Here is a 72,089-nt window from a genome sequence, read left to right on the forward strand (position 1 = left end):
GGGTCCCAAAACTTTTTTTCCCCATAGACTGAATGGGGAAAAAACTTTGCTCGCGCCTACAGCCCAAACCGCCGGACGGATTCTCACCAAATTTGGACCAGGAGTAGCGGCTCGGTCCCGAAAGCGTGCTTTTGTAGATTTGGTGAAAATACGTCCAGTAGTTTTTTTTTAAAATGACCAAAAAGAAGGTCATAAAAAATTAGTGATATCTGTGTTCGGTCCGCGGACACACTTCCCTGTTCGCTCCACGACGTGTCTGCTGATTGGACGACGCAGAGTGTGGAGCACGTCATATTTTCGGTAGTGCCCACCATCTTGGATTCGTGGACGTCCGCAGACAGCTTGGTGAAACTTGGTTTATAATTTGTATTTAGTAGAGTGTGTTGGTGTTGAAGAGTGTTTGGGGAGGGTGGGAGAGTATGAGATAGGTTACATTTTCTGTTTTTTTTAAGTGGTAGGCGCTCTTGTGTTCGATTTGTCCGCGGACAAAACAGCTGTTCTGAAATGTTCTAAATAAACTAAATGGGGGGGTGTTCTGAGGCCGCAATATGTGTCCGTTTTGTTCGCAAGCAAGCTGAAACTGTTCTAAGAACACTCGCGGTGTCCTGAAATGTTCGTAGGGGGTGTCCTGAAGATGCTGTCCGTATTGTTCGTTGTCAAGTTTAAAGTGTTCTAAGAAGACTCACGTTGTCCTGAAATGTTTGTAGGGGGTGTCCTGAAGACGCTGTCCGTATTGTTCTCTGGCAAGTTGAATGTGTTCTAAGAACACTCGCGGTGTCCTGAAATGTTCGCAAATAAACAAAATGGGGGTGTTCTGAGGACGCTGTCCGTATTGTTCGCTGGCAAGTTGAAAGTGTTCTAAGAACACTCATAATGTCCGCGGACATTAAAAGTTTCCATAGGCCATAGTTGAAATGTTTGACTCTATGGGTGTGATATGCTGCGGTGGTTGTGGCCAGGGCATAGAGTCTTGGGTGCATGGCCATTTGGCCATTTGGCCATGCACCCAAGACTCTATGCCCTGGCCACAACCACCGCAGCATATAACACTCATAGTTGCTTATAACTTTGAGTCAAAAACAAATTTATAAGGAACAAAGTTATAAGCCACTTTGGGTGTGATATGCTGCGATGGTTGTACTTATTATAATATACTTACTGTTTGGTTTAGTAACTGGAGTACATGTATTTCTTGCTCATTTCTGTGATAAAAGAAAATAGCATGTTAGTATTAGTATTTTGTAGTGACTTATTACATTGTATAATCAACATTTTTTTTTTTATGGACCCTCATATTTAGAAGATTACAAACCAGAGCGCTGTGCAATTTGCTCAGTTTCTGTGTTTGTTGATAAAATCATTGGGTCCGTGGGAGAAATAAAATCCATGTTGGATTAAAAAAAAAAAAACTTTTTCTGTTATGCTACAGTTTATTTGTTTGTTTTCAGTGTTCACTTGTTGTTTCTGGCTAATGCTTTATACATTGGCTTGTTGCAGTTTTTTGGAGCAGTAACATATTATTTATTTGTTTGGATATTGTAAAATTTTGGAGCAGTTAGATACCAGTAGGCATATTCTCACTGTCTATTTTTTTATATATTTTAGTGGTATTGATTTATCTGTTTGGATATTGTTAAATTTTGGGACAGTTAGATATCAATTGGCGTATACTAACTGTCTATTTTTCACTCTAATTTAGTGGTATTCATTTATCTGATTAGTTGTTGTAGAATCTTTGGGCAGTTAGATAGCTTTTGGAATATTTTAACAGTTTATATATTTTTTACTACAAGTTTACTTAAGGTTTAAGTACAGTTTAGTTATCAAATTTTGGTTTTAAGAACTTTAAATAAGCGTTTGTAAGATTTGCTGGAAATCTCTGCTTTAGAGTAATGGTACTATCATTACATTCAAACCATCCACATTTCTTTTTTATATATGCAGTGTAGTGCCCTGAATTGGTTGTGGCTCCTGCGTGGTAGATTATACCTAATGTTGTGAAGGTTTTCTTACCAAGTGATATTTGACCATGTGTGAATCCAGTTAGCTTTGTAACGTAGAAGCATTAGTATTACGTATTTACTATGTGTTTGTATTACTAACGTGGAGCGATTATCCGAATTGCAGGTAGTACATAATCTACCATGGTTTGCATTTTGTACAAGTTGCTGAAATTGAATGGATTCACAATTAGGTATTGATATATATATGAAGTGTTCATTGGGGATTTCTTCTTGTGTCACATTGTTGCAGAGAGTGCATGTATGTTTCCACATGTATGAAATCTGGAAGATTTCATTTATAGGTATGTTTTTATTTTCCAGTACTTGTAGTAAGTACATTAGAAATTCTTGTGGATCTTCCTGTGAGATTATAGTGAATTTAACCATTCCAGCACAATAGTCCAATTGTTGTCTTATTCCATAAACACTATACGTGTTAGCAGGACTGCTTGTTGCATTTCTGTGAAGTATTAACATTTGCAAACACAATTGGTCTGTACTGTGTAAGTAAATGTTGTCAACAATTGGTGGCAATTGAAATAGAATATTCATTGCTACGTTTGCGTAGCAACCTACTCCAACTATATTTGAGAGTTTAAATGGACCAGGTAGTTCTGTATCTGATTGATTTTTTTTTAGTTTGTCTTCCTTCTTTGATGAAGTACCTGGTTTACTTTCCCTAATGGGTTCTTTTATGTTTGTGGTACTTGATGAAGTTTTAGTTTATTTTACTCTCTTTGGAGGATTTGCAGTGAGATCCTGTTGCATTTCTGTTTGATTTAGTTTTCTTTTAGAACATTTTACTTTTTGTGGTACAGAATATGTGTTTAGATGGGGGGTGTATAGTGAGTGAAGTCTATTGTATTCTAAAATGCAAGGAATATCAGCGTTTACTTTACTTGCATCAAAGTTGATTAGAAATAGACCGTAAGCGTGATAGTGCTACGTAGCTCATGCGTTCTTTAAAGACTGTGTTACCACTGTCTATCATTGCTTTGTCTAGGGTAAGACCTTGTGATTTATGAATGGTGACTGCGTATGCAAGAGTTAGAGAAAATTGTTGTCTGCGTACATACATGTCTTTGAAGAGAAGGAATCGAGCTGTTGAGCATCCTATCCTTTTTACTTCTGAAAGTTTGTCAAAGAGAATATTGACAAACTGAATTTTGTTGTCACGTGGGTATGTTTGAAAGCCAACAACTGTACCCAGTGCTCCATTAACTAGTCCTTGGTCCACATCAAGGTTACGTTTAAGCATTACTCTGCAATTTAAGGATAATTTTAATATCTTTTCCAAGCCTGCTGTGTTTGAGATTGATTTTTCTAAAGTATTTAGTCTTGTTGTGGCTTAGTCACACATGGGTAGTGTCATACCATGTACATCTAGTTTGTCTGTCGTGCTAATTTCCATTATTGGTTGCATTTCTTTACTTAACATTATTTAATTGAATTTTAAACAGCTTGCAAGAGTTGGCATTAAGGCCATACAATTGACATTTTTGTGGGCTAATTGTTCCATAACATCTGTAGCACATGCATTATCATCATAAAGTGCATGAATGTGTCGGGTTTTCAATATTGCTTCTGCTTCTTTAGAAAGTATACCAACTCTGATACTTTTTAAGATGTTGGCATAAGTGAGATCTGCAGATTGCCGCATGTTTTCTGTTAATTCTTTGTATTGGAAATGTTGCCAAAGGTTGACATTTCCGATGCTGCCAACAGTTTTACGGCAGAGTTTGTGTCCTAATGTTTTAAAAATAGGCTCACGTTTTATTGGTGTCAATTGAAGAAGATCTCCGAAAACAATAATGTGTTTTCCTGCAAAGAGCTCTTCATAGTTGGTTTTGAGTACTTCTTGTAATCTGAGGTAAATCAAAGCCAACATTAGGTTGGACACCATGCTCACTTCATCTATTAGTAGCATTTTCATTTGTTTCAATACTCTGCGTAGTTCCATTGCAGCTTCTGTAGAAAGTTTGTAATAGTCTGATTTGTTTAGGTGTTCTACTGGCAAGAGTAGTAATCGGTGTAAAGTGACACCACCTATGTTGTAGGCAGCTTAACCTGTGGGGGCAGTGACAACAGCTGACAGTTTGTTGTTTGTCAATTGTTGAAGGAACTTACTGATGATTTTGATTAGGAATGTTTTGCCAGAACCAGCTTCACCACTGACGTACAATAGTATAGGTTTGTAATTTTGGCAGGTGCATTCTTTGTTTTCATGTTGTACACCATGTGCACATTCTTTTGTTACTTCTTGAAAAATGCTACATTGCTCATTGTTTAGTTTTGATTGTAGTATAGTTAAGTCTTCTTTATCGTCATACTGACACATGGTGTTTTCTACTTCTATCATAGCTAATTCTGCCTCATTTGTTATTAGTGGCTCTCCCAGTGGTTCTTGGCTTCCTGTTACAGAAGTTTGACTACTGTCAGGAGTGTCCTTATCTAGTTGGGCCTGGAGTTCTCCTTCGTGTTGCTGTTCATTGTGCAACATTGTTTTGTACTGTGTAATGTTTACATCAGTTATAGTGCTTTCATTTGCTTTGAAAGCGTCTTCATATGAGTCATAGTTATCTAGTATTTCTTCTTCTTTTCTCCATGGTTTAAAGAGTTGTAGCAGGGACATGTAACATAGTTCTTTATGTTGAGTAATCTTTAATGACAATTTGATATGATTAATTAAATTTGGTTTGGTGAGTTTTACTAAGCTGCCTTCACAGTTTGTCACTCTGTATTTACAATTTTCTTCATCAGGTTTTATATTATTTTTGTATGTGTAGTTTTGGGCTGTGTGGTATAGACACATGGTTTCCAAAGTGGTACTCCTGTTTGGGTAGTATGTGTCCAATAAATTGTTTTTTAAAATGTCTTGGCTGTTGGGATCATGTTTGGCTATTGTTTCTATATCTTTGTATGATTTTAGAACTCTTTTTCTAGATTTAGCTGGACCAAGACTTAGCCATAATATATTTTCAGATGTACCATACAGTGCAGTGCCAGTTAAACGATCAGCTGCTTCATAGGATCCACATTCTCTATGGGACAGCATTTTTATGCCCAAGCTGTATAATTTTTGAGATACTGTTTTATCTGATGACAGGTCATTCCAGAGGTCTTGCAGCTCTGTCTTTTCTGCTTTGGTTAAATATGCTGTGACATATTGTGCAACTGCAGTAGAATTGTCTGCAATGTACTGCACATCTATGTTTGCATTCCATAAGTGGGCAATGATTGCATTGTAATCATTGATATATTTTTCTTTTTCTTTTTTTGTATGTAATATGTATTTTTAGGTGACTTACCTTTAACACTATGTCTAACTGAAGACATGAGGTTGTTGACTTGACCTGTATTTGTAACTGGTCTAGGGAAATCAAATCAGCATTTGGTGTAGTATTTCCCTTTGTTTTTGTATTTGTGACGACAATATTTGCCACATTTGTATCTTTGAAATTGTAAAATCTGTGCATGAAGATCACTATTTTTGGATTCCGATGGAATTTCACAAGTGACATATTTTTCAATAAACTGTAAAACAGTGGCATCACTGTCTTGACCAAATTTAGGAGCATCTTTAATCCATAAAAGCATGTGGATATGTGGTGCTCCTCTGGCTTGGTATTCTTTTCTCCAAAAGAAGTGTTGCACTTCTGCAAGGGGAGGAACAGTTTTATTACAAATAAAATGTAGGATAGCAATGAAGCGATGGTGAAAATATCTCAAAACATTAACAGGATCCAGAGAACAAAGTTCTCCAGGTGTTAGTATATCTATGTTTGTTTTGTTTTTGTTTGATATACGTAGGAAATCATGTAAATCTTCCCATGAATATTCTGCACAACTTAATGTAACAAACCAAGTGGGTGGGCCAAGGGTTCTGATCATACAATGTACATCTCCATGATGTCGAAAACAGTACTCTTTAGTACCACGCATATTTGCTAATAAATTTGTAATATTTGATTGTAAAACCTCATCTTTTTGTTGCACTTTTTGTAATAATTGTGTAGCTGTCATATTTTGAAAGTGTGAGCCTGATTTTAATATGTGTGCAACTCTGTAACATAAAGTTGCTAGTTCACTTTCAAACAGTAGGCGGAATATGTATTCCACATTTTGTCTAAATCTGGGATCTTCAGAATACATCTGTAATGAGCGGTATTCTGATGCTGATATTTGAATAGGTCTATCATCGTACCTTCCTCCTTTGCCAGTAGGAAAGAGTAGAGGAAAAGCACGTGCTTCTATACTTTTTTCCCATATGCTGATTGATGATCCTTTTGTTTGACGCATTTGGTACGTTTCCAGTGCATCTTCTATGGTGTCATTAGAGTGCAATGGATGAATTGTATAATGGTCTAAAGTGTTTGATATTGTAGCAGAATATAGTAGCTCAAATTGACCAGCTTCTTGTGTCTCTTGAATTATTTCAGTTGTATCCTTCAAGTTTTCTTCAATATTCATTTCTTTGTAATATTCATTATTCTCTTTAAGATATTGCAAGGCTTCTCTAACTTTATGTAAATCTACCAGCTGTTGACAATTTTGTTTGTCTTTTGTAGGTGCTCCATTTACCAAGATAATTAAAGATTGTTGCATTGGACGTTGCACTCCTAGAGTGTGCACATTTTCTTTTAGATCTAATGGTAAATACACTACTTTTCCACAAATACCTTTCACTAATACAGAGGGAGAAAATGTTGCAGTTTTTGGTTGAAGGCATATTATTGCTTTAAATGGGGGCACTGTTTGAATTATGATGCTCTAATATAAATTAAGTTGTTGAAGGGGTTTTGGTAGTGGATATAATTCCAAATTATTTGTGATAGCACGTGAAGGGGTTTGGTTGTTGTCAAGTTTTGTAGTGCAGTAACTACAAAGTATTACGGGGTCAGTTATTTCGTATTTGTTTTCTGCTATAAGGTAGAGAGCTAATTCAAACCATTTAGAATCTTCATTGTCTTTTATTTTGTATGATAGGTCTACAGTTTTTGTGTTACTTTTATAAAAAGTTGTGCAGCAACATACACACACATGGTTTGGTACTTCAGCTGATGTACTTTTAAATTTTAGTATTTCTTTTTTGTATGTGTGTAGTAAAAGGTTGCCATGTGTAGAATTGTTTCTAATTTGGTTTACAGCTATTTCATTCTGTAAGTGGGTTTCACTTCCAAAATATTCTTTCTGGATATAGTCGATTTCTTCTAGTAGGTCTTTTGCTGTACCATGTAGAAGAATGTTATTTAAATTGGCTAGTGCTAAAGCAGGACTTTCAGCATAGTACAGTTTATAAACTAGATTTCTTATACTTGAATGATGTGTTGCTATCCTTTTGATATCATGGAAGGTGGTTTTGCAAGTAGGTCCTATAATGCAGGCCAATGAATGTCCTTGTAGTCCTGTGTACTTGCGTACTGGACAGGTATCCATATTTTGCAGTAGTTTCATTTTGATTTTGTCTTTGCTTTTCACATATTGATTAAGGAATTGGCGTAAATACTTGAAAAATTGTTTGGGAATGTTACACATTGACGTGCATGGCCATTTGTACACTAGACGTTCTGATTCAGTTGAATGGAGGGGTAATTCGAAGTTTTCAGGGCATATTTTTCTAAGGAGTACTTCTTGTTCCATTATTGTATTATTAACTTTCATAACATCGACCACTGCTATGTATGACAATTGTATTTGTTTGCTTTTGTTTGTACGCTTCTTCATTAAAGTATGGTTCTGTGCTTGTAGTGTGACTCCATTCACCTTCGCAGATACTTAAGAAGTTCTTTCTGAAGATTTTGAAGGACTTTGTGACAGAACATTTTGGCTAAAATACTTTTCTTGGTATGCTTACTTTGAACTATATCAAGAATTAAAGAAACAGTTTTATTTGTGGTGATAGCTGATTTTCTGTTAATTGTTTTTTGATTTGCTTTACATTTTGATAGAGGAGGAAAAGTTTTTGTACTTGAAACTTCTTTTGTTTCACTAAATGACTGTATTAGCTGTTTTGTTTGAACTTTTTTTTACAAATTGTGCTAGAGATGGATGCTTATGTTGGACACTTTTATTTTCATTTGCTCTACTTCTGCGTTGCTTTCTACCGACTTGATTTTTGGTAGGCATTCTTTAGGGTCTGTTGAAAAAAATAAAGAAGGTATGGGTTGGGGTGTTCTGCAATGTATGTGTGGTGTGTGCATGAGTGTTTGAGTAAGATGATAAAGATGTATGTAATGGTGTGTGATTGTGCATTGGGAACTATAACTAGTAGGGATGGGTATTATTGAATTAATGTGTTACTAAACTGGGGTTCAGAGGACAGAAAAAAGTAAGCTTGTGGTGTGGAGAAGTATAAATAGTATATCTAATGCTATACAATTAAAACAGTTGTTTGTTCTATAACATCTAAATTCTAACGGTTGAGTTGGGTAATTTGTGTGTCGAAAAATAGGAATTTGTGGGCCATTCTGACTGTAAATCGCTGTTTAAGACATGGGGATTTTTCGACAGAATGGTGCAGAATCTCTATTTTTAGGCACAGAATTAGCATGGATTAACCTTAAAGTGTGTTTGAGTAATAATACAAATATTATGGTGATATTCTGCTTACTTTTTTACTAAAATGAGTAGGTTACTTCTTAGTTGTTCTTTGTACTCCAAATTTGGCTGCTTCTTTTCAGGAGAATGGTCTTCACTGCAATTGTAAAAGAAACAAATTAGTAATTTTGTTTGTATATAGCACTGTTTTTAATTTTTAATTGGCATCCTCAGCGCCTTTCTCAAAACCATTAAAACTATCTTATTTACATAAGATACGTCGCGCCAGTTGAATACATATGATATGTTCTTAATGAACAAATTGTATTGCAATTACTAACTGTAGCAAACAAAATATCTTTACTATGTCTTGTGAAATTCATAATATAGCACTGAATACCATTATTCCTGTAACTAAGCTCTTCCAAGTAATAGTGCCTCAATGTCATGGGCTGCTTGTCCTATGCAAATGTAAGTAATTAAATAAATAAAGAAATAAAAAAATATATGTAATTGTACAAGTATTATTATTTGAGATTTGAATATAGAGCGTGCATGCAATTTTGTTTGACTATATGTAGTCTATAGGGCCTCATTACACGGACGGCGGTGGACCAAGGTGCTATTAGCACCTTGGTCCATGCCGGTAAAATACCGGCACCACCTTGGAGGAAAGGGGAATTACCGCCCTATTCCAAGGTTGGTGGGGCGGTAATTCCCTCTTCCCCCATGGCCCTTCCCCATTCCCATTTTTGCCCCATAGGGCATAATGGGAATGGGGAATGTGCTAATTACGGCACCGCAAATTGCGGTACCGTAATTAGCTCCCTGTTCCCTTTGCGGGTTGGTTTTTAACGCCTGCAAAAAGCAGGCGTTAAAGTCTCCAACCCGCAAAGGGACCTCGTAGTAAGGCGGTAAGGGTTAACGGTCACCGGTACCATTAACGGTGACCATTAACCCTTACCGCCGTCCGTGTAATGAGGCCCATATTTCATTTAAAATATGTTAGTTTAACATGATTTGAGTGTGTGTGTATAAAGAAATTAAATAGTATAAAGGTTTGTAATTGACAGTTGATTTTAGGAGATTGAAAAAAAGATAGTAGATTCATTTTACAGATTATACAAGCTAAAAGTCATTTAGAAAACATGTTCATATACTGCACAGAAAATATGCATACCTGTAGTTTGTGTTCATGCATATGGATGTGCATGGAGCTGCAAGTAGAAATCTTGGAGACTTGTACAGTATTTCTTGTAGATGGTGCTTGCCAATGATATGACACTTGTACTCAGAGAGATTCACAGTACATTTGCAGTGCTGATCTATGAAGATGAAGTTAGATGTAGAGGTCTTGAATGTGGTTGGTGGATGGTCATGTGACTTCTTAGCTACATCCAATGAGGGAATGGCACAGAGAGTGAAGTGGAAATGGTAGAAGGGCTGTTCATGTTACGATATGTCCGCGGACATGGAGGTAGTTCGCTGACATTGGGTGTTACATCCGGGGATTTTTTGGGTTCAGAAGTCATGCAAATGAGAATGAGCACCGAAAGGGATTGGTCAGGAATGTTTAGTGGGTGTGTTGTGCCAGGAGAGAGTTTCTCAGATACTCATTTTGCTGAGAGAAGGACAGATAGCTATGGCTGTGTGTTTCAGAAAACAGATTGTTTGGATTTTGGGAGACTCGTGGATACATTGGTTGAAGGTGCATGCAGAAACCTGTGGAGTAGCTGTAGATCTTGGATTCCCACATGTGGAAGTACTCTGGCATGGAGTACGTGGAATGAAGTGGTTGGACTTGTTACCTCTCTGTGCTACTTTGGAGACAGAGCAACATCCAGATATAATTATAATTCATTGTGGAGGGAACAGTTTAGGACATCTGTCTGGAATTTCTTTGCAATTTGCAATGAAAGAAGGACTTGGGAAGGTCATGGACATGTTTCCAAATTCTCAAGTAATTTTTTCACGGATTGCACAGAGACAAATGTGGCTTTGTTCTTCTTCATTTGGTCCACAAATGGAGAAAGCAAGGCGCAATGTCAATAAGGCTGTTTGTGCCTTTCTAAGAGATTTTGGCATGTCCTCTTTTCACAATGAAAATATTATGTTTCGTAGTACATACATTTTTCGCAGAGATGGAGTACATCTAACTTATGCTGGCAATCAGATTTTTCTAAGAAACATACAAAATGCATTGCGACCTTTTTTAGAATTACAGCATCCATTTTGAAGTAGGTGTTGAGTATTTATAATTTTTGAAACACAAACACCTCCCAAAGGCTCTTTTCAGAGCCACCAATTCCTCCCAGAGAAAATTGCAATGGTTATGATAGGGTAGCACCCCAAAATTGTAGATGTCCGTGGACTGTCCGCAGACTTCTAAAAAATAGAAAGGGCCCTACTTCATTTATTTTCACTTCTATTTTTTAACTGTGAAAGGCGGCTCTGAAAAGAGGCTTTTTTTTGTGTGTTATTTTATATATTTTTTGTTTTTTTATACACGACACACTAGGAGAGGAGGGGAAAGGAGGGTAAAGGGGGGGACACCAACCACAGGGATAAGAAAGGGTGAGCTGAGAGAGGAAGATGTAGAGTGGGTTTCATTTGGGTAGTGAGCAGGTCTTCTCGTTCTCTGAGACGATAGTCTCAAAAGCACTACGAAGTCGCTCCCCCCTGCAGAGTACTGTGTCGCAGTACATACACACAACTGTGACCCTCAAAAGGTAAGGGTCATCAGCATTATGTATGGCCTCTGAGGCAGCTTGAGGAAGACGCTGTCCAACCGAGGTGTTCCTTGTGGTGACAGGATCGGAAACGGAGGATGAAGTAGAGGAAATCAACCTACTACGCTCCTTGCAAGGTACAACCTTGCGAACGGCCCCAGAGTGAAATGACTTGAGGTGTCGCTTCATGGTAGTGGTCCCAAAGCTGTACGAACCATGCCTCCCGTGACTGAGTACCATTTTGCACTCATTGCAGGTGACTCGGTTCACACGAGCCTTAGGACCATTCCCATGAATGGTAAATAACCGCCACACCCAAGACTAATGCCTAGTGCAGGTAGTAGGTATTTCCACTACCTCATTCTCGTCATCCTCTTCTTCCTCCTCGGCATCCTCACTCCTGTTCCCCTCTTCAGGCCCTTGGGGAGGTGGTGGTGGTGGAGGGGGTGGGGGTGGTGCTGAAGCAGGTGCAGCACCAGGTGGCAGTAGTTCAGCCATGGATGCCATCTCGATGATGGTGTAATCTGCAGGTGGCTGCAAAAATCGCTGTGTTCTGAAGAATAGCCAGAAACACAATGAGAATAAGCTCTAGGGCGTGGTCTTTTATAGGGGTGCTTGTACGCGGTTCGCGGACATGCGCGCTGTCCACAGACAGATCGAACACAAAAAAAGGTTCAAAAGGTTTCAAAAAGTATGTAGAAACTCAGGATTAGTATGTGGGACTTGTGCTATGGTGAGTTTGTATTGAGAAGAACACGCAATCAGAGTGGGCGCGGTCAAATGATCGCTTCGCGAACCTGTTCGCGAAGGAAGCGGCTGTCCGCAGGACACCAAATGCACGGACATTGGTTTGCGCATGCGCATTGATGTTCTACGGACACTGTTCAGGTCCTGAAGTAATTAAAAGTGCATCACACTTCAAACGAACAGTTACAGACAACCGTTTGTTCTTAGAACAGTTTAACTTCCTTGCGAACAATACGGACAGACATAGCGTCCTCAGGACACCTCCATTTTCGTTTATTTACGACCATTTCAGAACAACGCGTGTGTTCTTAGAACAGTTTCAACTTGCTAGCGAACAGTACAGACAGGTATACTGTTCTTCAGGACACTTCCATTTTCGTTTATTTACGAACATTTCAGGACACCGCTTGTGTTCTTAGAACACTTTCAACTTGGCAGCGAACATTATGGACAGGTATAGTGTTCTTCTGGACACCTCCATTTCCATTTATGTACAAACATTTCAGGACACCACATGTGTTTTTAGAACAGTTTCAACTTGCTAGCGAACAATACGGACAGGTATAGTGTTCTTCAGGACACCCCCATTTTGTTTATTTATGAACATTTTAGGACATTGCGTGTGTTCTAGAACAGTTTCAACTTGCTAGCAAACAGTACGGACAGGTGTAGTGTTCTTCAGGACACCTCCATTTTCGTTTATTTATGAACATTTCAGGACATCGCATGTGTTCTTAGAACAGTTTCAACTTGCTAGAGAACACTACGGACAGGTATAGTGTTCTTCAGGACACCTCAATTTTCGTTTATTTACGAACATTTCAGGACACCGCGTGTGTTCTAGAACAGTTTCAACTTGCTAGCGAACAGTACGGACAGGTATAGTGTTCTTCAGGACACCTCCATTTTCATTTATTTACGAACATTTCAGAACAACCGCGCTGTCCGCTGACACCTAAATTGTTTTTTTTTAAACTGAAACTAATTACAACACAATATAAAAATGTAACTTTATTTAACATATATTAGCAATTTATGACAGAGAAGGTGAGGCAGAAACGGAAACAAAAATAGGAGAATTAGGGGTTTCAACATGATTGGTATCAGGTGAAGAAGGGATGGAAGTCTCATCAAAACGTTTTGAGTTATGGAGGGGGTTTGGGGATAATTGACTGGGATATGGTGAGGGGGGACAAGTACATGTGGGACAATGATATGAGGTTTTTGTTTTAAAATGATCCTCAACAAAAGTTTTCAAATTATTAAAATTGGTCAACAATAAATCCATTTTTTCTTTTATGCTTTCAAGAGTGTTATCCGTAACAGTTTCTTCAGAGGTATTTTCTATTTTGGTATGCTCTGTACAAAAAAATATATATGTTAAATATATATAAAATAATAATAATTAAATGGTTTATATTGTAAAGTGTGTACCATTAGCTTCACTATCTTCTGACATTTCCTCATGTGGGAAATGCTCCTCTAGCCATTCCAGAGTACTAGACATTTCTGTGAGAAAAAAAAAAAGATAATATATTTTTTTTAATCTAATACAGAAAGTTTATAAATATATGAGTAAAATGAATTACACTTACTATTTCAGGTAAGATATGTTCTGAGTACTCTGTAGGTCTGGTCTTGCTCTTAGTTGTGGAGTGTCTGTGAGGTAATTATGTTGGAAGCCAATTTATGTTCTTTTGGTATATTCCATTTTAGAACATATTGTATTTAAATGAATGGTTAGTGTGTTACATATGGGTTACATTTTTTATGTATTACTACATATAATATGTATGTGTGCTACTTTGTGAATTTTTTTAATGTTACTATGTTATGATATAACAATTAAACATACCCCTGGAGAGTTTTTAGGTAGTGGTACTTTTGTCCGAACATGTCAGCGGACATGTGATGGTTGAGCTAAAACATGGCGCTGGTGCGCAGTGCATTCTGGGGGAACGCAGAGCCATAATGGATATTTATCCATGCCTCAGTGGAAAGCTACACTTGCTTTGCGAAACATGTTTTCAACGTTATTCGGTGCTGGGCTTGGAATGCAGGCCTTCTCAGCCAAGGACACGGCGCTGGGAAAGCTAAGATCCGCAGGTGCCGGCTGGTACCTGATAGCGAAGTTTGTTTTGGTTTGCTATGCCTGAGCCAAGGTTTTGAGATGAGTTATGGAATTGTTTCCCGGGGCGTTTAGGAGAGGGAAGCGCTTTGCTCCTTGAAGTTACTGTCGGTTGACCCAGCTGGCAACCAACGGTCACCCATCAATGCGCAAGCGCATTGCCAGAAGGTTCGAGAAGTTGCCACCCCTTGTTGAGGAGGGCATATATGCGGAAACCCTCAACGGTCAGACGGGATAAGCACAAAGACCTCAGTCGGAGGGGGGACGCTTCGGTCCGACACTCCTGTGGGCTGTTGTGCTCTCGGCCTGGCTGTTATCGGGGTCTTTCAGCCGCTTCTGGCGAGATGAAGTTTCATTAAGTTACGCCCACGGTGATGTATTCTTTCTTTGACTTCTTTATGTTTTCTGTGATCTATGTCCATGTTAGTTGTATGAGTTATGTCTATGTTCCTGTATGCTTGGAATAAATAGCCGTAAAGAGCTGATTATCTTCTAAAGTGTGCGTGGCTGTGAATTATTGTGTCTGTTTTTGGGTTTAAGTATTTGCTCTATAATTGCACTGGTGATTTATGGTAGTTCCGTGCACTTTTCAGAGGTGAGCAATACATTTTTGGCGACGAGGATGGGATAGTTGTGATGAATTGCTCCAAATATTAAAGAATCCGTTTGAACGCAGGGATATTTGTGATGAATTGCTCCAAATATTAAAGAATCTGTTTAAGCAGAGTTATTTGTGATGAAGTGTTCCAAATAATCTGTTTGAACGAGCGAAAGGTTGTTTTCATTGGGCAGTGAATGTTGAACTGTGTTAAGCTGTTTTGTTTTTTTTTTCCGTTTCCCTTGCTGTGAAATGACGATTGTGTGAGAGAGTGCAGAGCAGGCTGTCGCCTTTCCTTGGTCGTCTCACTGCAGCTCTGAGACAGCCAATAGACAGCACCTTTTGTGTTGGCCTGCCGCGGCCGATAGCATGTGTGGTTGAGATCTTTCCCCAGGGAATAAAATAAAACCGGGGAGTCGAAAAGCAGTGAGCAAAGCGGAAAAATGTCTATGTTCACAGTGCTCCGATGAGTGATGAATTAAAGATTTATGTTCAATTAGGAAAGAATTTTTTCATGCGGTTTCCCTTGACAAAGTTGCAAAGTGAAAGCTTGCTCTATTTTGGCATGAGAGCAGAGAAAGAAAAAATTGCAAGTATTTGACAGTCAAATTGTGACTAGTGTTTAAACCTTGTGATTCAGCCCCAGTGTGCTAGCGAGTGGGGGGCTGTAATATAAGGAGGCAAAGGTGCGCCTTTCTTATAATGTATGCTTTTGAAGTGTTTACATTCCTGAAGATAACGTGCGAATGAGCTGTGTTTAGGAGAAAGAGTAACATCAGTGTTGAAAGCCTAAAGGGTTTGTGTTTGGCAACTATAAATTCCATGTGCTGGTGATGCATTTCATTTTAAGGAACACACTAAAATTGCCTACATTGCATTTTAGCTGTGCCATGCTTACAATGGGTGAGAGACTCACTTGATAAAAAAAAAAGTGAGTGAATGGTATTTGAATTTTCGATTTTTGTGTATTGATTTGAAATTGCAGAACCAGTTTGCACTGGTTTGGGGGGAAAAGACAATTTATATTTCCTAAATTGCCCCTAGAGTATTTTGACTGTTCGCACGCTATACCATGGAATTGCTGCTAAAAAGCAAATGTACTGCTGTTATTAAGGGATGTATGTTTTATACGAGACAAGGACAAGTTGATTGTGATATATAGTGATAATGTTGTTGACAAATTAACGGCCCACAAGCAATATAGAGTGTGGGTTGCTTTTGCAGATAACGTGCAGGGAGCTGCACTACACATGACATGTTTTGAATGCACTGACATAAGCGGTGATATTCTGGCAATGGTACAACAGAATGGAAAATCTGTGTTTGATAAGACGGCACAAAGATTTAGTGGGGTGCGGGTTCTTTTTAAAGATCGCACATTGCATTGGAGTGAGTTTGTCGAGCCAAACTACAAGGTCACGAGGAAAAAGAAAAATGTATGCCTTTAAATGGGACATCAGTTTAAACAGGATAAAAGATGATTTGCAAAATTACATGAAGTTGAATCTGATGACAAGAAAAGTGTCTGTTTTGAAAATAAGAGTCTTGCTGTGCAGAGCTTGTGGCTTGAAGATAACTTGCACTATCTTGGGCGAGGTGCGCGAAAAGAAAAAACTGTTGGAGGAAGGCAGAAAGGAAAAATGCTGCGCTCCTGTTCGGTGAAATGGTGTTTACAGAAGCTGGCAGATATGGGAGCTTTTCTGAGTTGCTGAAGCAGTGCAGGAAACAGTTAATCTGTATGAACTGTCTGAAACGAGTGCCTTCCATTGAAGCCGCCACAGTTTAAGAGTTATAGGCCTAAGAGCAAAGAGACAAGCTTGCTGCGTCAGGAAAGATAAACAATGACATTCCTGCATTCCATCCCCTGTGAGAGACACCGTCAGTGTGAGCAAAAACTGAGGAGGGGGGTGCGAAGCCAGAATGCTGAAACTGAACTCAAGGCAATAATTGCTGTGAGTGAGAAGATGAAAAAGAGCGCAATCTACCTTACACATGATGATGTATGCATGCTTTCTGACACTGGCATGCAATAACAGAGCTGATCAGAACCAAAGAATCTGCCCAGTATCAGATGGCAGACTGGGCGCATCGCGCATATGAACATTTGGGGAAAAATGTGCATCTGTGAATGGGCTAAGAAAAGACAGCTGCCCATTTCAAGAGACATTGCCGTGCAAGCTGCATCCCAGTACCCCATGTGATGTGAACTGAAGTAAAGAGCTGTGCACTGGAGAAGAAACCTCTAGGCGCTTTGAGAAGTGAAAATACACAGCTGGCAAAATGCAAGCTACATTGCCCGGGCTGGAGTAACTGACAGACATTATGGCGTTCCAGATGAAAAAAAAAGAAAAACTGACAAAGGTAGCCGGTTTGCAAGAGACAACATGCAGAGCGGGGCTTTGGAGTATAACATGGACAATGCACATTAGCCATGATCCAGAAGCCTCACTGCTTAGTGCAAGAATGAATGATTTGTTGAAGCAAATAAAGGAACTGACTTAGACTATCGCTCTCAAAAGGGTGGCCCAAGAAATCAGCAGACACCCTTTGGGAAAATGACAAGTGGTAAACCAGAGGCTTGAAAGACACTGCCTGTATGGAGAACTGGAGAGAAGATAAACAAAGCTGTTTGTGCAACTTCAGGCGGTATTGGACTAAAAGACTTTACCTTTAAAAAATGGAATGATGCCAGCAGGGCAACCTAAATCAAGATCATGAAACACTGGAAGCAAGTTGGTGCCTGACGCCTGGCATTCGTGATCGCTTTGGTGACAAAGAAAAGCATTGATCCATTGAGAAGTGCGACCTGGGTACTTATTATATAGCTTTTGTAAAATCACAGATCAGTCTGAAGTACCATTGACCAACTATGATCGCATTGCACAAATGAGTTTGTGACTAGGCGGTTACACCCCGTATGGTTGAGTGCAAATAAGCCCCCGGTAACATGCAGAAGGGTGACCTGATGAGACTTCTGAAGGTGGGGGTGGTGTTAAGTGAAGGGGTGGAAAACGCTGATATTGAAGTTTTGATGACATCCTAATGTGGATAACACTGATAGTGTACCTTTTGATGAAATCTTAACCTTTCTGTTTGTATTTTGCCTAGGCAAATAACCACGAAAGTAGCATGCCATGATTGGGGGGTAGACGTGTGCAATTGCCGGGTGACACTGATCAGTCAAGCAGACGCATTCTCAGAGAAAGCGAGTCACTGCGAGATGCTATGTCAACTTTGAACCTGTCCTGCACCGCACTCGATGCTGCTAACGTGCGTGAAGCGTGAGGACATTTGTTCTGCAACCTGTGAGAAGTGTCCAACAAAGTAATAACTTTTGCTGAACTTTCACGGTGCGGACTTCGCATATTGTCAAACATTTGATGCTGCACATTCAAATGATTCAGTCGATGGTTTTAATGACCTTATTGATATGTTTTGCCTTTCTTGTCTAAAGGACTGTGGACAATGAGTTGTGGACTGTGACATCATGCACCACAAACAGCTGCGTGAAACAGCACTTGAATGCCAACATGTTGAAACCTGATTCTTAAATGCATTTTGAGATTAATGTGTGAAAAAATGAAACGTTTTGTCCTTCCAACTGAATTGCCTTAACCAGAGATGTTTTGCCTTTTCCAAAATTACTGCATTGCATGTAGCCAAAAAAATGATTCATGAATTGTTGGGGCAGCAGGGTTGGACGAGCAGGAGCATAATATATTTTGAGATACAAGGAATGCACACACCAAAGTTAGCTGTGCATATGTTGAGGCCTTTGATTTGTAGTGATGCTGCCAAGTGTTTGAGCTCTAATTAGAGATAGTAACATTTGAAACAGGATGGCTCTTTCCATGTGGTAACATGTGCTTTGACTCGATTAGAACTAATGATGTTTCCTTTACACTCAGTGATAACTCGAGGTAAAACGTCAACCTTTGAATCTATGGAACTATCTCCTGACTGTGATTCACATGTACATTTGCTATCAGAAGCTGAGGTTTGAGCATTAACCCTTTCATTAGTAGGTGTTTGGGGTTTAGCTGCTGTGGGGTTACAAATCTTTGATGAAATTATCGTGTTTAGTAGTTAAGAGTTTTAATAATATTTCGCAAGCTTTAGAAGAGTTGTTCCTTGATAGTGAAGTTATTAGAAGAGCTACTTTGCAAAACAGGGCTGCCGTTGATTATCTATTGCTGAAGCATAATTTAGGGTGTAACGCAGTTGAAGGGATGTGTTGTTTCAATTTAAGTGACCACTCACGATCCACTGAAAGTGATATTAGAGGTTTGAGAGTTCTCAAGTATCTCAAGATCAAAACAGAAGCTGGTGGGATTGGTTATTTTCATGGGTTCCTGATATTGGAAGTACACTGCGTTATGCTTTTGCTTGTATTTGTATTATATTAGCTATCATAATAGCTTATTGCTGTTGTATTCAATGTACTCCCAATTTGGTTCTAATATTTTCGCCGGTTTCAAAGACCGCCTCCTTTGCCACTGGGCTATGGAAAGTAAATATCCAAGGGTGGATTGTGATGGTTGAGCTAAAACATGGCGCTGGTGCGCAGTGCATTCTGGGGGAACTCAGAGCCATAATGGATATTTATCCATGCCTCAGCGGAAAGCTACACTTGCTTTGCGAAACATGTTTTCAACGTTATTCGCTGCTGGGCTTGGAATGCAGGCCTTCTCAGCCAAGGACACGGCGCTGGGAAAGCTAAGATCTGCAGGTGCCGGCTGGTACCTGATAGCGAAGTTTGTTTTGGTTTGCTATGCCTGCGCCACGGTTTTGAGATGAGTTATGGAATTCGGGGCGTTTAGGAGAGGGAAGCGCTTTGCTCCTTGAAGTTACTGTCGGTTGACCCAGCTGGCAACCAACGGTCACCCATCAATGCGCAAGCGCATTGCCAGAAGGTTCGAGAAGTTGTCACCCCTTGTTGAGGAGGGCATATATGCGGAACCCCTCAACGGTCAGACGGGATAAGCACAAAGACCTCAGTCGGAGGGGGGACGCTGTTATCGGGGTCTTTCAGTCGCTTTTGGCGAGATGAAGTTTCATTAAGTTACGCCCACGGTGATGTATTCTTTCTTTGACTTCTTTATGTTTTCTGTGATCTATGTCCATGTTAGTTGTATGAGTTATGTCTATGTACCTGTAAGCTTGGAATAAATAGCCGTAAAGAGCTGATTATCTTCTAAAGTGTGCTTGGCTGTGAATTATTGTGTCTGTTTTTGGGTTGAAGTATTTGCTCTATAATTGCACTGGTGATTTATGGTAGTTCCGTGCACTTTTCAGAGGAGAGCAATACAGGACATCAAAAAAGTTTGCGGACATCAAATTCAGTAGAAGGGGTTCAGTATGTTCCATATTACATGTACATAAAGTCAATGTTATTATTGTTAAATTGTGCTACTAAAAACCTATGAAATTCAGTGAAAAAACTTTGTCAAGGAGACGTTATGGTTAAGTTGCGCTACTAAAAACCTATGAAATTCAGTGAAAAAACGTTGTTAGAGGGACATTATGGTTCCAAGTAAAACCGAAAAACCCCTAAAATTCACCAGTTATGGTAAACTAAGCAACCATAACTCGCGCCACCACCGTGCACTGCTAAGACTAACACCCAGGACATCAAAGATGACATCACAAATATGATTGATGACATCACTGATGACATCACATGTCTAGCCCCTTCTTTTTTTGTTCATTGACATATCTAGGCCAGGTGAGTTTATTCACTGACAGTTAAAAACTTAAAATTCAAAAGGTATTACATTTGTAGACGTTGCTATTCTGACATGTTCTTACAGTACTTTGTTTAGAATTCAGTCGCATCTTATGATGCACATACACAGGGGAAGAAGCAGGCCTGAAACACAGCAATCTTTCTATGCGTAAAGATAATAATGTTGGTTATACACAGTGACTCATGATACTGCCTCTTGTTTACTTACTTTACTCTCCATGTATAAGCCCCATATTTGTATACATTGTGGTCTCTTAATGTTTTGTGTGTAGTAGTACAAGTATGTAGTAAGTGATGCATTATTACCTACTTAGTATATGTTTTACAGTATGCAAAAGTGTGATACAGAAGCATTCACCGTTTTACTATCCAACATGGGAAAATAAGAAATATTACATCTCTATGGTGTATGCTGCAGCCAATGCCTATGTTTCTGTATGAGTAGATTCCTGTTCTAGAAACAACACCGCAATGGAATGTTCTTTGGAGCAATACATTGCATAATCAAGTATGTAGTTCATCACACATGACCCCTGATACTTTTTTGTCAACATTCTATTCACAACCCCTTGTAGGGACTTCCTATGAAAATTAGATGCACATGTGATGTCATCAGTGATATCATCAATTATATTTCTGATGTGTCATCTTTGATGTCATTGGTGTTATTCTTAACAGTGAACAGTGGTGGTGCAGGTTATGGTTGCTTAGCTTACCATAACTGGTGAATTTCAGGGGGTTTTCGGTTTTACTTGTAACCATAACGTCCCTTTAACAACGTTTTTTCACTGAATATATATATATGTATATATATATATACACACACGGCCTGCAGTCGCAGCTGTATAGTTTTGGTTACATTGCTCAATCCATAGGAAGACCACTTTTTGGGACGCTTATAACTTTGCCCCCCCCCGCACGAATCCTCACCAAACTTTGCAAAGAAAAAGTATAGAGAAGAGGGGGCAAAATTAGAGGGTGGGTTTGAACATTTTTAGATGGCTTATAACTTGCCGTTTGACGAATTTGTACAAAACATTTTTGAAAAGATTATAGACCCAACCTTGAATGTTTGTGCAAAGTCTGAATGGATTGTGTCAAGTGGAAGCTGAGTTATATTACTATTTATATACATACATTTTGACACTTTTCAAAAAATAAAATATGGACGGATTTGCAGCAAAGTCGTACAAGGAGCATTGGCCAGGACCTGAAAATATGGTTTTGCAAATGTGTCCATGTTTTATTTTTTAAAAGTGTCATAATGTAGGTACAAAAAATTGTGATATACTTTTGGTGAATGAGGTATAGCCTGTGGCCATGGGCAATGGCCAGATTGTACGAGTCATGATTGTCAGTGCAAAAGGCCATGACTCGGACAATCTGGCTACCGCCCATTGACCACGAGGGACTGGCAACGGGGTTAAACTGGGCCTGGCCACCACGGAATGGCTATGTGGTAATTCTTTTCAAAATTGGGATAGGTTTGAAAGGGAATTCTTTTTTTGTCTGTTGCTAAAATTCTGCCTTTGGCTTCAGCTCGTAGTGCTGAACAGGATTGCATCAACAGAGCACTGTGATTACTGCTGCATAAACTCTGAGACAACACTAATCAGCAGATAACAACTGAGGACGCCAAACCAGGTGCTCACGTGGTCACCAGGCCATCCCTTCAAATCATTTATCACCTTTATTTGCTACCATACTGGTACAAAATATAGGGATTGCATGCCAAACTCATTTCGGCAACCTCGCAGCAATGACTGGCCCACCATCCACACACATTGAGAAAGACCCTAGCGAGTCAAAACTCGTGTTGGCAGACTTCTACCAATAAATATAGCATCAACAATGGTTTTAATGGTTGCTTTATTACGACAATTGATACTTATTGAATAACCCAGCGCTAAACTGAACATGGCTCGCTCTCCTATTCGAAACCTAACACTTGAAGACGGAAAGGCACACAAAAGAACCTAGCAGAAGGTAATCCTTTTAAAGTAGGGGATGAAGCGCAGTCATCTACTTATTCTACTGCTCTGCAAATACTTAATAATTGTATACTCTGATTATTGGGGCATGCACCATGGTGGAAGCCCTAGGTTTGAATGGGAAAAAACATTTTGCTTGCGGCTGCAGCCTGAAGTGCTGTACTAAATTGCAACATACCTGCACAAGCACTATCAGTAAGGACCTGAAACAAGCTTTTTCAAATCTGCTTTGTGGTTTTTTTCCGAAAGTGTCTAAATGTAAGTGCAAAATATTGTGATATAAGTTTGGTGCATGAACAATGGGCCTAGCGCTCGGCAAGGACAAATGCCTACTCTGATTTACTTTTTGGGGCATGTGGCATTTTCAGGCATCTAGGGTGTTTCAAGCCTCCCACCTTGGCATTCCTTGCACTTTCCTCGTTGGCTCCCACAAACAGTTGTTTATCCATACTTCCGCTTTTATTTATGGAGTTCTCTCACTGCACAATGCATATGTGCATTTTTACAAGCACTTTGTATCATTTTTTGATATAAGCATGGGAAATGCAGATGCAAAAGATTTGTAGAACATTACTCAGTGGCAGTTTTGTATCATTTTTTGGTATAAGTATGGAAAATGCATATGCAAAAGATTTGTAGAACATTACTCAGTGGCAGTTTTAAAAAACTTTGTTAAAGGGACGTTATGGTTACAAGTAAAACCGAAAACTCAGTGGCAGTTGGTGGATGGAAGTGTAATATTCTGATAGGCTATATGTAGTTTTTTTTAAGTGCTTGGTGGATATATGTGTGAATGGTTTAAAGCAGGCAATGAGGGAGTGTTACAAACATAAAAGTAAAAAGAGTAGAAGGGCTGTCTTGTGTAGACAGGGGAATGCAGGGACTGGATAGTCTTAAAGGGCAATGGATTGTGGTAATTATTGTATACTACAGAGAAGAATTTCAGACAGAAAATTGTTTTGGTGCTTTTTTCTTTTTCTGTAGTATAGAACTGGCCATTGTTTCCATTAGCGTAGTAGAAAATGCTAATGGGAATGTTGGAGAATCTTATTGAATCTAAATAGTTCACTGAAAAATATAAAGTAGATGGAGTCTATAAGCTTATTTTTGTTGTCCTATTTTTGTACTCTGAAAGGTGGTTCCTAAAGGAGCCTTTTTTTTCTTTTTTGCAGGAGAGGCCAGAAAGTAAGGTGGAGAGGGAAATTGAGGTCAGGGGCACCAATCACACATATGGTGGGGCGGGTGGACAGGGGAAGATGTTGCGCATGTGTTACATTATGGTGGGGGGTGGGTTCTCCTGCTCCTTGATTACAGTTTCAAAAGCACTTCAAAATTGCTCTCCCCTTGAGAGTGGTGTGTTGCAGTATATGCAGAGTACTATTGTCTTCGAAAGATATCGATCAACAGCCTCTTTTATCACTTGCAAGGTAGCTTTGGGATTTTGTGTCCCACAGAAGTAGGCTGTTTGGTTACAGATATGGTTGAGGAAGATGAGGTAGAAGAAGACAGTCAACTTTCTAAGAAAGGAGCAGCCTTTCTGAGAGCATTGCAGTGGTTGGATTTGGTGTGGCGGCGAATGGAGGTGGTACCGTAGGAGAACTGCTCAGGTAGTCTGCGACTAAGTACAACGTTTCACTTTGGTAGCTTTAGCCTTTTGTACATTCCCAACAGTGGTAAAGAACTGCCACCCCTATGATTCTCTCTGGGTGCTAGAGGTAGGCACATTCTCTACCTCCTCATCCTGGTTCTCTTCATTGTTTTTTGAAGTATTGTGCTTCTTTCATTGCGTAGGTTCTCCAGCTGGCGGTGGTGGTGGTTGTGGCTCTTGGCGAGGAGGGATGGCAATAGCTGATGCCATTTTTTAAGATAAATAGTATTTTTTGCTAATATTCTTCCAAGTATGTGATGTGTGCTAGATTGTTAATGGATAATGAGTAAGAATAGGAGTGACCACTGTCCATAACTGAAGGCCTTGACTAGTACCCATTCATTTGTTACAATATGTTTGGCCATGCACACTGACCATGGATGAAGGCCATGCTTAATGCCAGTTACTGTAATTGGTGATGTCATCAGTGATGTGATCTGTGATGTCATCATTGTGGTCATAGTCTGCGTAATAGGGGGCATGAAGTTAAGGTGGCTTTAGCTGAATTTTCAATGTTTTGTTGCATTAAGTTCCTAAGTTAACTTGTGAAAATCCAAACAATAACATAATTGTAGCATAATGGTTAAGTGCTGCTTCACAAACACCTGAATGTGGCTGCCGTGTGTTATGAGATATTTAAAACTAAGAAAACACACAGCATTCAGGACCGTGGACTGTCTGCCATCCATGCAGTAACCGGGACAGACCCTGCTTAGTTTCAGAGGAGGAAGTATCCAGCCCCCTTAGGGGATGTTTCTCTATGTTTTCTTCTAAGGGCGGGGGCTTATATTAGGCAACATGGCCTTTGTGGGGTGACCCCTTCCTCACTTTGAAGCTAAGCAGGGTTCGTACTAGTTACTGCAGGGATGGGAAACCCACTGTTGCTGTAAAAATACCTATTTTAGTATTTTGTATTATTGACTGGGAGACTACAAATACCAGAATGCAATGCAATTCAACAAAAGGCAGAAAATTGTCTTTGAGTGCTAAACCTTCAAGGACTGACGACAGTAGCACGGTTTAAAAAAAGTTAATAATTCAGATGCCCATTCAGTTGCCTTATCCATGCAGTAACTGGGACTGACCCTGCTTAGCTTCAAAGCAGGGCTGACCCTGCTTAGCTTCAAAGCAAGAAAAGGGATGGCCTATTCCTCTAAGTGGCCTTGTAAGGTTGTCTCATTTATCTGACAACATGGCCTGAGGAGACCGGCCCCTTCCTTACTTTGAAGCTAAGCAGAGTCTGTCTTGGTTACTGAATGAATGGGAGACCTGGATGGGTATTGAATCACTGGCCATAACCAGTGATTTTTCACCCCCAACATCACTATAGTTCTTAAAATATCTTTTCAAAAAAGAAATTTAAAACTACACATACCCACAGTTATCTGAAGTCCTTTCTAAACTCAAATATAGCTGACGGCCGGACAAAAATGCTTCCAGGCTATCACCGAGTGCCCCTTCATCTGTGCCAGCTCTCCCACTCCCCAGGAGGCCTCCTCACCTCCCCTGCCCTCTCCCTTTCACCCCAAAGAACACGCTGCTTCTGTGACGCAGTTCGCTTTGAAATGTCAGTTATTTACATCTATAGCTGAGGCTACAGAAAGCTTTGTATTGCAAACTCGGTCCCTGGACCACCTTCAACTCCCTTTCACTCATTGCTTTCTAGCCATCCCCCAATTCTACCCTGGTGGCATTTGTATGTTTTTTTCACCTGCAAATAGCTTTTTACTGCGTTTCTTTTTCCCATAACCTCGGCTATAGCCGTGAATATCTCTCGCATCGCGAGTAAAACAAGATGGCGGTCATTTCATTTCTGAACTCCATGATCCTGCAATGCACCATGGGAGATATAACTATAATTTTTGGGTAAAGAGCACCCCCTTTTCAGTCAAATTTTGAAATAACTATGGCATGGAATAACCCCAAACCATGCATGGATCGAGAGTCAATCCTTTGTGCCCAATTAGTTTTGGACCTGGTCCAAATCCGTCCAGCGGTTTAGGCTGTGCGCTTTTGCACAAATGTACCATTTTTGTCTATGGGAAAATGAATGGGAAGTAGGCCGCACTTTTGCTTAACAACTTTTATTTTGTAACAAATCTTTATGAAATGTTGCAGTCTGGGGGCTGCGGGGGAGAGCAGACTTGCAATCACTTTCGAAATTTCGGTCAAACTTTATTAACAATAGGATTATGAGGGGTTGCTATGTATCTCCGACTCACCTTAACTATAGGGCAGCGCCTGTGGCCCTATAATATAACCACAAGTCCCTAACCAACAACTAATACGTATCAAATTGTGAAATCTTTAATTATATTATGGGTCTTATAAAACAGCTGGAGTATTTTTGGTTAACTCTGCTGATGTCACCTCACCCATGGAGCATAACGGGGAAGCTGCAGCTGGGAGCTGCCTATCAGAGGAAGCCTTATTTCAAGTAGGGGAGGGGGCAGATGAGACGTGAGGTTCTGAATCAATGATGGGGTGGGTGTGGGTAAGAGACCTGGGCCCTCATTACGACCCTGGCGGAAAGTAACTGACCTGACCGCCATAGCGTAAATAGCGTTTCCGCCATTGCACGATGGAGTAAAGTGCGGCTAATTCTGACCCATCAGGCACGAGCATTACGCCATGGCGGAAGTGCAAAGTCCGCGATGGCGGAAATGTCCCCAAAACGCCCCTCACCGCCGTCGTACGGCGCCCTAGGTGCAATTCCGCCACCCATCATAGCGGTCACCGTAATGAGCGGTAATCGCAAAATACGGTGACCGTAAATATACGGAAACGGAAGTAAAAACATGGGGCCGGAATGGGAAACAGCACGCCGTACACCTACAAAATCAGAATCCCAACACAACCATTACAAATCCGACCCTGAGACACATCCCAACCCGTTAGCCACCCTAGTCAAAACAATCAAAATGGGAAAAGTTGCTAAAAAAGCGTGCGACCGCAAGCGGCAGGTCCACTTCTCCCATGAGGAACTCACCGTGCTCACAGAGACCCTCCAGGAGAATGCTGCCGTCGTCTTCTCGACGCAAATGACCAGGACGGCACTTGCGAACAAGAAGGCCATATGGGCCCTGGTGGCACAGCGGGTAAGTGCGGTGGGGACCGCACCCCGCAACCCACAGCAATGCAGAAAGCGATGGGACGACATGCGGATACGCGTACGGAGCATACTATCAGCCAACCGTAACATTGCCACAGCTACCGGGGGAGGATCGGAATCACCCACCAAGTTGACCCCCTGGGAAGAAATCTGTGCCTCCACCATTGGAATGGAGAGTATAGAGGGAGTCGGAGGGATGGAGAAAGGAGTGCAGACATCCGAAGAATCAGGTAGGTGGGCCAAATAAAACAATGCTAAATCCACAATGTCCAATCATGTGAAGTACCATGTGTCCACATAGTGCAACAGAAACACATGTCCAGGAGAACGTCCACATACATTGGCCTGATAGCGCACTTTAAAAGTCACATTAAATACATAAATAATCAAAAATCCTAAAAACACCCTCTACACGTGCAGCATGCACACCCTAACTGCAGGCTGCAAAACAACTGCATCCTCAATCCACACAAAAATGAAACCACCTCCAAGGCCCTGACCCAAATCACCCTCAGGTACCACCCCAATGCATGTGATACATTGCCATTCCAATTTCCACAGACCCATAAATAACGCTCGCCCTCCTTTACTCCACCACAGGGTCCGATTCAAACGACGAGCTCCAGGACACCCCTACCAGCACACCTGCAAAGAGGGCCAAGACCAACGGCCAAAGACCCTCCACCTCAGCTGCACGGATCAAGACACGGCAGCAGCACAAATCAAGTGGCAGCACACAGGAGGGGACTTCAACAGGCACCCCAGCAGCCAGCATGCCCACAACAGCAGCACCACAGGTCCCCCCAATGGATGCCACAGAAGGCACTGCTTCTGGTGGCAGCAGCACCATAGGTGACACTGCAATAATGGCAGCATGCTCCGACACAGAAAACGGTGCTGTCGATGTAGGACCCATCCATGACCTGTCTCAATCCCCCTGTTTGTTTCATCCCATACACCATGAGGATACCACGCAGGGGCACCCACAAGACGACGACTGGCCATCCCCCACAAGCCCTGTGGCAAGGCAACATGAGGTGATCAGCCCCTCTGTGACACCACCGCAAATGGCCATGGCCCAGCAGAGGCAACAATCCCTCGACCAGGTGATCGTGCAACAGCAGCAACTGGCCACGCTCCTCAAGGAGCATGCTGATGAATGTGGGGGTTCTAAGGCAGTCATAGAAACATCTACTGAGACACTTAGGGCACAAATGGAGAGAAGTACAGAGACACTAAGGGTACAAATGGAGAGAAGTACAGAGACACTAAGGGTACAAATGGAGAGAAGTACAGAGACACTAAGGGTACAAATGGAGAGAAGCACCGAGAGCCTGAGGGGGGAACTGCATGCGACGTCCAAAGACGTATGTGGTGAACTTGCCGCTGTGCGCCGTGTGCTCACTGAGCTCTCACAAACCCTTAGGGACATGCATGGACGTGAGCAGGCAGAGACATCATCCGTTGCAAGTTCCGTCCAGGGCAGCCCCCAACGTAGATCTGGGAGGAACCTGCGCTCCACAGGCAGGGGTGCCCCTGATACCCGGAGAGGGGGCTTGCAATAGCGTCTGCCCACTGACAATGAGCATCTTTGGACACTGGTGTTCGGGGGGGAGGTAGGAGGGTGGAGGGGGGGTGTTGGGCTTTCTTGGGTGGCAGGTCGATGGGGTGTGTAATATAATTTCACATATGCTATAAACATTACATAATCATCCAATGAGATGTGTGGACATTGATCTTTGTGTACGAGGCCTTTATTGGCGTACAGTCCACATTGTGCATGTTCCAGACACACACAGTGCCACAAGTCCCGTGTCCATGTATCAGCCACCAGGCGTGAGTGCTAGAAGCATGAATCTATGATATTCTGAAGAATTTCACGGGCCTCCTGTGCCTCGCGGCCTCCTTGAGGTGCTGCCACATCCCCACCCTCATCATGACCATCTTCAGGTGCTTGCAGTTCTGCGTCAGGGGGCATGGGCACATTTCTACGTACGCACATGTTGTGTAGCATGACACATGCCATGACCATCTTTGCAACCTTCTCATGGCGGTACAGGAGTGCCCCGCCAGACCTGCTGAGGCAGCGGAAACGACCCTTCAGGAGGCCGAATGCCTGTTCTATGACTACACGGGTACGTGAGTGGGCATGGTTGTAGTCCTCCTCATGCTGGTTCTGTGGGTTCCGGAGTGGTGTAAGGAGCCATCTCTTCAGTGGATACCCGGCATCACCTGTATGTGGACAATAAAGGATGTATGTGGAATGACATTGCTACGTACGCATCCCCCCCCTTCCTGCCAGGTCATTGCCGCATCACATACCCCACATTATCATGCATGAAATGAGACTCACCGAGTAGCCAGGATCTGTTCCCTGCGTGTCGCTCCATGTAGCGTGGTATTGTAGAGTTCCTCAAGACCATAGAATCATGGGTTGATCCAGGAAATCAGGCACAACAATGTGTAAAGATCCTGTTGGAGTCACACACCATCTGTACATTAAGAGAATGATATTGTTTCCGGTTGCGGTACTGGGCCTCCATGGCATGTGGGACAACCAATTCCACATGGGTGCAGTCGATGGCACCAATGCAACCCGGTATGCCGGCCAGTGCATGGAATCCCACTTTTGTGTTTGTAATCTCCTGCTCCGAGCGTGGTAAAGAGATGTAGTCGTCTGCGTGCTTCAGGAGGGCATCGAGCACTTGCGATAGTGTCCGTGACAACAGTGGCTGTGAAATGCCATGCAACTGTCTGACTGTGTGCTGGTAGGTGCCTGTGGCCAGGAAGTGGAGTACAGACACCACCTTCAGTAGGGGTGGGATGGCGGTTGGGCTATCTATCATGCTGACAAGGTCAGCGTGTGTCATGTTCACAATGGCGGTTATGGTGTCCCCGTCCAAACGGTAGAGGGTGTGGATCTGCTCAGCAGTGAGGTTGAACGGATGAGCTCGGAGGCGTGGGATTGCGGGCTGCCTGCGTGGTGGTAGTGGCTGTGCTGGTGGCCCTTGCTGGCCCTGCCTTGCCCTCCTCCTCCTCCTGCGTCTCCTCTGTGCGGCCGGTTGTTGTAGTAGTTGGTGTTCGTCTTCTTCTTGAAGTTGTAGTACTTGCAGTGCTATCAGGTCCCCCAGGGCCAATATCGCTAGTCCTGCCGGTAGCATTTTGGAGTGGGTGTGGTTGTGGGAGGGGGTTGGGTGTGCAATTTATGTGTTTTCAGGCTGTATAGCCTCCACCTGTGGTGATTCATTCCACCTGTGCCAGCTGCAATCCCCTTTGGGCGAGCACGTCCCGCACACAACGCTGCAATGTGACGCATGGCATCTTGCTATTACAATCATGTATTTAATCCCGATGGCAGTGAAATATTGGTTTATATGTTCATTCTGCTTTGGTCCCATTGTTTCACATACTATCTTTGCAGTCGCGAACAAACTTGTGAAGGGTCAGTGGAATGTAGTACTCGATTAACGGTGGACCCTCATGCAGCACTGTACCGAGGTTCACCGACGGGCGGGGCGTCCCATTTGTGAGTGAAGCCAGTTGCCATGTTCACACACTGCCGCACTACATGGATGAATTTGTGATTTCAAGCGGTCACAGATGCCTTTTCGACGTGATGTTGCAAATGAGGAATTCGAAGGACAGCGCTTTCGGTTTTCAGCTAGCGGCGAGGAGACGCCCACAGGTCTGACTGCAAATATAACGTTCTATTGTTTAATGTCCTTGGGACAGGGGCCATGGCGAGAATGCAATGATTGATATGAATAGTATGGGATGCGCAATAGCGTAGTGGACGATAAGGCAGGACGTTCCCAAATACATGTTACTTCACAACACTAGAATTTCGGGCTGGAGCACAGTGGATTTTGCAGACTGCATTACGCACAGACTCAATGGAAATTTCAAATGTGATGTGAGTAAATAATCAGGCGTTTTTATACCGGGATGAGGGAATGATGTATGGATGCATGGACAGATGATTTAATTGAGAGTTTGCCATGTACATGGCTTTTTGGAATCTATCCCCTTCCCCTGCGCTATGTGATGCAGAGCTGCCATAGTGGGACCATCGTCTATCTGCCCTTGTTGAACCCTCCCTGTCTCGACGCGCCTTCAAACACTTGTGTCTATGCACGTTACTAATCCCATCTAATGGATTCTGTCCTAACAGACGCATGCACACAAACACTCGTTTGTAATAGTGTTTTCACCTCGATTTATATAGTTATGATTCGCAAGTGATTTTTGGGTGGAAATAATCCTTTTGAGTGGGCTAGCATGCATATGGCTGTAGATTTAGTGTGATCATTGAAGTGAGTAATACAAATGAAGTTCTGATGCCCATACTATTCTTTTTCATTTCATTTGGGTGACAGGTATCTCCTCCCCTTTTGCCGCTGCCATCTGTATGCCACTCCTGCAGATGGCTTTTACTCCCGACACCTGCTGCTTCGAGTTAATCAGTGGAGCACCATTACGATCTTATGGGACGATCGCCAATGGGCCACATGCCCTTACGCAGTACTAGTGGCTAGGAGCTACATATCAACCTTTCAGCTGGACTAGTGCCTACCTAATGGGACGGCCCTGCGGTTCTAGGCGCTTCCATGTTGCCTTTTTGAACGTGAATGTAGCCCCTGTGTACCATGAAGGAACAGGGCGTCACACAAGAAGAAGCTGGTCATTTATTGCGGATGCAGCTCACAGTAATGAAAAATATTTTGGAGTTTATGACCTAATAGCTGTATGGGCTTGGTGAATTTGATGTGCATTAAAATTTGATTCTGATATCAACCGTGTAGCGTTATTCTTTGCAAGTAATGTAGCATATTCCTATTTGTGGAGCGATGTATTGTGAGAAGATCTGCATTGGGTTCCGGCTTCTGAGTATAGTTGCGTGGTACTGTACTGGCCGCGTTTGCCTACGAAGCCCAGTAAGGTCAGGGATGGGGGCTGCCATTATGACTGTTTTAATGATGTCATGCTCAGGGGCGGGGGATTAGCTTTTGTGTAACAGATGCCGGTCAGCCAGGTGGATTGGTGGAATGATGTGATTATCAGAAAATGGCTGGTCACAGGTGCCTGTGTTTGCATGCGTTTCTTGGAGGGAGACTGAGGTCATGTCCATTGGAATAGCTTCTGTATTCGTGCCATCTGTGCCCTGCAGCTCCCATTGGCCCCTCTTGAGATGAGCCTGGCTGCTCAGTCACTCTGCCAACTTGTGTGGTACATGCTTATGCTGATGGTTGGTTTGTTTACTGGCAAGGGTACAGGGCTGGTGCAGTCTCCCTCAGGATACTGCTTTGAATGTTGCCTTACACTGGTGTCAAGCGATGGGGGCCTGTTGTTGTTTTGTCTCATGTTTCAGTTCATATTGCTGTACTTGAACCTTCACATGCCTGTGCTGCATCAGTACGGCAATGGTGCCATGCCAAATATGGATGGCCACTCACAAGGCACTTGGAGCCCCTACATTCATTTGTTCGTTGGCATGCATGGGTGACTTGTACATTTCACTGGTTGCATTGTGTAACTTCATTGCACCTACGAGGAGTTGTGCAATGTGGGCAGGGAGTGGTGTACAGGCACTCAGTAGGGCCATTTACGGTTGGTTCCCGATGCCGTAATTCTCACCATGGCGGAATGGTACTTTCCGCCATGCTTGATGGCGTTAAGTAAATGTCCGCTAGGGTCAGAATTCGCGTACCGTTGCGCCATGGTGGTAATTACGGTTTTGCATGGCGCGCGTGCGCGTACTTGGTGCAGTTAGAGCGTTGGCGTTCACTACGGTGTCGCTGATGGCATCGTACTTTACGGTGACGGGTCATAATCCCACCGAGCGGTATTCGATGGCGGTATTACATTTCCGCCATCGTTTTTCGATTTCCGCCAGGGTCGTAATGAGGGCCCTGGTCTTGATTGGGGGTGGTGGGAGAGAAACAGGTGAAAATCATGATTCAATCAGCATGGGAGCCTAAGTGATGGGCCCGCCTGGCGTCATCCAGGGCCTATGTAACACACACACGAGGAGGTCTTGCAGTTTTACTTCTTTCGCTGCCTTCACCTGTCCATTTTTGGTTGTATCGACCTGGTAAGGATTCATCTTGTTTCGTGCCGTCCACTTTTGTTTGAAAAAAATAAAGGGTTCATTGGTAAATATTTGGGGGAGTAGGGTCTTTCATCCTGTCTCGTTTAGGACTCTGCATGCACTGACATGGCGTTTCTTGTCGGATATGATGGGATCATGGATTCCCTGTGCCTGGAAAACCTCCACAGTGGCTTACACGCGCACCCACGCTGTTCTTTTTCTAGTACACAAAAGGGAAAAACTAACTAGATGGAGTGCCTTCTGCAATCACTAACCTGTAGGTGTGTGTCTTGGCAGCAGGCCGTGCTTTAGTTCTTTTAGTATGGGGTGTTTAAACCTCAAAATGCATACTTTTTAGGGGTTCTGTTAACTTTGAAGCACTGATAACTATTTGATGTGATCTCTGGGAGGGAGACACAGGGCCTCATTACGACCCTGGCGGAAATCGCGGTGCAAAATGCACCATGGAGCACGGCGGAAAGCTGCCGATAGCGCCATGGGTGTTGGCGGATTTTCCGCCCCATTCCGACCTTGGCGGGGCGGTAAATCCCCATCCCCCATTTTACCCTTCCCCATTCCCATTTTTGCCCCATAGGGTATAATGGGAGTGGGGAAGGCGTTAATTACGCCACCGTAAAATACGGTGGCGTAATTAGTAACAAGGTCCCGTAGCGCCATGGATTTCTCCGCCCGGAAAAACCAGGCGGAAAACGCTCCATGGCGCTACGGGAACTCGTAGTAGGGCGGACGGGTCCGCCGCGAATAACGCTGGCGTAAACCCACTCCGCCAGGGTCGTAATGAGGCCCACAGAAACTTTCTCTTTGGCGCACTTAGCACTGCGTTCCTAACATGGCCAATATATGATGAACACTGCGGGATGCAGTGCCAGGCTTCCCGACCAGCAACACTTCATGCACACACTGTCTGCCATTGTGGGGAGGCTCAGTCAGTCCTGTGGTGGTGGTATTTTTCCAGCATGTAGTACTGAATTGCTAAGATAAAAGCAAATCCACAAGTCACAGAAAGGAAAAAGCATGCCTGGAGCATTCATGCTGAATGAAACATGAATAGACACCCCTCAACGCCCAGGGAGGGTAGGAGTTTGTTATGTTACCCCAGAGTCATCCTATATGGGCAGTATTAAAGCATTGTGGCTTTATGTTACTGCTGGCTTCATAGGGCCCAGTGGACAAGCCAGCCACTTAAGTATGGTCACCAGCCTTGTCCTCTGAGACCTAAAGGAGTGTATATTTCTGCCCTCTCTAGATTCGGCTGTGGGGCTTTGAGGGCAGCAGTGCCATGCTCAGCATTTGCGCTTGTTTTAGGATTAGCATATGCTGCATGCATTTGTGTATCCCAACCCGGCTTTATTTGCCTTTCCTTAAACTGCAGTATGTTTTTGGCATTCAGCCGAAATGCTGCTGTTTCTTAGCTGTTTTTGATTCCTTTATTGTCTTAAACTGAATCTTGGGGCCTCTGCCATAAGGTCCCATCTGTTATTATTGACCCGTATGCTTGGGGGTCGTCATGTTTAGCAGTTAACCCATGCCACCTGGGATATCATGGCCCAGCCCTGGGCTTTAATTTTCAAATACGTGCTTTGCAGTTGTTGAAGCTTTGGGTCAGTTAAGATGATTACAAGCATTGCCAAATCTAACAGATATCTGTCACTTAGAGGCAACAATTTATTTTGTAAAGCCACCTCTGTCTAGAGGCAGGCCTATTGGCTTTGGCAATGCTTACTATTGCAGGTAGGCCCTCAAAGGATTCCCATGCTTCCATTTCGTGAAGTCTGCAATATTGCAGTTTGTCGTTTGCTCTGCAGAGTTGCTTGTGGTTTTCCACTTTTCCGGTCATGCATGCTGCACGTCAGCTCTTAACAATGCATCATATTTATTTCATATTGTTGTTGTAAACAATTCATTAACATATCATTAATAAAAACTCATAATATTTCCCATCATTCAAACTCATTAATTTCTCATGCAACCATATTCATACCAACAAATATTCCTCACATAGGTGTGTGTTTTTCACCATAACATAACAAAGAAATCACAGATTCGAAATCAAATTCATATATATTCCAGATGTGTCTCTCTGTATAGTTTACAGGAGATATATGTCTGTCGACATGTGTTTCGGTTGTACCTTAGGGCAAATGATAATATCCCAAGAAGTTGGTACAACATAGAGAGATATTAGATGTCCTCTTTCTATGACCATAATTCCGCGCGGACTAGGATGTAAACAAAGCCGCTATGCGGGCCACTGGCGATTTCAACCAGAAGTGCAAGCAGGAATTCTGACTGGCGCTAGAACTGGCGAAAAGCATTCTAAAGAAAAACAGGAAGCGTCAAGGTATGTTGAGTGCTATTGTGTTTGAACGTAAGTGGGACAATGTTTGGTGATACGGAGGATTCTGTAGTCAATGACAAGTTGCCTTTGCCATTATCTAATACACCATATACGGCCTTGACTCACAGTGCAGCACTAATACAAACATTGAGACAACCGGATAATACGAGGGCTCGAGTGGTCCATTATATCCAGCGAAAGTATTGTTGCTGGGCGCATGTGCAGCTATATGTGGCACCACGCGAGGTCCCTCTCCGCAACTGCTGTAATTTATACAGTAGTAATTTGAATATACAGGCAAGCCAAAGTGTTCACCTGTACACATGAACATTTCATTGGCAACACGAATGCCTTGAATGTGTATGTGTTCTATGTATTTCAGAACGCTAGTCAGTGGGAAGGCATCCCGAACTATACGGATTACACCACCTGAAAGTGCACCATTTAGAAGATACGGCTTCCAAGCGTCTAAAGACTGGGAGTCCCATCGTTCTACATACAGAAGGCTAGACAGACCGCTAGCTTTGGATAAAGGACTAAGTATCCTTTTGTTAGGAATTATCCATGCAATCAAGGTTAGATTTATATTATTTGTTACCTTGAGTTAAAAAACAAGCCACTGTGTTTGTTTGTTTCTTGCTCTGTAGGAATGTGGACAACTTGCTGCACTATAAGACAGAACATAAATAGGGACTGATCCCGCAATCACGTCACCGTCCTCTGGAAGTCCAGTGGAGGTGAGTTAGATATGGGTAACAGACTGAGATGTTGCTGTCCATTACATTGTTTGTAGACTGGAAACTATACAAGATGACAAGAGTGTGGAAATTAATTGTAATTAGTTTATTATTATGCTTTTAGACCACAGGGCTCATCCCATCCATCCTAGAGGCAACGTATATTCATAATTTGACATCCATCCTGATGAAGGTTGGCTAAATTATTAGGGCAAGGCACCCTCCGCCCTTATTAAACTACAACCGAAACACGTGTCGACAGACATACATCTCCTGTAAACTATACAGAGAGAGACACATCTGGAATATATATGAGTTTGATTTCGAATCTGTGATTTCTCTGTTATGTTACGGTGAAAAACACGTATGTGAGGAATATTTGTTGGTATAAATATAGAAGGTATGAGATATGAATGAGTTTGTATGATGCGAAATATTATGAGTTTTTATTAAGTTGTGATATGTTAATGAATTCTTTACAATAAAAATGTGAAATAAACATTATGTATTGTTAAGAGCTGATAACATTTACACAAGCATCCTGTCATCTTTATCTATTGATCCAATTTTTGTGTTTGACGTATATACCGACATGGAGGACTATAGATCTATACCAGGTAGCCCTTTTTCTAATATAAATGGAATCAAGCAGGGACACGGCCCTGCAGGTACAAACACCTGTGCCCTTTCCTGCCCACAGCAGATGACATTGTATGGGGCAGCCGTGGCAGGTGTCAATAGTGGGTGGGGGGTGCCACCCTGGTATGTCACAGGAACGTTAGAAAATATTTGAGTTTTGGCACTTATTTTCAGACAAATAAAGCAATGAATGAAACATTATCCTGTCAGGCAGCTTGTGACCTGAGCTGGCCTCTGCTATTTAAGAGCAGAGCCAGGTAGCAGCTCTCTGCCAAGTACACAACACTAGTGACGCATGCATCTTGAACCTGATTTACTGGGAGGTCACATTTGTGCAAAAGAGCTAAGGAACTTGGAGAGACAGAAGCATGTATGCAGGATTGAGGTCTTTATGAGCTATCTTAATCCTTCGATCTACTGCTACTAATGTGGTACTTTTTGTAAAGCTCTCCCAGTCTTCGTGCTCTTATCCCCTGATCCCTTTAGTTTTAATTTACCTGAAAATAACTGTTCATACTAAAGTCAATACAGAAACAGTGATTTATGATTTGATCACCAAAGCATGGCATGTCCATCAAAATTCAAGACTTCGGTTAACAAAATCTACTTTGTAAATTGCCGAAAATGACCACACAGATGCAGAGGAGTCAAGTTTCCTGTGGCCATGATTGGAAATCTAGGACTTGTAGGTTTTCTACATTTCAAATGGGAAAGATACAACAAGTCCCAGAATCCAAAGGGAAAAACCAGTACTAGATGGCCTTCTTGTGCATTGCCACTGGAAACTTGAGAACTCTGCATACATTGGTAATGCTCTACATTTGTAATAAATTTATGCTGTAGCTTTTTTCCAAGTGTGTGTGTGTGCAAGTGTGGCTAGGTCAATTTTGAACCATTCAGATTTGTGCAATATCTTCTGAAATGTAATGCCGTAATTGAAACTATAAACCAGCTCCTGCACTAACAGAAATGCCTTTATGTGTGTCGTTATTTGTGCCTTTATGTGTTCCTTGCATTGATGATTTCCTGTTAATTAGGGGTGTACTGAAAGTTGGCTTTGAGTGAGTATTTGGACCAATTCCAGCCGAAAATGAGATATTCAGCTTTGGCTGAATACTTTATTATCACTTGAAGCTTAATAGTTTCCCCTCCAAAATACATTAAGTACTGCTTTGAATGTGTGCCTGGAATCATTCTTTAAAAGGGTCACTAAACAAATGCTGCTATCCCTTTTTTGACTGAGTGCAGGAAGAGCAGAGGTGTGAAAGTGCAACAAAGTCCCTGCCCTCATGTGCTGGACAGACAGGCCTTCATCTGGTAGTTTTCTGGGAGTGAAATAATATGTATCTCTACTCTGCACTGTATTTTGCAGTTGAAAACAATTTCACTAGAACAATAGTTATGAAGTCACAATTGGGAAATGGTAATTTCTTTAGGGGCTTATTGATTTGCTGATGACCTTTGTGAGAAATCTGAAAGTTACAGGTTCCAATTTCCAGTACAAATAATATAATTAAGTGGATTAATATAGCTGTTGCAGAGATCCCAGTGTGGGGGAAAGTTTCTGAATTGAAAATGTTATGTACTCGTCTTTCATATTACTGCATCATGATATTGAGCAGATACAGAAAACTGCCATGCTTAAACAACAGTTTCTTTCTTGTGCGTGGCGAGGCTTTAGACTTACTGCACATGTCTTTGCAATGAAGACGCTTTGTTTAGTGTGTAGAGACACTCACCTTCACATCTTTTCCTTCTGACGTGTTTCCCTTTTGGCATTTGTAAGCCTGTTTTAGGCTCCTGCTTTCCTAGGAAAAGCAGCGTTAGCTAACGGAAGTCATATTATAAGCATTCCCCCGCCTCAGAGTGTCTCAATATATTCACCTTCACCAAATATAGCATGTTATGCTGCCCTTCCTGATCATTCTATCTAACATGAAAGAACTGGCATCAAGGTTTTGTATAATGACGCTCTGTTCCCTGTCAGCAACATTGTTGCAGTATGATTCCTTGTCCTGTCTGGACCACCTCTTCAATTTAAATGCATTTGTTCCTTTGGGTATAAGAGAACGGTCCATGGAGGGAGGGGGTTCTCACTTCTGCTGAAGCCTTGTGCTTTCCACCACACCAGTAAGTTCCAAATTCTGAGCAAAATAGCTCAGGAGGTCATGTGTCTGCTGCAAAAAACAGTATTCAGCCTGCAGGCCGAGTTTATAAAGTAAGTAAGATGACTCACTGGGAAGTATGCCTGCGGCAGAGATGTGCTTGTAATAGCGAAACATGGGTTACAATTCCTGCCCTCCAACTTTCTCGTGTTCATTAAAAGTGACAGATGTTACTAAAGAACTTGGATATATTTTTTTAACGAAAAGCAGAAATATTCCTCCCAAAATTAGAGAGTTAATAAAAGGGATAGTTGTGTAGTAAGGACAAGGAGATACAAGTTTACAATTTCGGAAGTTTGGACCAAGTGAATGTACAATTGAAAATATACATGCACATACCAATGAAAGATCTGAAAATCAGCACTATTACTTCCCCAAAGGGTCAACCGACAACCATCGAGGGCTCAGTATTCGATAACCATCAAGGGCTCAGTATTCCCTAAATATGTTTGCCTGGTGTCTTTTACCATGTCCCAAAACACCACAAACATACCGGATCCAAAAAAGGAAGAAAAATATTATCTATTAATGAAAAGCTATTTTTCAAATGACTCATCCCCACACAGTACCACAGGTAGAAAGCATGGCTTTAGCATCCAAAAGGTTTATATTCAGTAGTAGTTCAGCAGTCAGCAGAGTGATAATTGATGTAATCACTCCTTTTGTGTTTCATTGTGTTGGAGCCAGAAGGCTTAGGATGTGCAGGCCCAAAAAGGATAATTTGACAGTGCAAGTCGACACATCCCAGTCTCCCCTCTGGAACGATATATGTAGAGACCACCCTTAACATGGGGCATTCCAGCCCCAAGTTAGAGCACCACACAAGATATTATTTATTTTGTTCAGGCTAGCCCTGTCTATGACTCATATAGAGGCACATAGATCCCTCCCTCTGTGCCACCAATAAACCAAGAGCCAGGCCGGGGTATGGAAAGAATATGTATTTATTAATAATGGGTTCAATGAATATTTGTACCAAATGAATCCACATGCCGCCTTCTCTGTAGCACAAAACAAAGCTTCAATACAAAAAACTCACTTTTGGGATGTCACTTTTGGGTCTAATGTACATGGAACACAGGCCAAATAAACAATTCATACATTTCTGTCCCACAAACCCCTTTATGTCAAAATTAAACAATACTGTGGAACATTCTAAGATGATGAGCATTAGCATTCCTTGATAAGGTTAACCTTTAAATCAAATGCAACTCTTTTCTATTTTCAAAAACAATTTCACTCATGCCGCACCTTGTATGTTTAATTTCTCTGCGCATTTAAAAATTCTAGCAGTTTTGAAACAACAACAGGGCTTTTGATATTTTAGATTGATAGAACCATTCTTCCTTCTTCCCCTTGAAACAATACAACATCTCTCTTCTATTACGGTCATTTTCTCACTCTCAGGAAAGAGTGTGCATTTTTCAATTAGGAATTACACTTGGCCTCACTTAGCAAGGCACTTCTCTTACTGAGCACCAAAACCCCAGACTTCAGTTACATTCAGCATCCTTCTGCTTAAAGGCCAGGTCTGAAGAATGGTGACTATAATTAATTTTGTTTTTATACAAGGACACCTCTTTCCTTTATGGAAGTCTGGGGTTGACAAGGAAAATAGGTGTACCCAAATATATTAATAGACTATAATTTTCTATGTACAGTGGGAATGAAATGTGTTAATTATGAATGTTAACAAACTCACCCCATGGTATTTGGCTACAGGGGAATTAATTTAATTATTATTTATCAAATATACTAAGGATCCACTTCCATACCCCCACCCAATAACTAAGGGGAAGGTATTAAATCAAACAAATCCCCACAGTTGGTTCTGTTGGACAAGCTACTTACATTGGAAATCTCTGGGTTTGGTGCTCAGGAAAATACATCAGCATTTTAGGACCCTCTCTTGGGGAAGCACAGGGATCTGGTCAGGCATGTCAGTCAACGATAGGCACCAGAGGGAAAGTAAAGGGGTAGTCCTGCACTTATATCCCTGATCCTTCAGGTGTAGCATATTTATATCCAAGGTTGGATCAGTAGAATGGGATGACACTCTTTTAATACATATTCAAATTTTATTACATGAGTTCATTACACAAGAAAACATCTAAATATCATAAAAATTGATAAAAAACACAATTTCATACCAGCAATCATAGCCACATACAAAAAATCATTCAAAGATTCATACAATAAGAACACCCAAGGTGTTTAATGCATCAATGGGTTTTGGAAAAATATTATTTCCCTTCATTTGATATATTCAACAATGACCCAGTCCCTAATATTAGGTGTCGTGGTATATCCGATGCCAAAGTGAGGTCAGATATCTTTCACAGAAAAGCATCAACACGCGTTTTGGTCGGAGACCTTCTTCAGGACGTAGGGCAAAGGGAAAGTGCTTCGCCCTGTTCTTAACACATATGGGCCCGTAACCAATCCCCAGGTTCCAAGTAGAGGGTAGGTGAACGGGATAATGGACTTTAATCCTCCACTGGAAACAGTGTAAATACTGTACAGGCACCCAGGGTGCTACTCGAGAGTCTTCACCGAGGTATCGTGACCAATGGTCAATCATGGGCCAACATAGGACTTGCCAACTCAATAGGCCATTCACAATGCTTTAGTACGCGACAGAAGTTCAAAGCCCAGCCACCAACACTTGTACGGCTACAGTAACTCCAACCAAATGGGCTCAGCCTTCATCCTTCTCTTCTGCTCTCCTTGCAAAAATCCCAGCATCTTTAGTCTTTCCCAATTGCTGTCTCCCAGGCAAGGTTAAATCTCCATCCAGCTTTCAAGAGTTGTACCCAGATGATATTTAGGCAGCTGTCCTGGCAAGGTTAAATTCTGGCACATTCTGGCAGCATTCACCCAGGTGATGTTTAGACAGTTCTCCCTTTCCCATTGTGCGAGGCCTGTTTACCCTCTAAGCCACACCTCTGAAATATAAAAATCAGGAGGTGTTAACTTATTAGCCTTGAATTTTCATTGGACCCCTACAGTGCACTCTTCCACAAGACCCAGCCTTTCTCCGTGGATAGCCCCCCCCCGGAGTCATGAAGTTGAATTAATGGGAAGGATGAACCCACTCACTGGAGTCTTCATTGTAAACATTTACATTTTTCACCTAAAAAGTCACTACATGACAAATATGTGCATTTTACAAATAAACATAACAACATATATATTTCGGGATCCTCTAATCATTGCAGACTTATTACAGTGACCCCCATATCGGCAGGAAGTTTCAGGTCCAACTATAGTTTTTTTGTACTTTACTCACAAATAATAAAAGTTATGATAATTAAACTTTGCAGATAGTTACATGATTAACTATGCGACCACCTCCTCATATTTCGATCTTGTGACCTTTTCTGGGGAGCTAGAAACACATTTTAGGTTGCAGCAAGGTTTCCTACAATCAAATTTGGATAAGGATCGAATAAACATAACAGGCTCGTAATTAGCTTTAAAATGATACCTGTGCCATTTCTGTAAGTATCACATTCCTAATATAAACATATGGCCATATATTTATATACATATGATTCTGACCATCCAACAGCCCCCTTAGATTTCATTTCCTATCTGGGGTTTCATTTCACTTGAAACATATACTCTGGGCATCTGCTCCAGTCTCTGCCGCTCAATTGGTAACTTTAGCCTGGTGTAAAATGCTTAACCATTCTTGTGAAGTCAAAGGCCAGGCTAATGGATGCTGAAGAGAGCTTATCTCTCTGGCCAGATGGGTCTCTAGCATCATGTGAAAAACTGGATTGCAGGCCATCCCCAGTCAGCCCAGGGATGGTCCACAAAATATCTTGAATTTTGAGGATTTTACAAAATTCAGCCCATAAAGTGGCCTTTCTGTTTACCCAGCTCTTCTCCATGGCCCTGAAACTTCAAAGAAATTGTATTCAATATAGCATGTAATGGGGAAGGTCGCTTTTCCCGGGCCTTCAAATCTCATGAGAAATGGAATTCTTGGCTAGACACAGAGCTGTTCTTCATGCACAAAAAAGTGCACTTTGAATGTTACATCTATACTACGCATAAGGCCTTCCTTTTCTTTTTTTATAAATTGCATTTCGCCATCACTGTTCATTTTTCTTCTCATGATGTGTTCATTTTGGCAAGAAAACATGTTTATCCATGTATTCATTTGAAGCTGTAAAATGCACAAACTTTTAGACATCGCAGTTTATGTGTTTGCAAATGCCATGCTTTCCATGTAGAATAAGTCTTCATCAATCACATGCAAAGTCCCCCAGTACATGGATTTCTCTTTATTTAAAACAGCCTTTTTAATGTAGCAGCTAAAAATTAAATATTGCCTTTCTTTTTTCTTGAGGTAATGAAGGAGTAGGTCCTTTTGTCTGTCAGCTCTTAATGTGCCTTTATAACTTCCTTTTGCAGCCCGGTTTCATTTTTGCATATTCCTTACTTCAGCTGCAGAGGTTCATACATTTTTGATGTTTTGATGGTGGCTTTTCTGTCTGCCAGTGTGCCTTCCCATGACAAGAATTCATGTCTGCACATTGTGCCTAACAGTTCATTTGATCCTGGGGCTGCCATTAAACCTGACGCCCTCACAGCGATTGCATACATGCATACTGTACTTTTGGGCTAGTCTTAGTTACTTGGGCCTTGCCCAACAAGCGACACCTATGAATGCCTATGAATGCACAAAAATACAAACTATGCTGTTATATTTTGATAATTTACTGCTTACATGGTTAACACAAACATCTAGTGTAGGCAACAAAGAAAAGAAATGCAATAAAGAATGTATATACATGTTTTAAAGTGTGTTTTTAATTTACAACGTGTTTTTCTTGTTTACATAACTTGAACATTTCTTTTTTTAAGAGATTGTTAAAGTTTTCTCTTTCTGTCCCAGGGTTTGCTATACATATGATGTGTAATGTGCCTTTTATTGAAGATGTTATAAAGATGGAACCATTCAATGACTGGTTCACTATTTGGATAATCATAAGGTTATCTTTACTCAGAAATTCTTGGTAGACATTTGTAAACGTGAGTCTTCTCTAAAAATACCTTGGTTGTGGTGAGCTAAATCTGAGTTCACCAGAATGAATGCAAACATTTATTATAAAATCCCCTCTTACATCATGTCACTTGTGAAATTGTTTTTGGCTTTAAATGTTTTTGAGGGCACATGTCAGTGATCATAGAATTAACACTCAATTATGTAAAGTGTCATAGACAGAGCACTATATGTTAAAAACCAATTGCTCCATTAAAGGGTACCTGTCTGGGTTACAGATCCTGAAGCCAGAAGCCAGGAACTGGTTGATCCGCTTTAGAGTAGACATTTTGTCGATTGGAGCAGTTTGGCAAGGTGGTATCAAGACAATGATATAGTGACCCTTTGCCCGTTCTGCTACGTTTAGGAGAAAATAATTTTCCCTTTTCTTTTCTTCTTTGTTGCCACCGGTTTCATTCAATGTACACTTAATGTACTGCCTATTTAAAGAACATGCAGTTTTAGGCAATGTGGACGAGCTTTAAGACATTTTCAATTGATTAGAAATGTTCCTACTGCTTGGGCGTTACAAGTCATTTAACAAAAATCATGCGTATTAAGCATCAGGAATATATGATATCATTTCAGGCCCCAACCGTCTCATGTGAGATCTTGATTGTAACGACTGCATTTGATGAATTCTGTTTTGAGATGATTTGCATCTACTATGTCTGGGTGATCATTGTTTTTTATGAAACATTTTATTTTTTATTTTGACATGACTGGCTCTCAGGTGAGACATCACCTTCATGGCTGTTAACACTAACCACAAACATCAGAGCTACTGAGAGTACCTGTATCGTACACATTCCACAACCCCTTTCTTCGGTGCGTGATTGATATTTAATGATTATTAAATGTTTGAACCTTATTAATTAATTGTTTATGTGATATCTTGCTTTTTGTATAGTGCATCTTTGTACTTTTTAAGGTTTTAACCGCAATGAACTTCAATGGACTGATGAGCATTGCTGTTGAAAGGCAGCAATACCACGGGCAAAGGAGGACACCACAGATGTAGAGACTTTAGTATCTATGGAATCAATACCCCACTTGTATACAGTCAATTGCATAAACAGCCTTCCTGTTGCAGTTTGGAAGGCACATCACATCACTAGGTTGTATCCAGAACACGACCAGCACCACCACTGCCAGCACAATTACACTTGCATAAACACTGTCAGGCCGATTCATGGAATAATTAGCGCGGCGCAAGTGGGCAAAAACGTGCGAATCGCAGTGGAATAGCGAAAATCGCAGTGCAATTGCGAAAATCGCACGAAAAGCAGCGCACGTCGATTTATGGAAGGCCGTGCGCGAGAAAACCAGCGGATGTGCGATAAAAAGTGCGCGGCGCACGTTGGCGCACAGGCCATCTAACAGCGTGCGCCAGGTCACTGCGAAAATCGCACAGGCCACAGCGAAAATCGCACATAGCGCGGCGCACGCAACAAAAGTAGGCGGAACACGGGCGTAACACTCGGAATGGGGAACAACTTGCCAAAACGTGGGCGTCACGGGGGAAGTACAGGGCACAAGTGCGCGGAACGCCCACACGCTCACCTACAACACGTATTCATGGAATAGAATAGGGGAAAAAAGCGCACGCTCAAACCAGCGCACAGGCACAAACACGACCGCCACAAGAAAGCAGGAGGTAGCGTCTCTGCGGCTGTAAGAAATGTGCGCCAAAAGGTGCGCCAACAAATCGCACCTATATACTGCCATGATGAATGTCCCATACTGTGGCCCTCCAGGAAAAATGACGTGCAAAGGGGTACCCACAAATATGGACACCCGCTGACAAAAAATACGTGTGCGTGTATACCGGGGAGCGCGGGAAGTCTAACACGCGATTTCAGCAGGGTACGTGCATCACAGGGGTTCGCGTGAAGTTTACACGCGATCGGGTCTGGGGGAGCGGGCTACGTGTATATCAGGGGTTCGCGTGAAGTTCCACACGCGAACAGCCTGGGCGCGTGTATTTCAGGGGTTCGCGGGAAGTTCCACACGCGAACAGCCTGGGCGCGTGTATTTCAGGGGTGCGCGGGAAGTTCCACACGCGAACAGCCAGGGCGCGTGTATTTCAGGGGTGCGCGTGAAGTTCCACACGCGAATAGCCTGGGCGCGTGTATTTCAGGGGTGCGCGGGAAGTTCCACACGCGAATAGCCTAGGCGCGTGTATTTCAGGGGTGCACGTGAAGTTCCACACGCGAATAGCCTGGGCGCGTGTATTTCAGGGGTGCGCGGGAAGTTCCACACGCGAATAGCCTAGGCGCGTGTATTTCAGGGGTGCGGGGGAAGTTCCACACGCGAATAGGCTGGGGGCGCGTGTATTTCAGGGGTGCGCGGGAAGTTCCACACGCGAATAGCCTGGGCGCGTGTATTTCAGGGGTGCGCGGGAAGTTCCACACGCGAATAGCCTGGGCGCGTGTATTTCAGGGGTGCGCGGGAAGTTCCACACGCGAACAGCCTGGGCGCGTGTATTTCAGGGGTTCGCGGGAAGTTCCACACGCGAACAGCCTGGGCGCGTGTATTTCAGGGGTGCGCGGGAAGTTCCACACGCGAACAGCCTGGGCGCGTGTATTTCAGGGGTGCGCGGGAAGTTCCACACGCGAACAGCCTGGGCGCGTGTATTTCAGGGGTGCGCGGGAAGTTCCACACGCGAACAGCCTAGGCGCGTGTATTTCAGAGGTGCGGGGGAAGTTCCACACGCGAATAGGCTGGGGGCGCGTGTATTTCAGGGGTGCGCGGGAAGTTCCACACGCGAATAGCCTGGGCGCGTGTATTTCAGGGGTGCGCGGGAAGTTCCACACGCGAATAGCCTGGGCGCGTGTATTCCAGGGGTGCGCGGGAAGTTCCACACGCGAATAGCCTGGGCGCGTGTATATCAGGGGTGCGCGTGAAGTTCCACATGTGATTTGACAGTGTGGGTCCTCCCAGGTGTACCCTGTACACCCTCCACGGCCCCTGCAGGCAGCCCACACCACAGGGGACTACCCTGCATCCCTGGTCATGTCCCGCAGGCAGCCCACCCACCATGGGCATGCCCCCCAGCAAAGGCACATGTCTCCTTGAACTAATGAACACCAACTCATGTCCCCTTGCACCCCCACCCCCCAGCACTGTGGGGCACCTGCCAGCAGGCCCCCACCCATGTCCAACTCATGTCCCCCACCACCCCCACCCCACAGCACTGTGGGGCACCTGCCAGCAGGCCCCCACCCATGTCCAACTCATGTCCCCCACCACCCCCACCCCCCAGCACTGTGGGGCACCTGCCAGCAGGCCCCCACCCATGTCCAACTCATGTCTCCCACCACACCCACCCCCCAGCCACCAGGGTCAGCCCTCACCAGGCCCCCACTCATGTCTCCCACCACCCCCACCCCCCAGCCACCAGGGGCACCCTCCACCAGGCCCCCACTCATGTCTACCACCACCCCCACCCCCCAGCCACCAGGGTCAGCCTCCACCAGGCCCCCACTCATGTCTCCCACCACCCCCACACCCCAGCAGTGCAGGGTCACCCTCCACCAGGCCCCCACTCATGTCACCCACCACCCCCACACCCCAGCAGTGCAGGGTCACCCTCCACCAGGCCCCCACTCATGTCTACCACCACCCCCACCCCCCAGCCACCAGGGGCACCCTCCACCAGGCCCCCACTCATGTCACCCACCACCCCCACACCCCAGCAGTGCAGAGTCACCCTCCACCAGGCCCCCACTCATGTCACCCACCACCCCCACACCCCAGCAGTGCAGGGTCACCCTCCACCAGGCCCCCACTCATGTCACCCACCACCCCCACACCCCAGCAGTGCAGGGTCACCCTCCACCAGGCCCCCACTCATGTCTCCCACCACCCCCACCCCCCAGCCACCAGGGGCACCCTCCACCAGGCGCACACTCATGTCTACCACCACCCCCAACCCCCAGCCACCAGGGTCAGCCTCCACCAGGCCCCCACTCATGTCTCCCACCACCCCCAGCCACCAGGGGCACCCTCCACCAGGCCCCCACTCATGTCTACCACCACCCCCACCCCCCAGCCACCAGGGTCAGCCTCCACCAGGCCCCCACTCATGTCTCCCACCACCCCCACACCCCAGCAGTGCAGGGTCACCCTCCACCAGGCCCCCACTCATGTCTCCCACCACCCCCAAACCCCAGCCACCAGGGGCACCCTCCACCAGGCCCCCACTCATGTCACCCACCACCCCCACACCCCAGCAGTGCAGGGTCACCCTCCACCAGGCCCCCACTCATGTCACCCACCACCCCCACACCCCAGCAGTGCAGGGTCACCCTCCACCAGGCCCCCACTCATGTCTACCACCACCCCCACCCCCCAGCCACCAGGGGCACCCTCCACCAGGCCCCCACTCATGTCACCCACCACCCCCACACCCCAGCAGTGCAGGGTCACCCTCCACCAGGCCCCCACTCATGTCACCCACCACCCCCACACCCCAGCAGTGCAGGGTCACCCTCCACCAGGCCCCCACTCATGTCTCCCACCACCCCCACCCCCCAGCACTGTGGGGCACCTGCCAGCAGGCCCCCACCCATGTCCAACTCATGTCCCCCACCACCCCCACCCCCCAGCACTGTGGGGCACCTGCCAGCAGGCCCCCACCCATGTCCAACTCATGTCTCCCACCACCCCCACCCCCCAGCCACCAGGGTCAGCCTCCACCAGGCCCCCACTCATGTCTCCCACCACCCCCAAACCCCAGCCACCAGGGGCACCCTCCACCAGGCCCCCACTCATGTCACCCACCACCCCCACACCCCAGCAGTGCAGGGTCACCCTCCACCAGGCCCCCACTCATGTCACCCACCACCCCCACCCCCCAGCAAGTGCAGGGTCATCCTCCACCAGGCCCCCACTCATGTCTACCACCACCCCCACCCCCCCAGCACTGTGGGGCACCTGCCAGCAGGCCCCCACCCATGTCCAATCCATGCCCCCTGCACCTGGGTCCCAACATTCCCCAATCATGTCCGTAATGCCCATCCTCCCCTGCCAAAAGGCCCAACCAACTATCACACCCACCCACATATCAAAGGCAATTACATGTTACACCCCCAATTTAAATAATGCAATTTAACACATGTCTGTCACACACAATGGCTGCAAGTGAATGACAAAACACCCAACATGACATGCCTGAAAGCAATGAGATGATACGACACATTGAAGATTAAAAAAATAATATGTATTTAACAGCAAGTAGAATGGAAATGAAATAAGAAAAAACACAAAGCAAATCAAACAAAACAAGATGAATGTCCAAGAAAATAATCTGAAAAATTAAAATAAGCCAATGAAGAAGATCATCCTGGGTCCATGAGCCCTACCAAATTAAACCTAACTGACTACTAACTAAAAAGTGAACTATATACAAAAAAGTGGTGCATTGTCCAATCGCAACCAAAAAAAAATCAAAAAAACAAAGGAAACCTAACCCTAACTATACAACTATATACAAAGGCAGCGGGCTATTCGGACGGCTCACTGGTTGTTGTCATGGGCCAGGGCATCATCAAACTCCTGGTCAATGGCTTGGAGGCGGGCATGTTCCCTGGCCCCGAGGTCCCGCAGGGATAACGCAGTGTCAAGCTCAAACTCCCTGCGAAGACCCTCGAGGCACTCAGCCCGCCTCAGCGCCCTCCGCATGGAGTCCTCCGCCCTGACCATCGTGAGCCGTTCCTCCACTGCCCGCTGCCGCTCCGCACCTATCCGCTGGCACAACCTCTCCCACACGGAAGCCACTCCCATTCCAGGGTTCTCCTGCCCTCCGGCCGATGCCTGCACCCCTGATGTTGATGGCCCCGAGCCATGATGCCTCCCACGTTGAGCCTGCTGCTGCCTCCGACGCAACTGCCTGTGCCAGCACGACGGCATCCAGGCTGATGGAAACCACCGACGCCGTCGTGCACGTGCCCTGCCCGATGATGCCGTCACATCCTCCATCTGCTGGGGTCCAGTTGCTCTGGTGTCCACCCCTGCTGGATCTCTGACTCCCGACTGTGGCAGGGATGGGATCCCCACCGAGCTGGCTGCATTGGTCGGGGCAGGTCCACAGGGGGCCCTGGTGGCATCTGGGCTGGTAGACGGCAAGGAGAACGACTGGTGGATAGCCTGCACAGAGGAGGAGAGGGCCGCCACATTGGCCAACACATGCAGGAAACCCACGAACATGGCCGATCCCAATTGGGCCACGTCGGCACGGTGCACTTCGTGATGACGTGCGTGCTCCTCCCGGGAAGCACGCACGGCATCACGAATCACAGCCGTGCGCATCGCGACCCCAATCAGGACCTTCTCCGCACGGCCAGGGGTTCCCACGTCCGCAGGTGGAGGGGAGTCAGGTGACATGGACATCCCCTCTACCTGCGGACAGGCCTGGGACGGGGCATCCCTGCTGGTGCATGGTGGTGCACTCACAGGGTCAGGGACAGCGACATGCACAGGCCCCTCCACGGTGACCTGTGCTGCCTCCTGCCCCTGGCCCTGGGCTGCACCACTTGCACCAGCAGGGATGCCCCCACCAGGCCCCATGTGTGCCCCAGTGGCGGCCTCCTCCTCCTCTGTGCAAACCACCAACCTGGATGGCTCCTCACCGTCTCCCACCATAGCAGGCCCCTTCCGCTGCAGCCGTGGGGGCATCCCCGCCGCCTTGCTCCACAGCGCCGTCTCCGCCCTCTTCTTCACTAGCCGCTGCGTAGAGGGAGACAAAGAACACAAGCATCAGGGCACTGTACAATGGTCCCCTAGACAGGAAGCAATAGCAGATGAGCACCACTGTCAAAGTACACTTCCATCATGTCCCTCCACAACACATGGGTCAGTCCAGGCAAAACACACACAGTAACAGGCATGGTGCATGCCATGGACATTTCCATGCATGTCCAATGGACTCTTGAAACATTCAATGATATGTAACTCACATGCATCATGGCTCATGCCCATCACATGCACACACTTCACCTCAGTCACATCCATCTGGCCCCAAACACACCAAACACAGCGGATACAAGGGTAATTTGGCTGCTTTACTGAATCTCTGCATTGTCACACACATGTGTCATGCATCCATGGCATGCACAAGTCACAGACACGCGGGTCAGGCACACAGACATGGCTACCATATATGTACCTGGCATCAGCACCCATCCCTCACCCCCACCCATGTCCAGGTACAGAGACTGGCATGCTCTCATGTTCAAAATCTGAATAGGGCTCCCCATGCGGCATTTCAACACATGCAACAACCATGTGCATCACACATCACTGGTCGCACATGCATTACCATGATGTCCCTGCACACATACATGCATACATGGCCTATGGCACACATACAGGCAAGTATCATAGAACCAGCACACCGCAACATGCCCTGTCTCACACAGTAATGCATGGACACTTACCGCTCAACTCCAGACGGGCCTCCCTCTCAAGGATCTGGGCGTGGAGCGCTGGGCGTACGCGTTCCAGGACCCTCATCTGGATGGAACTCATGCGGCCCCGGCCCCCCTCCACGAGGCGCCGGGCCTTCACAAGGGTCCTGGACCTCAAGTCCTCCCAGCGCTTCTTGATCTTCAGGACGTCGCGGGTTGCCACCCCCTCCGCGTTGATGGCAACCACACAGTCGGCCCAGATCCTCTGCCGTCCTTCCTTGCTGGCGCGGGACGATCCAAAGAGGGCATCATACTGCCCCAGGACATGCTCCACCAGGACACCAACTTCGGTGACAGTGAAGCTGGTGCCCCTCTGCCCCTCTGGCCTGGGGTTGCCACTGGTGCCAGATGTGGAAGTGCCCGACATGGCAACCCCAGAGGCAGGTGTGGGTGGGCAACTGGGTCCTGGGGCTGGGCTGTGGAGCGATGTAATCCCAGTCGGGAGTCTTCAGTTCCAGCAGGGGTGGACACAGCAACTGGACCCCTGCAGATGGCTGATGTGCAGGCACCAAATGGCAGGGCACGGTGGCAGCAGGCAGGCAGGCAGGCAGGCAGCAGCAGATGGCACGTGGGAGGCTGCTCGGGGCACTGGGGGGCAGTAACTCGGCCTTCTGGGCAGGAGCGTGGGCTTCCGTGTGTTTTCGCGTGGCCAGCTTGATACGGAGTGATTTGGCACGTGAATATCCTGCACGTCAGCGTGAAATCCGAGGAAAGGCCCTTAGCGCGTAAGCGCGTCAGCACGCATACGCGATTCTATTGGACCAGAGTCCCTCAGCGCGTAAGCGCGTCTGTGACGTGACCCGCACGGGTGTTCCCCACTCAGCACGTGATGACGGGGCACACGTGGAGATACTGCACGTCAGAGTGTCATCGCGTGTAATTGGACAAAAGTGCGCGTACATGTCACGGCCCGCTCCCTTCGCTCCCGTTCTCGCTCCCTTTGTTCCCGTTCCTGCCACTTGGGGGCATGTTTTGGGGTTTATTCCCTACTGGACATTTCCTTCGAACCTTATGCTACAGTGTTCTGATGAATTGGGACCGTTACAAACTTATTTTCCAAGTTTCTTCCCTTCCGGATCCATTCCAGGGTTTTGGCAGCCAGCATGCTACTTAAATCAAATGACTATGCTTCCCAGAATGCCTTGGCTCACTGCTTCACCTCCTGCTTCCCAGAATGCCTGGCTCACTGCTTCATCTCCTCCCTTGCAGGACAAGGCTGGGTGGAGGATAGGCAACACCTGTGGCTGCAGGTGCAGCAGGCGGCACGCCTGAGGGGTGTGTTCGTTTAGCAGCTTTAAAAGCCTCAGTTTGCTTCAGTCCGGCGCTGGTCATTGTAGCAGTGTTCCTGTTGTGACTAGTCTCCTGTTCCTTGTTCCTTGTTCCTGGTTTCTGTGCCTTGTACCTAGTTCCAGTTCCTAGCTTTTGTGCCCAGTTCTTAGCTCCTGTATCTTATTCCTCTGTCCTGGATTTCGGATTAATGTGCTTAATTGATTTATGCTTTCTGCATTTCCCTTTCTTTCTTCCTCTGTCTGCAGGCAGCCTTTCTCTGTGCTTTACTATTTGATGCAGACCAGGTTGCCGGAGCGTTCTGTCTCTTTATGCTGTTCTGGTTACTGAAGACTTGATGCATTAACCTTACTTTTGTAGTATTAGTTTACTGCCTTTTCCCTTGGTTGGGTGGGAAAGGTTTTCTTTGTAATAGCGTTTCCCCAGCTCCTGATCCATTCAGATTCCATTCCATATTTTCCATTGCACTTCAGCATTTACTTTCCATCGCATATTAGGTGTGGGTGTTGTTGCAACATATTCCAGTGTGTATCCCCTTTTGTTTGCCTCACAAGTTAATATCACAAATCTTACTTGCCCCTGACTAGGGTTAACGTATTTTGTTATCTTTAACACTTTGCTTTTACAGCCTTCTGGGTTCCTGTTTGATCTACAGGGTTCGTGACATTACTGACATTCTAGTGGTCTTTCCGGTCCTCGTGAGTACTGTTTGATTGTTACTTATTCAGTATTTTACAGAGTGTCAGTTCACAGAATCTGTACTTGCTTGCCCGCTACGTGGGTTTAGCGCCGTCAGTATCTGTAAGAGCATAGTGGGTAAAGAGTTTGCTGACTTTCCTTTCAGTTATAAGGAGGTCTTAAGTGCTTACCCTACATTCCTTTTTCGTATATTGGTAAATACTTTATTTGCACTCCTGGGTTTATACATACACAAGCCTTGGGTATTTTATGCACGTTGTTAGATTCAAAGTTGTTCCCTGTGCAATTCTGTGCACTTTACCCCTTGCCGTAGTCAAGGCCTTCTGCCTTTCCTGACAGAATGACCAGCCGATCTTCCCGTTTGAATATGGCCAGAAAGAAAGGCAGCAAGGTTACTAAAAAAGGTGTACTGAAAGCTTTGATTCCGTTTATCTGTAATAATCAAATCACTGATCCTGACTTAAACGAACTCCTTGACACAAATGGGTATTTACGTGCAAAATATTTTTCCCACAGCCTGACCCATCATACATTGCCTGATCCTAATTCTGTCTTTAATTTTGATCCAGATATGTCCGCACAAGCCTTAGCAGCGGAGAATAAAACACTGTTAGGGTTCGTGACATTACTGACATTCTAGTGGTCTTTCCGGTCCTCGTGAGTACTGTTTGATTGTTACTTATTCAGTATTTTACAGAGTGTCAGTTCACAGAATCTGTACTTGCTTGCCCGCTACGTGGGTTTAGCGCCGTCAGTATCTGTAAGAGCATAGTGGGTAAAGAGTTTGCTGACTTTCCTTTCAGTTATAAGGAGGTCTTAAGTGCTTACCCTACATTCCTTTTTCGTATATTGGTAAATACTTTATTTGCACTCCTGGGTTTATACATACACAAGCCTTGGGTATTTTATGCACGTTGTTAGATTCAAAGTTGTTCCCTGTGCAATTCTGTGCACTTTACCCCTTGCCGTAGTCAAGGCCTTCTGCCTTTCCTGACAGTACACGCGATTGGCCTATGTACGTGTATTTAATGGGTGCGCGGCCACTTACACACGCAAGTACGTCAGCGAACCTGTATCCCGTGGTGCGTGTGAATTTCCGCACGCTATTGGACTGGGAACTGGATTCCAGGGGTGCGCGGGTCACACGCTGTATCCCGTGGTGCGTGTGAATTTCCGCACGCTATTGGACTGGGAACTGGATTCCAGGGGTGCGCGGGTCACACGCTGTATCCCGTGGTGCGTGTGAATTTCCGCACGCTATTGGACTGGGAACTGGATTCCAGGGGTGCGCGGGTCACACGCTTGCCTAGAACACGCGCAAAGCATAAATTGCGGACTTTAACAATAACAAGCTCAGACGCCAGGATGAACATACCGTTCCTAGCAGCAGTGGCAGTGGGCTACCAAAGGAGGAGGAGGAGGATAGTCAGGGCCAGAATATTCACACCCAGAACCAGCCTTTTCGGGATGCCTGATGACCAGGTGTATGGGAGGTACAGGTTTCCACCACACATCATACTGGACCTGGTGAGTGAGTGGGAGGATGACCTCACATCACCCACCCTGTTCTCCCAAGCACTCAGCCCCCTGGAGAAGGTCCTCAATGTACTGCACTTCTTAGCCACTGGATCATTTCAGCGGACAAGTGCCATAGTGGGTGGGGTGTCACAGGCCACCCAGTCACGCTGCCTACACCAGGTCTTGAACATCATGACTGCACGCCCATCAGTCCGCAGGCACATATACCTGCCCAGAACACCTGCAGAAAGGCATGCTGCCGCCCTGGATTTTTACGCAGTGGCACGATTCCCCAAAGTGCTAGGTGCCATCGACTGCACCCATGTGGCTCTACGTCCCCCCAGGGCATCTGAGCACATCTATAGGAACCGCAAGCACTGGCATTCCATCAACGTGCAGGTAGCATGTAATGCCAAGGGAATCATCACCTCAGTATATGCCAACTATCCCGGGTCCACCCACGACAGCTTCATTTACCGAATGTCCACCCTAAGCCGGGACCTAGAAGCTGGGCGGCATGGCGATACATGGCTGCTTGGTGAGTATGTATGCCACTGCACATGCATGCATGTTGGATACTGAGCAAGGTCACAACCTCACCAATGATACCAATCCCCACCTCCACAGGGGACAGTGCCTACCCTCTCAGCCCCCACATGATGACGCCAATTCGGAACCCCACCACGACACCCCAGGTAAGATTTAACACAGCCCACATTACAACCAGGGGCATAGTGGAGCGCACATTCGGAGTGCTAAAGTCACGCTTTCGCTCCCTTGACCGTTCTGGCGGGCAGCTGTTATACGCTCCCCCAGTAGTGTGCAGGATCATAGTGGCAGCATGTGTCCTGCACAACGTTGCAACACGCCGGGGCCTGGCCGTGGACATGGTGGTGGCCCCACATCCCCAACCACATGCACAGCCGCTGCGCATGGGAGGGGAAAGGGCACAGGGGGAGGCAGCCCGTACACAGCTAGTGGCTAATTACTTCACATAGAAATCACACCCCTGTGGAGTGCACACTGCCCTGGCACATTCCATCTGACAATCAATGATGACTCAACCTGACACTGATCCTGAATGTCTGGAGAATGAACCGGGAATTCCATGTCAGCCTGAGATTGTTCACCTGGAAGTGTCACAATGTGTTCATCCCTACCCACACAGACACCACCAATGCAGTTTTGTGAAGTTACACATTGAAGCAGCTAAAATGAATACCCACTTGCAAAATGCAACAAGAGGACAGTGCCATGTCAGCCAACCCAACCCCAGCACTGCCACACGACACACCGTGCCATGTCATGCTAATTGCAGGTAAACAAAGTAATCCCCACAACATGACATCACTCTCACTATGTACAGTGGCACTATTAGAAACCTGCAACACCTGAAATGCTCACAGCAATGCCGGACCAACAACATACTTGAGCACGTAGTACCATTAACATGACATCACAAATGTTACATATTAGTAGTCTCACCACCTGGAAATGCCTGCACTCCCACCACTACCAACTGTGCAGTGTTGGCGCCATGTAGAGTTGTAGGTGCACTGCTGCCAACATGGTCCCCATCTCCAGACTAGAGGTCCTTGTGTGGACTTGAGGAAGGGACCTGCAAATTGGGAGGTAGACACAGAAGAAGAGTTACACATCAATGCAACATGCAGTGTACAACACAACAGCAATATGCACTATGAATGTATACACAGTATTGACTACAGACTGGCCACACAGCTCATGGGAGTCCAACGTCACTGTGTAATTCACTGTCACTTGGGCACACCCTTTGCAAGCCCATGGAAACGGGAAGCAGGAGGGGTGTGTGTGACTCAAACCCAAGCATCTGAACCAAATACATTACAAGCCTGCATGTGCCCAGCCACAATGCAGCGTATGCCCACAGGAACCACGGAAGCCAACAGATCGAAGCCAACAGATCGAAGCCAACACATCGAAGCCAACAGATCGAAGCCAACAGATCGAAGCCAACACATCGAAGCCAACAGATCGAAGCCAACAGATCGAAGCCAACAGATCGTCCCAAAAAAATTGGGAATAAAAGAAATCAAAATAAAAATAAAAATAAGAAACAATCAAAAATGGCCATTGATGGGCCCGGGGGGGTTGGGGAGGCCACCCAGGAGGTCCGAGGACAGGATGCACACCAGAACCCACCTGCGTGGATCCTGGGAAGATAAAACACCTCCATGGGCTCATGGCCCACACGGCTACCCTATTGTGGGAGTATCACTGCTGTCACTATTATCACCCTGTGCAGCTGCATCCGGAGGTGGTTGCACTATGGGAGGCAGCCCACGCAAGGCCCTAGTCTGCTCCTCCATGGCTGCAAGCATGCGGGTGTGGTAGGTCTGGTTCTGGAGGATGAGTGTGCGGAGGTCCCCATGCAACAACTCACGGGATGCCCGGACCTCCGCCCTCGTTGCCTGCATCTCAGCTGAGAGCGTACGGGTGTGACGCTCCAGCTGCTGTTCTGTCCTTTGGTGTGTTGAAGCCTCAAGCTCAACAAGAGTCGTCCTGAGGTGTAGGAGCTCCTGCCTCAGGGCTTCCCTGTGGCCCTGGGACTCAATGGAGATGGCCTCCTGCAGAGTCGCCAGTGCCGCCCGCCTGTCCCTGTTGGACCCCAACATGTCCTCCCTGTGTGACTGGCAGATGGAGTCGGTTGCCTGCTCTAGTCGCTCCATCAGCCTTTCTGGGGGGACAATGGAAGTGGCCACCCTATCCATGGCCTGAGCCATCATCTCGGATGATGCAGCCTGTTGGGTAGCCATACCGTAAATGGATTGCTCCCATGCGGTATTGCCGGGTGGCGTACGGCCACCACGTCGGCGGGCACCACACCTGTCTGGGGCAAGGCGAACTGCGCCTTGCTGTGCCGGCACTGCCTGAGGCTGCAGGACTGCATTCCCCCTCTGATCTGCTGGCCCAGGAACAGGATCAGATGTCGCGGAGTGTGACCCTGCATCCGTAACCACCGAAGGCGTAGCTGCCAACACTGACATCCCCATGGAGGGTACTGACCCTGGTGCAGGTGGGTGAGACAGAACAGAATCCCTCCCTGGAACACTCACCTGCGACGGCACGTAGGTCTCATCCGAATCAACACCTGAGTACAGCTCGGGGGAGGTGCAGCCAGAGACACCCCTTGAGAGCACGACCTGCAGCACTTGTGGGTTCTCCCCCACCACCACACCACATCCCTCACTGGTGGTTGGTCGGCCCTGGGACACCTCCTGGGTCTGCACCATCTCCACAACCCCAGCAGTATCAGGTGCGTCTTCCCCTGCAAAGACATGAAAACAAAGAAATGGAAACAGGCATTAGCACCATGGCACACATTGAGGGCTGAGAAGCAAGAGAACCAGTACTTGATTGACACATGTCCCACATGACTAAAACCCTCCCATGCATGCACCCTCACTGCGTATGAAGTGCAGGCAAATGGCACACACTGATGACACCAAGATGGAAGATGAACAAATTTTCTGCATGCTGCCTGGCAGTGGCATCACACATTGGCCTGTGATTGGCAGGTGAAACACACATGCCATCACACAGATGGCATGTACCATTGCTATTGAGTGAAGATGGAGAGGAGGGCAGCACCTATTCATTCAGTCCAGTTCCCGCATGTAATAGCTTTTCTAATTCTAACAGGTCAGATTTTTCACCTGGAGCTGCCAGTCTGAAATGGTCAAATTGCACAGGGACATGTGTGTACAAATGATATCCAGGTAACAAAGTCACTCCACTTTACCATACCCATGTCAGACATGTGACTAGTGGACAGCGACATGCCTAGTGAAAGTGGTGGAATGCAAACAAACTGACTGAATGAACAGTGAAAAAGAAGCAAATATGTTGTGTCAAGGTGACACTTCAAGGGCAACTGGCGTGCAGTTGTGCTAGATGTCTACTGTTGGCAGAAGGGATACTGCTATGGCCAAATGCAGCTGCGCAGGAAGGATTGCATGAAGCACATGGCTGACCCATACGACTCAGGCGCACACACTCTCACCTGGCACCCAAACAGAAGCCCTCACACACACACCATGCACATGGATGACACACACATGCATGTGCACTCACCGGACAATGCCTCGTAATCAGCCAGATCTCCCACGCCTTGGATCTGTTCCTCCGTGACGTAGGTCCCAGCGACTGACTCATGTGGAGTGAGTTCCATGTCTACTACTGGAGACCCACCTCCAGTCACTAGAGTTGCGGCATGACTTGAGGCCAGCTTACTCTTTGCCCTGCGCTTTAGGTCATTCCAGCGCTTATAGCAATCATTGGCTGTGCGCCTCACGATTCCAAGGGCACTTACGATGTCCACAACGGTCTGCCAGTGTGCCTGGCGTTGTGCAGGTGTGGTCTTGGATCCTGCAACAATGACCATCTCGTTGTCATGTCCGGACACATACTCGACAAGTGCATTCAGTTCGTCATCCGTGAAGCTGGGCTTCCTGGACGGGCCGGACTGTGTAGCCGTGTCTGGGGCATCAGCCTGTGCCGGACGAGCACTCTTCCTCTTCCGCTTGGAAGGTGGTGGTGATCCTGAGTGTCCTGCGCCGCTCTGGACACTAGGGGCAGGAGCCCTGGTGGACTCTGTATCAGGAGTGTGGGATTGCACACTCAGCATGGGAGTTGGTGCAGGCATTGGCTCTAGTGTGATGGTGTCAGGGGGAATGTCAGCAGCATGGACTAGGACCGACACTGTCCTGGCTGGGTGTGTGAGGGCTGGGGTGGATGGAGCCGCAGCTGCCCCTGCAGCCTTTCCGCCCTGCCTCCTTGGTGCAGCAGATGACCTTGCTGCCCCAGATCCACGTGGCATGATGGCATCAACGTGCACCAGCGCACGTGTCGTAGCCCTGCTGACCTGGAAGTCAGCCATGGAGTCAGCCAGGTCTGGTGCCACAATGGGCTGGTCCAACAAGGGCTGAGCATGGATGGTGTCAGCCACTTCAGCCTCAACGGGAGGGGGGGAGGAGGGGAGGGGGGGGATGATGGGTGCCCTTGACTGGTCCTCCACACATGGGGGGACAGGCTCACCCTGCAAGTTACGACCACGTCCCCTACCGGATCCACCACGGCCACCACTTGTGGCTCTTCCACCTTTGCCTTACGGAATCCTCGCCTCCCAGCCATGGCACTGATATTAATGTGCGTATGGGAGTGGCTGTAGACAATTGTCCTGGGCAATTGGGGGTCAAAGGGGTTGGGTACCAGATGGTAATTGTACCCTAGTGCTCTAGCACGGCTGATTGTAACCCCTGGGGAAAGATGACGGGTCACGCAACGCACAGGAGGCCCAAAAAAGGGAGATGACGTGCACGCAACCCCTCCTAGACCACGTGTGCAGAAAGAAAAACCTGCACTACGCTGTGGCACCCAGTAACACAAGAATGAACGTATGCGTGTCACACGCAGCCTAGAATGACCTCTGAAGGGGTAGGCTACACACGGGGCAAGCACAGAAGTTGGATACGTGCGTGACTCACCGTCTGCCAGGTAAAAGAGCGTGAAAAATGAGCGCGTTTGGCTGGCTAAACCCCCGCCAAAAGAAGATGTGTACGCTGTCTGAGAAGACAGGACAACAGTAGAAGGGGACACTGTTTGAGGGAACAGGCCCAGGTAAACCAGTAAAAGAAAAAAGAGAGAAAAAGCTGTCAGAGGTAACAGGGAATACGAACTGGAAACGCCGTGAAGTAAATCACGTGTGAAACGACAAGAAGTACAGAATTCACCCACTCGCTCTCCACGAAAAGCACGTACAAGGAAATGGTGTTCTACATGTACCTTATATACAGGCCCACACGTACAGCGTCACTTACGCGGCGTGTACGTTCACCAATCACACGCTTTGTCACTCCTGCGTGTAGATCCATTTTCACCAATCACACGCTTTGTCACTTCTGCGTGTAGATCCATTTTCACCAATCACACGCTTTGTCACTTCTGCGTGTAGATCCATTTTCACCAATCACACGCTTTGTCACTTCTGCGTGTAGATCCATTTTCACCAATCACACGCTTTGACACTGGGACGTGTCACGCAACAATTTCCTGCACGTGCAGGTGACTATAGGCGCGCATATGCTGTTGACGGGTTTACGCGCTAAGGGCCTTTGCTGACGTGTGGGATTTCACTCCCTATCAGGCTGTCCACGCGTTCACACACGAGAGACCACGCTCCTGGCCAGGAGGCCAAATTACTGCCCCCCAGAGCCCTGAGCACGCTCCCACCTGCCATCTGCTGCTGCCTGACTGCCTGCTGGCCACGTGCCCCACAGTGCTGGTGGGTGGGGGTGTTGGGAGACATGGGTGGGGGCCTGGTGGAGGGTGCCCCTGCACTGGTGGGGGTGGTGGGAGACATGGGTGGGGGCTTGGTGGAGAGTGCCCCTGGTGGCGGGGGGGTGGGGGTGGTGGGAGACATGGGTGGGGGCCTGGTGGAGGCTGCCCCTGCACTGCTGGGGGTTGGGGGTGGTGGGAGGCATGGGTGGGGGCCTGGTGGAGGCTGCCCCTGCACTGCTGGGGGTTGGGGGTGGTGGGAGGCATGGGTGGGGAAATGGTGGAGGCTGCCCCTGGTGGCGGGGGGGTGGGGGTGGTGGGAGACATGGGTGGGGGCCTGGTGGAGGCTGCCCCTGGTGGCGGGGGGTTGGGGGTGGTGGGAGACATGGGTGGGGGCCTGGTGGAGGCTGCCCCTGGTGGCGGGGGGGTGGGGGTGGTGGGAGACATGGGTTGGGGCCTGGTGGAGGCTGCCCCTGCACTGCTGGGGGTTGGGGGTGGTGGGAGGCATGGGTGGGGGCCTGGTGGAGGCTGCCCCTGCACTGCTGGGGGTTGGGGGTGGTGGGAGGCATGGGTGGGGGCCTGGTGGAGGCTGCCCCTGGTGGCGGGGGGGGTGGGGGTGGTGGGAGACATGGGTGGGGGCCTGGTGGAGGCTGCCCCTGCACTGCTGGGGGTTGGGGGTGGTGGGAGGCATGGGTGGGGGCCTGGTGGAGGCTGCCCCTGCACTGCTGGGGGTTGGGGGTGGTGGGAGGCATGGGTGGGGGCCTGGTGGAGGCTGCCCCTGGTGGCGGGGGGGTGGGGGTGGTGGGAGACATGGGTGGGGGCCTGGTGGAGGCTGCCCCTGGTGGCGGGGGGTTGGGGTGGTGGGAGACATGGGTGGGGGCCTGGTGGAGGCTGCCCCTGGTGGCGGGGGGGTGGGGGTGGTGGGAGACATGGGTGGGGGCCTGGTGGAGGCTGCCCCTGCACTGCTGGGGGTTGGGGGTGGTGGGAGGCATGGGTGGGGGCCTGGTGGAGGCTGCCCCTGCACTGCTGGGGGTTGGGGGTGGTGGGAGGCATGGGTGGGGGCCTGGTGGAGGCTGCCCCTGGTGGCGGGGGGGTGGGGGTGGTGGGAGACATGGGTGGGGGCCTGGTGGAGGCTGCCCCTGCACTGCTGGGGGTTGGGGGTGGTGGGAGGCATGGGTGGGGGCCTGGTGGAGGCTGCCCCTGCACTGCTGGGGGTTGGGGGTGGTGGGAGGCATGGGTGGGGGCCTGGTGGAGGCTGCCCCTGGTGGCGGGGGGGTGGGGGTGGTGGGAGACATGGGTGGGGGCCTGGTGGAGGCTGCCCCTGCACTGCTGGGGGTTGGGGGTGGTGGGAGGCATGGGTGGGGGCCTGGTGGAGGCTGCCCCTGCACTGCTGGGGGTTGGGGGTGGTGGGAGGCATGGGTGGGGGCCTGGTGGAGGCTGCCCCTGGTGGCAGGAGGGTGGGGGTGGTGGGAGACATGGGTGGGGGCCTGGTGGAGGCTGCCCCTGGTGGCGGGAGGGTGGGGGTGGTGGGAGACATGAGTGGGGGCCTGGTGGAGGCTGCCCCTGCACTGCTGGGGGGTGGGGGTGCAGGGGGACATGAGCAGGTGTGCAGGGTAGTCCCCTGTTTTGTAGGCTGCCTGCAGGGGCCGTGGAGGGTGTACAGGGAACACCTGTGAGGACCCACCCAGCCTAATCGCGTGTGACTTCCCACGCACCCCTGTAATACACGTACCCAGCCAAATCGCGTGTGATGATTCCCACGCACCCCTGTAATACACGTACCCAGCCAAATCGCGTGTGATAATTCCTGGGCACCCCTGTAATACATGTACCTGGCCAAATCGCATCCCTGTAATACACGTACCCAGCCGAATCGCGTGTTAAACTTCCCGCATACCCCTGTAATACACGTACCCTGGCCAATCGCGTGTTAAACTTCCCGCGTACCCCTGTAATACACGTACCCTGGCTAATCGCGTGTTAAACTTCCCGCGTACCCCTGTAATACACGTACCCTGGCTAATCGCATGTTAAACTTCCCGCATACCCCTGTAATACACGTACCCTGGCCAATCGCGTGTTAAACTTCCCGCGTACCCCTGTAATACACGTACCCTGGCTAATCGCGTGTTAAACTTCCCGCGTACCCCTGTAATACACGTACCCTGGCTAATCGCATGTTAAACTTCCCGCATACCCCTGTAATACACGTACCCTGGCCAATCGCGTGTTAAACTTCCCGCGTACCCCTATAATACACGTACCCTGGCTAATCGCGTGTTAAACTTCCCGCATACCCCTGTAATACACGTACCCTGGCCAATCGCGTGTTAAACTTCCCGCGTACCCCTGTAATACACGTACCCTGGCTAATGGCGTGTTAAACTTCCCGCGTACCCCTGTAATACACGTACCCTGCCCAATCGCGTGTTAAACTTCCCGCGTACCCCTGTAATACACGTACCCTGGCTAATCGCGTGTATAACTTCACGCGTACCCCTGATATGCACGTTACCCGCTTTGCGTTCCTTGTTTGGCAGCCCTGTAAACTGGTCCAGGGTTAGCGCAGCCCTTTGCGATGATTTAGCGATTTTGATGGCTTTTCCTTGCGCGAGGGCGTTCTTGGGGGCGTTACTGGCGCTGCTGCAGGGTTGCTGCGATACTCTGCGCCACGGCTGGTTTGGGAGCCTAAAATCCATGAATACGCTGTGCGCGGAAATCGGTTTTAGCGCACGTGCCTGGCGCAGTCAATCGCACGCGGACACTCTGCGCCAGCCGCTTGCGACACTTTTCTGCGAAATTCTATGAATTACCCTGTGTGTGTGTGCTGAGTTAAAAGTGTGACAATTCTTTGTGGAGAATAAACAGCAACTGAATCTGTCCACTTGCACACTCTGATTTAAAAACAAACACATGCTGAGAGAAGGAGGGAAAAACTTGGCTACTGCATACATGTAGTCCCATATGCAGTGGCATCATACAGACATGGGGAAAAAGTGAAAAACTTGTTGGAGGTGCATGCCCCCCAGTACCATCAGTCACGTGGCATACCACTACCATTCTGCACAGTTGCCCCTGAAATTACTGCGTCAGTGATTTGAGGTATAACATCAAGCTCGACCCTCCCCCCCCCATCCCCGTAGCCCAGTTGTGTATAGCAGTGATTGCCCATTGCATCAGGGCTGTGTGATGGAAGAATTCAAGTGTGGCCAAAGATATCATGTCCCATGACACAGTGCCTCCTTTTGATGCTAACTTGGAGATATTATGGGCAACAGATCCCTTGACTTGCTTATTTGTGGAAAACTCTGGATTCTGGTGCAATATGAGAAAAGGGCACGCACAACGCAGGTGATGTGCGTTGCATTGCCAATTCAAAAAGAAGCAAAGACAGTGAATCCATCTTCTGTTCCGACAAAGCTCAAATAAAAATTGCAAGGCCTTATCCAGTACCAACTTTAGTTGAGATGAAGATGATGCATGCAAATAAGTTGTATGTACAGGCTTAGGCTTATACGCTATATAAATAACAAATCATTATGATTATCCACTGTTCTTCGATCTCCTCCACCTTCTCCCAGATGCCAACGTCCGTGTAGCTTCGGCCCCCAAAGCCTTGAATGGACAAGGTTACCTAGTGCAAATTGGACACACCTCCTTCTCCTTGAATTTCTCTGGGATCCCTCTTGGCTGTTAGAGGAAGTAAAGAGAACTAAGTGTGCAGTGGCACCCATGTTGTCACTTCTCTAATCACTGGTTCACATATCCATGAAGAATTGGATTCTTTCCCCAATGACTGCTGTAGTACCGGCCCCACTGTGGCCATAGCCTTTTTGTACAGTTCTGGTACCACTTTGTGAGTGAAAAAGCATTGGCTGGCAACTTCACTGCAGCTTCCTATTAAAAAAGGCATCTCTTTGGGTATTAATGTCAATGGGACTGACCTCAATGGTGAGAGCCTTACCAACGAAGGCACACCAGAGCAGCTGAAAGAGAACAAACATTGTGAAGTCTCTCAATGTTGAAGAATCTCAGAATTCGATGTCTCTCTGCGTTTAGCGGTGCTCATAGTAGACAGTAGTGGCAGAAGTAATTCTCATAGGCACCCCTCGGTTAACAAAGCAGGCCCCTGAGGAGTCAATGGACGAGTCACTTCCCTGTTGTGCTTTCCAGGGAATTTTGGGACTACAAATAAAGGCTCAGAAGGAAGCTTGGAACACCAGATGTACAAATCCGGTAGCCTTAAGCATTCTGCCCTCCATGCACCCAGTCTCCTGTGTGACAATTGCTTCCAAATTGGGCACTCCTCAACAGTGTCAATCTATGGAAGACAACTATTCCAAGTGGCACAGTAATCTTTCTTATTACATTACCCACGGCTAGTGTTACAGATGTTGAAAAGTGATATAGCTCATTGAGGAGAAAAGGGAGGAAATGCCGGCTTTGGAGAAAAAAGGGTAATAACACCCTATGTTCAGAAAAATAAGTTGTCATTAGCATTGGCTCAGTAAAAGAAGTCAATAGAAAGCTGAAAGCTGCTTCATAATTCATATAAAACATAGATTTCACTTCTGAATAGCAGAGAAAAGGCTTACAGGATACTTGGAGAGCGGGAAGTAGAATTTACCCTATCCGACACTAGAGCATTCTGGGAGAGGGCTGCACCCGGCTGCCTTAAAGGGACAGCCCACACAATAAAATGCCTGATAAGGTTTGTCTAAGTAGATTATAAGAACTTGTGAGAAACTAGTGGCACTTTGGGAACAATAATTAGACGTTTATACAAATGTGTATGACACTGAAATGTTTATTGAATTCTTATCAAATCTTATACGTTTAAAGTAGAATTCATGTAAGGTCTTAAAAGATCCTGTTAAGATTCTAATAAGAAAAACAATAAGACATTGTTCTATGGGCGTATCACTTTTGCAGGTATATACATGCTTGCCCATCTGTGTCGGTTTTTCACTGTCTACTGTTTTCACAGAGCAAGACACAGTCCTTTTTGGAGGAAATATTGGGAAAAACAAACAAGATAAGGCCAATAGCCAACATCTATTGTGTTTTTAATGTATTGTAAAACAAGAATCGTTTTCTCTCCACTGTTAAAGAGTGTGTTAAGGAATCCTGCAAATAGGTAGATAGTCAATGCTTGGGTATGTCAATGAAGATCCACCAAAGGAGAATCGTCCTCTACAATCCCACATTTTCAATAAGTATGAACTTCATTCACAACCACTCTTACGTGAGTAATATTTTTTGTTACCCTCACATTGCCAGTCAGCTTGACTGGTTTACAGGTTCTTTGCAATAACTGCTAATGAAGGCTTTGTAATAATCAAAACAGAACACTGGTCATTATTCTGATGGTCACACAAGTTAAAAACTCAATTCCATAGTTCCCGCATAGGTTTCCCCCTATGCACTGTCATTCTATTTTGAAGGCATTGGGGTTGTGTAAGCTTTTTAATCCATTTCTTTCTCCATACCACCTTCTAGCTAGCTGGACTGGAAGTTGCCAGCCACCTCCCTGCTCACCTTTGTAGTCTATGACCACATCAGATTTCCTCCAGTTTTTTTGAAGCGTCTGTAATGCCAGGGACTGAGTATGCATATTTGCCATAACCACCTGTTATCCACTTTAATATCCTAGGAAGTATCTCATCTGGGTGCCATTCCTTTGGCTATGCACATTCAGCTTGAAAGCAAATGAAAAAAGCACTTGGCCAGAAGTAGTACCCATTATAACTCCTGTTTGCTAATATGGCAATAACAAGTTCTGCAGGCTTCACTGGCCAGTAACGCCCTGTGGCCCAAGTTATAGGCCCGAGCGAAGAGAGGCCCTTAGCATAGGGCCCCAGTGCGTTACCGGGCCTTGTAGCCTGCAGAACACGTTATTATTGCCATTAGCACCCCTAGGCAAAACCTTTAAAAAAATTTAAAAAAACAGACGTGCTGCTTCATTCACAGCAGCTGCTGAGGAGTCAGGATTGCCATGCAATTGGAAGTTGGTGCTCTGCTCACAGTCCCTATTCCATTTCCATGGCTTGAACAGGGAAGTAAGCAGTGTGGTCCGGGTCCAGGAGCCCTTTTCTGGTAAAGGATGGAATGTGGGGGGTTGTTGAGGGGTTGGAGATGGGGGCGGGAGGCAGGGGAGGAGGGAGAACAGCAGCACGGGTGGAGAGCAGGTGCGCAGAGGACTCGGGCTGCTCCGAACCCAGGCTTGCATCGATAGATTCAGCCCAAGTTTGGAGCAACCTGATTAGCTGCCACACCCGCCAAGGGTGGTAATATCAGGTAGCTACACTTCAAACACAGACCTCTGCTCCAGCTCATCAGCTAGATAAGGAGTCCTGCTACCGCTCAGGCTGTCGCTATCCGATGGCGCACTATGTCTATAAACGTTTCAATCACTAATCTTTGGTTCAATCATATCTTGTAAGCATCTAGGCTGATTCACGGGATGGGTCCCAGTGCAGCGTTCCTGAAATACTCGAATCGATCGGAACACAGGAATTCAAGCCCTTGAAGACTAATGCAGAGTGGCCCATACAGGGAAATAGATGTTCTGATAAAAAAAGCGAGAAGAGATGAAACACAGTTGAACATGGAGTAAACCCATCATGTTTAGACTTATTTATGCCAAAACTAGAATCTTTGGAGCACAGAAACCCACACGTGGTTCTTGAAAGTAATGGCCTCTGTCCTGATGAAGGCTGTGGGAGTGGGAGCATTCGCTACTAGCTCGTGAGGCGAGAAACACATCAATGTTGACATATTTGGAAAAGAACAGTGTAAATGTATATACACTGCATTGTAAGTCAAGTGATAAGACACATTAGATCAATGTAATCCCTTGCACAGTCGGAAGGGTTACAGATGCGGAGGCATACGTCGTGAGAAATGAACTATAAGGAATACATGTAATGTTTAGCACTTTACTCCTGTGTTTATGTAAATATGTAGAAACTGAATGTTAGATTGCTCTGTATGATGTTTTTGATACATACGTTCGATGTAATATTAGAAGAATTTTACATTGAGAAAAGTCAAGTGCTTTTAGGTATATCCTATATTGCCCTGATCATTGTGATTTACTTGTAAGCATTTATTACATTTTGTAGAATTCAACAATCGAAATGTATATGATATGATATGGCATTTGTAACGCGCCTATACACAAGTGTTTCAAGGCGCAACGAGGCAAGAGAGGGGGAACAGAGGGAGGACCGAGACAAGAATTTTACTAGGCCAAGTGACATTGAGATCGCACAAGTGCAGGGGAGGGGCAGGGGGAAAGTGCCAGGGGATAGGGGAGGGGGCAGTGCTGTACATGGGATCAAAACAATAACGAGAAGTGCGGCCAGCGGGTGGCAGGTGCAAGGGTAAGTGCAGACGGAAGGTGTCCAAAATTGCAGGTAGGGGGACTGTAGGGTTACAGATACAGACCCAAGTGCAAGGGTTGCCAGGAGGCAGTGCAGGTGTGCTACTGGGCGGGTAAGGACCTGGGCCAGAAATCAGAGGGTAGGAACGTGACCAGTGCAGTATCAGACAGGAAATCAGCAAGGGAGAGGAAGAGAGAAGGCAGAAGCAAAGAGGAAGGTCTTGAGTTGCCTTCGGAACCAGAGATGGTTCTCCTCGAGTTTCAGAGAGGCAGGGAGGCTGTTCCAGAGGGAGACCCCAGCCAAAGAAAGAGATCTACCACCAACTCGTTGCTTGGAGAAGCGTCTGACCCTGAGGGAGTTGGAGCTGGAGGAGCGAAGAGCTCAAGTAGGAAGGTATTTACGAAGAGAGAGTTGGAGGTATTGAGGACCCAGGCCCCAGGAGACCTTGTGAACAATGCAGAGGGTCTTGAACTTAATCCTTGCAGCCACTGGGAGCCAATACAGAGATTTCAGTCCTGGAGAGATACGATCCCTGGGCTTGAGGCCAAGGACAAGTCTTGCAGTCCTGTTCTGGATGAATTGCAGAGGGCGAAGAGTAGAAGCAGGCAGATTTAGAAAGAGACTGTTTCAGTAGTCTAGCCTAGAGCGAACCAGAGATCCAGAGACAGTGAGCTTCTGGGCGAAGGCGAGGAAAGGAAGAATACCTCTGAGGAGGTGCAGTTGGTAGTTTGAATTCTTAAAGATGTCAGAGATGTGAGAAGAAAAGGAAAGTGTTGAGTCGAAGATGACTCAGAGGTTCTTAGCCTCACAGGTGGGAGCAGGAAGATGGGCAAGGGAAGCCGGCCAGAGAGTGACAGGACAGGAGGGTGCAGGCTTGCCGATGAGTAGAATCTCTGTCTTACTTGCAATAAGGCAGAGATCGTTGGCGGCACACCACTGTCAGAGATGAGAGAAGGAGAAAAGGTGGCAGATGGGAGCCTGAAACGAGCTGAGTGTCATCTGCATGACACTGAAAGTTGGAGCAGAGAGCAGCAATGCGGTGGGCGAGAGGTTCCAGGTGTTGGTTGAACAGCCAGGGGGAGAGGTTAGACCCCTGGGGAACAGGTAGAGAGTGAGGTAGAAAAAAGGAAGGACCCAAGTAGGACCTGGGAGGGTCGATCAGAGAGGAATGAGGTCAGCCAGGCCACAGCCTGATCGGTGATACCCAAATCATCACAGAGATGATTGAGCAGGATAGCATTGTTGACCATGTCAAAGGCAGAAGAGAGATCGAGTAAGAGGAGGACAGAGGGGAGATTATACTCAAGGTTAGAGATCAGGTCTTCACTGATGTTCAGGAGAGAATTTTCTGTGCTTCAGGCTGCTTTGAAGCCAGACTGAGGGTCATGGAGACAACCAGCAGATTCAGTGTGAAGATTAAGCTCGGAGCTGGCCAGCTTTTCCAGGAGTTTGCCCAGGAAAGGAGTGATGGAGATTGGGCAATAGTTATCCGGGCAGGAGGGGTTGGCTGAGGGTTTCTTGAGAACAGGGTGCACAAGAGTGTGCTTTAGGGGGGAAGGGAAGGCTCCAGTGGCGAAGGAATGGTTGCAGAATTCAGCCAGGGCAGGATCGAGGGTGTTGAACTGGAGAACTTTCAGCCCTTTAAGACGAGGTAGCAATACTCTGAGATGAATGGGGATGCAGAGATTACTCAAAACATCAATAATCAAAATGATTCAGAAAGTAGGCAAACATATAACTGTTTTAATGTTAATTATCTAAAACAGGGAGTACAACGAATGTCATTGGACGTAGCATAGCAAGATCTCAACGAACTTCACAAAAAAGCACCCTTTTATACTAAAATCTCATCATAGGTGACGTACAACCTGCATATTACTAACGTCAACCTACGTGGCAAACTACAAAACCTACTAACAAGTGTGATTGGGTCTAAGGGAATATCTAAGTATACAATCCATACTCATCTAATGGGTGTGGGAAAGGTAATAGGTTTTTTAACATCAGGTGGGGCAACTAAGCCCTTCCCTCAACACAGGTCACTATGAACGTCACTAAATAGACAACCTCCCATTGGTTACTTAACTATAGGACTCTTAATCATGCCGCCCTCTGTCATTGGCTTATTTCTAACCTCCGTCAGCCCTCCTCCACCCACACTAGCAGCATGCAGGCCAGAGTGCCAGCTGCTTGGCGAGCTGGTCATAACCATAGCTTCTCACCAATTAGAACATCATCCATCATCATCTCAGTGGTCTGCTGTCAATTAGGCCTTTTGAACTTGTCATTGAAAATGTTCTCTGTTCCTGCAGAATACAGGGGAGTAGAGATACACTCATTTCTCGTGCGTAGGTGTGACCATCATGCTCGTCCAACTTCCTTCCTCCACGTGACTGAAGACCACAAAAGCTAAGGCGTATTAAAAAGACTATTTTCCAATGAGCCTCTGACATCTTCTTTTTGCTTATCCATGCCTTCAGAACAGGTGGTTAATTCCTTCACAAGATTGTAACTAATTTCTGTTCTTCTCAGCCGAATACGACCTTGGCTTCTTGACTCGTTCAACCTCGCCTTTCTGAAATTCGATTGTAATTCACTTATTTTCTTACTGCGACAAATTTGGAAAAGTAAGTTGTTCCTTCTTTTCGGTCCGGCTCTGCTATAATGCGTGGTGGAAGACTTCATTCCTTACTCGTACTTCATACATATATATATATATATATATATGTGTTGGCGCTTGCCACAATCTATTTTACTATAAAGCTAGCCTCATGAAAACTTCATCTGCTTGCGTTACTTTGCATCTGTACACATGTGAATTGACTGTAATAATTTAATTGTTTCTTCAGCAGAAGCCTCTTCATCTTGAGCCCAAGATGTTGCTTATCCTTGATATGTTTCTTGATGCCTTATAGAATATCCGCATTACCTTATCTCTGCATCTTTTCTAAGTATGTCAGCTCGACTCTTGCATGACGTCACCAATCTGCTCTTGCGCACATTCGTCCTTCTCCTTCTGGGCTTTTATTCAAATAACTATCATACCGTCTTGGATGCAGGTATGGTTTTCTCAACGGGAACCTTGCCTGTAGGATTCTCTTGGGTATAGGCACTTCCGCTGGTACTGCTCGAGTTT

This window comes from Ambystoma mexicanum, chromosome 2q, assembly GCF_040938575.1.
Source record: "Ambystoma mexicanum isolate Mex_15411 chromosome 2q, UKY_AmexF1_1, whole genome shotgun sequence".
NCBI lineage: Eukaryota > Metazoa > Chordata > Amphibia > Caudata > Ambystomatidae > Ambystoma > Ambystoma mexicanum.